Source organism: Myxine glutinosa, chromosome 7 (genome assembly GCF_964187855.1).
Source record: "Myxine glutinosa chromosome 7, kmMyxGlut1.1, whole genome shotgun sequence".
NCBI classification, from domain to species: Eukaryota; Metazoa; Chordata; class Myxini; order Myxiniformes; family Myxinidae; genus Myxine; species Myxine glutinosa.
In genome coordinates, this window is record NC_136267.1 from 33,585,636 (window position 1) to 33,646,138 (window position 60,503).

At 45.8% G+C, this 60,503-nt stretch overlaps 2 protein-coding genes and 2 long non-coding RNA genes across 5 annotated transcripts; 3 read left to right on the forward strand and 1 right to left on the reverse strand.

Annotated features, from left to right (window-relative positions):
* Nucleotides 1-684: 684 nt before the first annotated feature.
* LOC144892791 (uncharacterized) lies at nucleotides 685-4,644 on the forward strand. Its single transcript, XR_013623946.1, has 2 exons — nucleotides 685-778; nucleotides 4,176-4,644. It is a non-coding gene; the product is annotated as an uncharacterized LOC144892791 (long non-coding RNA).
* Nucleotides 4,645-16,754: 12,110 nt separating this feature from the next.
* On the reverse strand, nucleotides 16,755-21,244 carry LOC137430526 (uncharacterized). The gene is made up of 2 exons (XR_010985084.2): nucleotides 21,104-21,244; nucleotides 16,755-17,089 (listed from the first exon to the last, which is right to left on the reverse strand). It is a non-coding gene; the product is annotated as an uncharacterized LOC137430526 (long non-coding RNA).
* A 3,664-nt stretch (nucleotides 21,245-24,908) lies between these two features.
* On the forward strand, nucleotides 24,909-41,480 carry LOC144893048 (uncharacterized). Its single transcript, XM_078782661.1, has 14 exons — nucleotides 24,909-24,950; nucleotides 25,282-25,341; nucleotides 26,213-26,275; nucleotides 26,761-26,797; nucleotides 29,051-29,172; nucleotides 29,516-29,558; nucleotides 29,681-29,836; nucleotides 30,515-30,648; nucleotides 32,733-32,921; nucleotides 35,370-35,558; nucleotides 35,763-35,942; nucleotides 36,074-36,253; nucleotides 41,025-41,129; nucleotides 41,352-41,480. The coding sequence occupies exons 1-14, from the start codon at nucleotides 24,909-24,911 to the stop codon at nucleotides 41,478-41,480; spliced, it is 1,629 nt and encodes a 542-aa protein (XP_078638787.1).
* Nucleotides 41,481-41,608: 128 nt separating this feature from the next.
* On the forward strand, nucleotides 41,609-47,065 carry LOC144892792 (eukaryotic translation initiation factor 4 gamma 3-like). Of its 2 annotated transcripts, XM_078781121.1 has the most exons (4): nucleotides 41,609-41,800; nucleotides 42,488-42,811; nucleotides 42,934-43,032; nucleotides 46,706-47,065. In XM_078781121.1, exons 1-4 carry the CDS (start codon nucleotides 41,639-41,641, stop codon nucleotides 46,790-46,792), a joined length of 672 nt encoding a protein of 223 aa, XP_078637247.1. In that variant the 5' UTR covers nucleotides 41,609-41,638; the 3' UTR covers nucleotides 46,793-47,065. The 2 variants fall into 2 exon arrangements, with proteins under 2 accessions (XP_078637247.1, XP_078637246.1); XM_078781120.1 differs by lacking the exon at nucleotides 46,706-47,065 and having other exon boundaries at nucleotides 42,934-43,333.
* The last annotated feature ends 13,438 nt before the right edge of the window (nucleotides 47,066-60,503 follow it).

The window sequence follows — 60,503 nt, forward strand, 5'->3', positions numbered from 1 at the left end:
TTGGTGATATTTCCTCCCAAACTTGTTTACCCTCCATTGCAGGCCTCACTGCACTCCTTCCCTTCTTTTTTTCACTCCCTCTATTACAGGCCTCACTGCACTCCTTCCCTTCTTTTTTTCACTTTTGATTTTCTCAATTTATCTCCCTTGACCCACACCTGTTTAGAAAGTATTTAATAAACAGGTACCCCCTTTTCTTCAACAACATCCACCATTCTTTCATGTTTTCATAGATTGAGGTACAAGGAAGAGATAAACCTGGAAAGGTCCTCAACTTCCACACGCTCATCATTGAAAGCTGCAAGAATGAGTTGAGAATGGGGAATGATGGGAACTCCAGCTCGGATGATGACGCATCCAAAGAGAAAGGTCGACAGCGCGCGCTGGGCCACGTGGTCTTCATCGGGGAGCTTTTCAACGCACAGGTATTGGACGAATCATTTATCACCAACACAGGTAAGGGATTGCTCCAGGATGGGAATGAGCAATCTCTCAAGTGCTTCTGTCGTCTCATTGGAATTGCTGGAAAGGTCATCGACTCGACGCAAGCCAAAATGGTAATGAACCTTCACTTTGGAGTTTCCATAAACACCTTTACTCTTCAACTTCCCCTTTAAAATCATCCTTCTTGCTCGTCTTCGTTTTGCTCACCGAGCAGCATGTTTTTCTGTCTTCACAGATGGATGAGTATTTCACCTTTTTGGACAAATTAATGAAGGAGCGGAAAATGGTGCCACGCATCCGTTTCATGCTCCAGGATCTGGTAGATCTTCGTATGGTAAGTCACACCTATCGTCCTCAGGTGTGCCAATTCACAATGAATACCTGTCTCAAGCCGTCTACCTTCCCGGTTCCTCGAGCTCGGTTATGCTGATCTTTAGACTCCCTGCCCTCTTTTCAGTGAATTCCTAGACGGTCTTCACTGTTTTGTTTTAAAATGTTTAAACTTCCTTCTTCCGCGTTGTTTACTCTCTTCTATTACAATTCACTCTTCTTCTTCTTTTCAAAAGGCTGTTTTCAAATCGCTCTTTAAATCATTCCCTTTATAAAAGTTTAACCTCTTACAGTTTTTCCCTTCTCAAAACTCTAAACTCACCTTCATTCCACCCTTCCTCCAACGTTTTCAAATGTATCTGACTTGAAAATCCCGAGAACCCCAGTTTGTTTGCAGTTGATGTTCGTATTTCATTAATCGTTACTTTTGTACATCTTCAGTGCCAAACCCTTCCCTGTCTGTTCCCTCCTCTCCTGGTACTCGCCCCGATCCTACCAACCCTATCTCTTACCAGCATCCCACTCCATACCCCCATTCCATCACTACCTGCCCGCTACCATTCCCTTTCAAAACTCCCCCCATACCCCTTCCCTTCAAAACTCCCCCATAAACTCTCCCCTTTAAATACCCCCCCCCCCCACACCCCTTCCCTTCTAATCTCCCCCCTCAACCCTCCCCTTCAAATGTCATCACGCCAGCTGGTTGGGTGTGGGTTCCTCTCTCACAAGCCATGGCATCTCAGCAAAGGACTTCTGTGACTCACTGGGACTGACACAATCTGTAAATTTCCCGACCCGGATCTCAGTCAATGGAGTATCTTCTCTTCGAGACTTGGTTATGACAAACTTCCCTGCAAATGTCTGCTGCTCTTCTTCTGCTCCAATCGGTTATTCTGATCATGTGCTTGTTAAAGTGAACATCTCTCTTGGCCATTCTCAGAGAGCCTCCTCAGCGCCGACGAGTCTGGCATTTCACTCAGGCCGACTGGCACGATCGGCAAGCAGCCATCAATCACCTGGACTGGTCTCCCATCTCTACTGCCTCTGACATCAATTCTTCCTGGGAATTCTTCCAAAGCAAACTGCTCTCTCTCATGCACAGATTTATCCCATCTCGTCTTCAGTTGTCTTACCCTTCCTCCCATCCATGGTACACTGAATCTTGTGTTGAGGCAGTTGCCCTGAAACAACTTGCCTTTGCCTCTTCGAAGGCTAATCCAACTGAAGGCAATTTCAGTTCCTTCCACCAAGCTCGGAACAAGTGTGTGTCTACCCTCAGGAGTGCCAGGAAGCACTATCTCTCCACACTCAAGAATGAACTCTCAAACCTGTCTCCTTCATCCAAATCCTGGTGGCGTCTGGTCAAATCCGTTTCTGGTGTTTGTTCCCCCTCCCTTACCTCAAATGGTTACACAGTTGACACCGCACGTGACAAAGTCAAATGCCTCAACTCTGTGTTTGCTTCAAAATCTTATGTCCCAAACCCATCTCTCTCTGTTCCCACCTTACCCAGTCATACCCAGCTGCTCCTGTGCTCTGTGTCCTTCTCTCCCGACAAGGTGGAGAAGTTTTTTCAAACCTCGACTCTGATTCTGCAACTGGACCAGACGACATCAGCCCACGGGTCCTAAGATCCTGCTCTGCCGCTCTATCTCACCCTCTCTCTATTCTCTTCACCCTCTCTCTATTCTCTTCACCCTCTCTTTTGCTCAAGGTCATCTGCCATCTGCTTGGAAATCAGCCAACATTACCGCTTTACACAAAAAGGTGCAAAAACAGATCCTTGCAACTACAGACCAATCAGCCTGCTCCCAATTATCAGCTCATGGAATCCAATATTGCTTCTGATATCAAATCCTTCCTCTTCACTAATGGCTTGATCTCTGATCATCAATTTGGATTCAGACCAGGTCACTCCACTCTGGACATGCTGCTTCTGCCGTCTCAGCAATGGATGGAGGTCCTCAATGCCAAACAGGAAATCAGAGCTGTCCCCCTTGACATATCACGTGCCTTCGATACGGTCTGGCACCCAGCTCTGCTCACCAATCTCCCATCCTATGGTATCCATGGAAACCTCCACTCATGGCTTGCGGACTTCCTCTCCGGTCGTAGTCAACGTGTGGCCCTGAATGGGTTTCTCTCATCTCCCCTTCCTGTTCAGGCTGGAGATCCCCAAGGCAGTGTTCTGGGCCCTGTGCTTTTTCTGGTCTTCATCAATGATCTCTCTGACTCTCTTGAAAATCCTCTCTATCTCTTTGCTGATGACTCCACTCTCTGCCGCTCCATTCCTCATCCCTCAGATCGGCAGTCTGCAGCATCCTCACTCTCTGCAGACCTGGACAAAATCACAGAGTGGTCAAACAAGTGGAACATGTCTTTCAATCCTGACAAATCTCACACTCTTACTATGTCTCTCCGAAAAGACAGACTGGACGACCCTCCCATCTATTTTCTCAACAATCCTCTCCAAGAAGTTCTGTCGCCCAAGCTCTTGGGTCTCACTATCTGCCATGATCTTTCTTGGGAAGACCACATTTCCAAGCTGGCCTCCAAAGCCAGTCGCCGACTGGGCATCCTCCGTCGTGCGAAGTCCTTCCTTGGCACACCTGAGCTTCTCACCACATACAAGGCTTTCATCCGCAGCTCAATGGAATACTGATCTCCCCTCTGAGCCGGTGCTCCTGCCTCACACCTAGCTAGGCTTCACGCTGTTGAAACGAAAGCTTTCAGCATCATTGGAATCTCCTGCGATGAAGTTAACTCCGAGGGCCTTTCACTTACTCACTGCAGGCAGGTTGGTGGTCTTTCTGTCTTTTACCGACTCCTCTCCGGCCTTGCTCCCCCAGCTCTGTCTGTGCTCTGAACCCCAAATATTCCTATAGGTTGCACAAGATCTGCCTGCAACCCTCTTATGGTTAAATTGCCAAAATCTAGGCTCTCTGCTCACCTTCACTCTTTCATTCCTCTTTTCTCCCGCATCTGCAACAAACTCCTTCACTCTCTTCAATCCCACTTCTACCTCCATGTCTTCAAAACAGCTGTTCACCACCATCTCTTGTGTTCCCACATCCAAAACATTGATCTTTTTAACCCCCGTTAATCCATGCCAAGCCCACCTCTTGAAATTCCGTTTTCTTTCCTGAAATCCCCTGTAGCGTCCATCTTGTTTATACCGTGTACCCCGCCACAGCCCTCTCCCTTCCACAGATCTCCCAATGTGCATGTTCTCTACTGTTGTTGTGCTTCCCTCTCTCCCCCTCTTGTCTCCTGCTCCCGTTATTATATGTTTTTATACGAGTGTGTGTTGGCGCTTATACGAGCCTTGACTTTGTTTGAAAATAAAATAAATAACAAACCACCTGCATCCATAACCACAGGTATGCTCTTCCCTTCCTTAGTATAATTGGATTCCACGCCGAAAGGTCGAGCGACCAAACTACCTCCAAACGATACGTGAGGAAGCTCGTGCAGAACAACAGCGATGAAGGAGATCACACCACCACTGAAGTTACCATGTGCTGCTCTTTTATGACACAGCACATGGCACACACACACACACACACACACACACACATACACACACACACACGTACACCGTCACACATGCATACACATACACACACGCATATATATATATGCACATTTTTTACACACACACACATATACACATACACACACACACACACACACACATATGTACACCTACACACATCCCACATGTATATACATATTTAAAGTGTACGTGCCCTTCCCCTCTCCCCCCTCCATCCCCCTGCGCCCCCACCTCCCCCGTCCCTCCCTCCTCCCTCCCCCACCCGGCAACGCCGTGTACTTCTGCTCGTAACTAATAAAATTAAAACGAAGAAATATCTCTCTGTAATTTCCTGAAACTCGGTGAAATTCGATGAAATTCGCTCGGTGAATTCACTCTGTTTATCGGTGAAATTTTTCCTTTGGGCGGTGTATAATCGCTCCGAACGAAATATCAATCAGCAATTTCCCATCTGATAATTTATTTATTTTACATATGTGAATTACACGTCCATGCACACGTAAAATGGAGTTTGTTTTTGCACACGTGAAATGAACACGTGAACCTTTACTTCCGGATAATAATGCTGAATGAAATAAGAACGGAGATCCCAGAGTAGACCTTCCCGTCGTTTGATATGGACTCTTCTCTTCTCGGAAGTTCTTCTGCCTCTTCCGTTATCCAGCAGAAGAGGCGGTTAGAAGAGGAAGAGGCGGAAGAGAAGAGGTTATACTTACGCAGCAAAACTTGCAAGTGAAAACACAATCTGGATATTTGCATCAACTTGTGATGTCCTGTCATCTTTGTCTAATTATTCCATCATGAGCGCGAGTAATACATGTTTGGCCGCCATCTTGCTTCTCTTCTGCCTGTTCGGCGCAAAGCAATCTTCCGGAAGAGGCTTCTGTCTTCGGAAGAGACCAAATCGCACGCGCTTCAGAAAATCACAATACAGAATCACATTTAATCAAAATCATCAGTCCACAACTTTTTGAGATATCCTGCTATGTCGTTCTTGGCCCAATCTCCCGATGGTGAAGAATCACTTTTAAAATTCTAGGAGCCGAATCCGGATCTTGATGCAACATAGATTCAAACTATTGGGAACACAGCCTTAATTACACACATACTAATGAGATATCTATAGAGATCCTAAGGTGTGCTACGTGTTGCTCGTGGCCTAACTAGGGTGCGACCTTTGACCTTTACACCAAAAATGGGATTATTTACAGGGGGTTATTTATAAGGGAATATTACAGATATTTACAAAGTGGAGGGTTCTAAAAACCACAACACTGCACCCTCATTACCTCCAGGGCCGGCCCGGCCCGAAAGAACTTTAACTTAGTGTGACACTCAGGTGTGGTAACCCTCTACTATTAACTTCACCCTGAGTGCGACATTTTAAAAACCATTAAGTATGTCCCGCCTGCTGCGTTGCATTCTATCGAACAGATTCACGCCCACAGGATAACCGAATCACGGAATTAATTTCAAAACTAAACATGGACGGTGGGGAGCATTATTTACAAAGACACGATTTGGTATTTACAAACGTGAACCCAGGACCTGTCTTTTGGGAAACAAAAAGAAGATGTTTTGAAAAGAGGAAAGCATACACTGCACTGCACCGATACCACCAGCACCAATAAGCACCATAGAACAAAAAGCACCAAAACACCAATATGCACAAAAAGCACCAAAAGCACCATCCGGTGCACAGTCATACATTGCAATAAACGAAGCCTTGCGACGTCTCCTCTGCTGGGCCGCTGGTTCTGGATGACTTCTTTGCTTGTGGCCTATTTGGTAATAATTAAAAAAGGCACAAAACGCGTCCACTTTTTTAAAATTAGGGCCAGCAGGGGCCAACTAAAGGTGGTTCACCTGCTTGGCTTAGGTGCCACCTTTGCCGTGGTCCGCAAGCAAGATCTCCCTGGCCACAACGGCCGGTCCCCAGCAGAGGTGCCAGGCCCCAAAATGTGGGGTCCATGAATGTGGTGCTCGGCCACAGACCTGTGGTCCATATGGTGGTGCTCGGCCACAACAACGTGCGGTCCATAAGTGTGGTACCGGTCCAGGCAGGCAGCAGCGAGGGTGCGGGCACACAACTGCGACACCTGCACACTTTCCCCTCGGCACACAAAGACCACGGTCCATGAGTGGGGAAGGAAGACAAAGCAGGGTTAGCGGGGTGCAAGGGCGCAAGAGTACACGTTAACACAAGGTAATGCAGAGGTGAGGTGCGTTGGAGAGCGAGCGGAGAAAGATCGGCCCTAGCATATGCTCCCCCCCTGTCACCTAATCTACCCTTGCCCTTACCCCATATTTACACAATTTACAAATTCGTCGCTACGTCTTGTCTTCCCCATATCTCCCCTCGACACCAAATTCGTCATCAATCTCAATTTCTCATTAATCCCTTTATTCCGAATTTACCATCAATCCCTCATAAGGAGGAAGAGATGGAATAGCAAGCACAATGTCACCCCCACGTCATGATGCGTCTTACATTATCTCTCCGACTCTCTGGAAAATCCTCTCTATCTCTTTGCTGATGGCTCCACTCTCTGCCGCTCCATTCCTCTTCCCTCAGATCGGCAGTCTGCAGCCTCCTCATTCTCTGAAGACCTGGACAAAATCACAGACTGGTCAAACAAGTGGAACATGTGTTTCAATCCTGACAAATCTCACACTCTTACTATGTCTCTCCGAAAAGATCGACTGGACAACCCTCCCATCTACTTTCTCAACAATCCTCTCCAAGAAGGATTGCAACATAGATTTCTTGTTGCCATGATCTTTCTTGGGAAAACCACATTTCCAAGCTGGCCTCCAAAGCCAGTCGCCGACTGGGCATCCTCTGTCGTGCGAAGTCCTTCCTAGGCACACCTGAGCTCCTCACCACATACAAGGCTTTCATCCGCAGCTCAATGGAATACTGTTCTCCCCTATGGGCTGGTGCTCCTGCCTCACACTTGGCTCGGCTTCACGCTGTTGAATCCAAAGCTTTCAGAATCATTGGAATCTCCCGCGATGAAGCTATCTCTGAGGGCCTTTCACTCACTCACAGGTAGGCAGGTAGGTGGTCTTTCTGTCTTCTACCGACTCCTCTCCGGCCTTGCTCCCCAAGCTCTCTCTGTGCTCTGTCCCCCAAATATTCCTACAGGTCGCACAAGATCTGCCAGCAACCCTCTGATGGTTAAACTGCCGAAATCTCGGCTCTCTGCTCACCTTCACTCTTTCATTCCTCTTTTCTCCCGCCTCTGGAACAAATTCCCACACTCCCTTCAATCCCACTCCTCCCTCCAGGTCTTTAAAACTGCTGTTCACCACCATCTCTTATCTTCCCCCATCCAAAACCTTGATCTTTTCTACGCCCACTAATTCACCCCAGATCCACCTTGTTTGAAATTCCAACTTCTTTCCTGGAAGTCCTGGCAGTGTCCATATGTTTTATACCTCTCCCACCCCCCCCCCCCCCCCCTTCCCATGCCTCCCCCCAAAGCCCTCTCCCTCCCACAGATCTCTCGATGTCTCCATGTCTCTCGGTCCCTGCTCTCAAATGTTGTTTGTGTCCTTCCCCCTCTCTCCCCATCTTGTCTACCGCTCCCGATGTTATTTGTTTTATGTGTCTGTTTGTCTTTCTGTGTGATTAATGTTCGCTCTTTCACGAGCCTCGATCTTGTATACAAAAAAAAACAAAAAAAAACATACCAGACATTTGCAAAAAACCGGTGGTGTTGAGTCCTATCACCCTGGTGAGTGGATGCAGATGGTGCGAAGAGACTTCAATCCTAACTAACTTCTAAATGACTTTAACACTTTTACTCTACCCGGGGTCTTTCCCTGCAAAACCATTGGCCATTTTACACTATGTGGTTCTAAATATCGAACTCCCATTGACCAAACTGGTGCTCACCAATTTGGGGTCTCACTCCCCCGATTCTTCACCCTGTGCCCTCGCACAATTTCAAGGCTGGGTCGTGTGGAGCTCTCAGCAGGTCCGCTCACCTGCACACCTTCGCCACTGCAGTTGTCTCCCGAGCTTACCTGCTCCTTACCGTAACCTACCTGGGGAAGGCCCTCTGGCTCCCTTACCCCACTACCGCCCTCTCTGGCGTCGGGCTACCCGGGTCCGTCCTCCGGATCGTCGGGCACCATTGAACAACTCTACTGGCTCCCAGAGCCTACCTGCGGCCTCACCTGGCCGACAGACTAACAGTGGCGGAGTGCCCATTTAACCATACGTACTAACAGGCCACATGCCCAGCCAATTTCGTTCCACTAATGCACCCATCCAAGCAGTACTCTGCGACTCTCGCACCACAGATGCCAATATCCAAACACAATTTACCTACTCCCTCTACCTAACTTTTAAACTACCCTACCCGGGTACTCGTGAAGGGGGGGTCCATCCTTCCCCATCCACTCCTTTCGCACCAACCACTCCACTCCATGTATTCCACACTACTCAATCCACACCATCCATTCCATACTCCATGTATTCCATACCATTTATTCCATGTAACCATTCTTCATTCACCGGTACTTTCACTTGCACACCTTGTGCCCACACACCTGGTGGCACTTGCACACCTGGTGGCACCTGCACACCTGGTGGCACTTGCACACCTGGTGGCACCTGCACACCTGGTGGCACTTGCACCCTCCTTCCCTCCAGGACCATTCACTCAATACAATACACTCAACTCAATGCACAATCACACCTTTCACAATACTCTGCTCAATCACTTCCTACACACACACTGCATCATCTGATCTACCTGGTTTTCCCACTAACTTAGTGCTTCCCGTCTTCCCTTATACTATTGCACATCCCACGTCGTTATCATCCAAACTAATCTACCTACGTCCCCTACTACAGGTATGATGTCGCTACTTAAATCTACAGTTACCTATGGTCATCTTTCTAAATCCCTATCATTATCCAAACCCTCCCTGGCTTGGTTTTCACTGCCCTACCCCATAAAACTATAGCTCCTCTGCCCCCGCATACGATGTGAGGGATGGTAAATCTACCATCCCTCTACACCATATACCATTTGCCATCAATTTCCCTATTACACTATCACTATCGCCATCACAGTCCATTAAACTTGAGCCACCCGGAACGTCAATACATCATTAAAGCTCGGCTTCACAAAGCCGAGCAATGAATACGGGTGGTTTGGTCTGCTGCAGGTTGGGTCCGTCCGGCATTTGGTTCAGGGGGGGGGAGATTTGCTCGGGGCAAGGCTCCAAGCACCATCCCGGCGCGGGGCCTTGCGCTCCCAAGCGCGATGGCCTAGCCTTGCCCGGGTGGAGCGCCGCCACCACAAGGGGGCGCCGCGCCGGCCCCTCCTCCTTCCTCTCGAACCGAGCCGCCCGCTTTGCCTGGCAAAGCGCTGACTCGACCGTGCAGGGCGGGGCCCGGCCCGAATCGTGCACGACTCTCCGAACAGGAGCGAGGCGACACCGATCCCCGCCGGTTCCCGCAGCACACACCGCCCGTCACGGACCGAGGGCTCGTGTCGGCTATCCGTCAGCCTAAACGCTGCCCCGGTCAACGTCGATGCCCTACTCGCATGCTCACACCACTCGTTCCATTCTTTACTCATACATCCCATACACTCCGTCAATTCCACCACCGCACTCTCTGTTACACACCACTCGCTGTTCGCACACTCCATAACACACCTTGGCGCACACTCGTTGTTCGCACACCTCACGTGCACTCACCCCCGTTACGTATTCCGTAACCCCCACGGGCGTGCACTCTTCCGTTACATCCCCTGTAACACTCCCCATCACGTGCTCCACCACCAACTCAGGTGTGCCTCGTCGCACACGCTCAACCATTCCAAGTGTGCATCCTCGCACCCGCTCCTCATCCATCTCACTCTCCGTATCACTCGTCGTTCCACTTCCACACTCCGATGTGCATTCACTCTCGCACTACTCTGTCGCATACTCGCATTCACCCCATCACTCCCATACTCTGTCGTCATTCGCACACGCGCGCCGTTCACCTTCACACACCTTTTCCTCACACGCGTGCCATTGCCATTCACACAGCGCACCACGGCCCTTTTACGAGCGCCCGGGTTACGCCTGCATCCCAAGCGCGCGAAAATTGTTTTTGCACCAACCACAGCCCGACTCACCTGGGCGCTTCCTCTTCCTCCTCGCTCCAACACCTGCAAATCTTTATAAGGATTAAGCACGGCATCATGATGCGAGCACGGACTCTGTGCATTATCCATCTCTCCCTTCAATTCCTGGACTACCTCCGTCGTCTTTTCATTTTCAATTTCGACTATTTGTTCGATTGATTCGATTCTAATTTCTTTTTCTTTAATTTCAATGTTCTCTCTTCGAATTCGAATTCTCTCTGGACCACAGTGAAGCAGTTGGTCATCACATTCTTGAATGAGGAGCTTGGTTACTGGGTGAGGAGGATCTAAAACAATAGGATGCACAGCATCTTGTGTAAGGACAACCGCATGGCGTAGTCTTCCTCCTACTCTGATGAGCCCAAGGGTACGGTCATATTCAGGTGAGAGAGATGCCAGTCGACCTCTGATGGGTAAATCCCTACCCGTGGCAAGTATCTGGACTTCGTCCGGAAAACTATTGTGCTGTGAGCGTTGAAGCAGAAGATTCTCTATCTCCCCATGCTGGTGAGCGCTTAAGGTAAGATAGTCTTGATCGTAGGCCACCCCGTTGGGACACTGCTGTGCAGCCACAACCATAGTGTTCCAAGTCTTGTACTGTGAAGGGTCAGGGAAGGCCTGAATGTCCACCGACATTGTTCCAGAGAAGGTTGACTTCCGGAGCTCAGTCACATCACTTTGCTCTAGTACGCTGACCGGTCCTTGTAGTGACCAGCCCAGGTTGGTACAAACTGCTACTGGAGCACCCATGGGGCCAAATCGCACAGGTTGCTTTGGTAAGATGAGGTGCGGATAGTCTGACCCGATCAATATTGTTGGTTGAGCCTTGTTAATCAAAGGGAGTGGTATCCCAGCTAGGTGGGGGTGCCGTTTCTGAAGATCGGCCACTGGGTACGAATACTCAGATAAGCGCAGCATTGTGGCAGTGAATGCTGCATCTATCCCATACCTCTGGTTCGGGTTCTCGACCGATGATATCTGAAGCTTGACAGAAGCCCCGGTACACTGCAACTTATCTTCTCGCACTGTCTTGAGCAGTAATGCTTCAGGTTTACCCACCAGGTTCAGCCGCTCCGTTATTGAATTCAAAAGCATAGTCCTTTCTGAACTATCGTCTAGAATGGCATAGGTCTCTATGGACCCTTGTGGGCCACGAAGAAGCACCTTTACGACCTTTAACAGGACATCATGTGGACGGGAAGGCTTGTCAAGGTACACTGCAGATGGTGCAGAGCCTGTCATGAGGACGGTATCGCTGGATCTCTGCGCTGCATCATGTAGGATGGTTAGGTTCAACTCGTTGCAAGCAATGCATGGCTTCCTAAGTGTACAGCCATCAGCTGGGTGTGACCTACCGCACCTCCAGCAACAGTCATGTTCCCTTATCCACTTAATAATATGGTCTGTGGAAAGCTTCTTGAATTCCGCACAGGAACCGAGGTAATGATCACTGGTGTCACAATGAGGGCAATAAGGCTTGGTCTTGGTTGTTGAAGAAACATTACGCAATGGCTGTGGCCTCGTGCCAGCTATTGGTGACTCAGAGTTGTGAAACACTGAGGCCTGTGATTCTTTCTTCTTGAAAGATGAAGAATGCTGTTCCTTTCTCTCTAATCCCTGGCCCTCACATTTGTAGAGGACAGCAGCTTGGTTCGCTATACGTTTAGCTTGGGCCTTCGCCTGCAGCCAAGCTGCCAGATGGTGCAACGTGTAGGTCTGATTAGAATCTGCATTTAAAAGTCCTTGGTTAATGCAGTGCTCAATAAATCCATCACGATAGCTCGGAGGCAGTTTGCTAATTAGCCTGTCTACATGTGAGCCACATCGTAGTTCAGATCCATGCTCACCCTCGAGGGATTGTAACATACCCACAAGGGAGTGCACTGCGAGAGCAAATTCTTCAAAGGCTTCTGCATCTCCAGTCCTCACTGGTGCCATGTTCATGATGGCACCAATTTCGCTCTGTACGAGTTGCCTTGGCTGTCCATACTTGTCCCGCAGGGCCCGTAAGGCCACCGTGTATGGCTTTGGATCATGCACGTAGGCCTGAGCAAGTTTGTATGCACTTGGTAGCTTCAGGTGGGTTAAGAGTACTTGATATTTGTACTCCCCTGACAAGTAGGTGTGATTACTTATCAGGCGATCCAATGCAAGCTTGAGAAGGGCAAAGTCACTTTCTCTGCCACTGTGGAAATAAGGCAGACTCGGTTTTGGTACGCCAAACCACACCCATCATTCCTGTCTGACTTCTCCTACTTTCTGACCCAGCTATGTTCCCTCTCTCCCTCAATCCTCCTCCTCGGTGATTTCAATATCCACATGGACTCCACTGACTCCACAATAACCACTGACTTCACTGATTTACTCACCTGCTTTAACCTCACTCAACATGTCAACTTTCCTACCCATAACCGTGGTCACATTCTGGACCTTGTCTGCTCTACTGGATTAATTTTGCACCATCTCTCTGGCTCTGACCTCACCCTCTCTGACCACTTAGCCATCACTATGACCATCAACATCCCCACCCCAGCACCAAGGCATTATCGCACTATCAACTTCCGTAAGCTAAACGCTCTTTCACCTCCCTCATTCTCATCCACCCTCTCTGAAAAAATGTCCACTTCTCCCTTCGTTGACCTCCACACCCCTTCTGACCTCACTGACTACTACAACCACACTCTCTCCTCCTGCCTTGACCAACTTGCGCCTATAAAAACCAAAACAGTTTCTTTCACCCATTCTGCTCCCTGGTTTACCCCTGAACTCCGCCTGATGAAAACTCGTGCTCGCCAACTTGAAAGACTCCGCAATAAAACAGGTCTCACAGTTCACTCCCAGGCCTACAAGGACCACATACAACACTATAAAGATGCCCTCTCCCGCGCCCGCTCCGCCTACTACTCTCAAATTATCCACTCTGGCTCCGGAAACCCAAAAGCACTCTTCTCTACAATAAACAAACTCCTCAGCCCCCTGAACACCACCACCCAGTCATTCACAATAGACAACTGCATCTCCTTCCTTTCATTCTTCCAACGCAAAATTGAAAACATCTACAACAGCTTGACCACCGCCGCACCCGCTCCCCCTCAAACCACCTGCCCCCCCCTTATCCTGCCATCCCCTGTCTCAATTCTCCCCAGTCTCCCCTACTGACCTCTCTGAACTCCTCATCGGAATGAAAACTGCCACCTGCACTCTTGACCCCATCCCCTCCAGCTTTGTCAAGGCCTCCCTTCCTGCTCGCTCTCCACTTATCATTGCAACAATAAACTCCTCCCTGTCTACAGGCATCGTCCCACCATCCCTCAAAATTGCTGCTGTTACCCCCATTCTGAAAAAACCTGGACTAAACCCTGACACCCTAAATAACTTCAGACCCATCTCCAACCTACCCTTTCTGTCAAAGGTTTTGGAACGCGCTGTAGCCACTCAACTCAAACATCACCTCTCTGCCAATAACCTGTATGAAACATTCCAATCCGGATTCCGCTCCAACCACAGTACTGAAACTGCTCTCCTCAAAATCACCAACGACCTTCTCCTCTCCTCTGACGCTGGCAACCTCAACATTCTCATCCTCCTCGACCTCAACGCAGCCTTTGACACCATCGATCACACCATCCTCCTCACCCGACTTGAAACCACCTTTAACATTACCGGCACTGCCCTCTCTTGGATTAAATCATACCTCTCTGACAGACGTCAATTCATCTCCATCAATAACTGCAAATCCCCAACTGCTCCCCTCCCCCAAGGTCTCCCCCAAGGTTCAGTTCTTGGCCCCCTCCTCTTCATCCTTTACCTGTCCCCCCTCGGTCACTTAATCCGCCATCATGGTCTCCAATTCCACTGCTTCGCCGATGACATCCAGCTTTTCATCTCCACCAAGTCCATCTCCACCGCCACCCACTCTATCCTGACAAACTGCATCACTGAAATAAAATCCTGGCTTCAAATCAACTTCCTCAAACTTAACTGTGATAAATCTGAAATAATCATCATTGGCCCAAAAACGCTCACCAAGTAGTCCACCCATAACTTTGCCCTCAACATCGACGGTTTCCCAGTATCCACCTCCCCTCACATCCGGAATCTTGGCATCATCTTTGACCAAACCCTCTCCTTCGACAAATACACTAAACAGATCACAAAGACAGCCTTCTTTCACCTGAAAAACATCGCCCGTCTCCGTCCATCCCTCTCCTCCGTGGCTGCAGAAACCCTCATCCACGCCTTCATCACTTCCCGTCTGGACTACTGCAATAGCCTCCTTTATGGTTCACCCTCAACAATCACCAATAAACTCCAATACATTCAGAACTCCGCTGCCCGTCTACTCACCCATTCCCGGACCCGTGACCACATCACCCCCGTCCTTTACAAGCTTCACTGGCTCCCCATCTCCCAGAGAATCCAGTACAAAATCCTCCTCTTGACCTACAAAGCCCTCCATAACCTGGCCCCATCCTACCTGGCTGACCTCCTCTCCAGACACACTCCCACCCGCAACCTCCGCTCTGCTGGTACCAACCTCCTGACCCCCCCCCCCCCCCCCCAATCCGGACCAAATTTAGATCCTGGGGGGACAGGGCCTTCTCCATCGCTGCTCCCACCCTCTGGAACTCGCTACCTCACACCATCAGAGACTCCTCCTCACTCACCACATTCAAAACATCACTCAAGACCCACCTGTTCAACACTGCATTCAACATTTAACCCACAGCATCTAACCCCTGACTATCTCCTCTCCTTCTCCCTCCTTTGTGCTTTGAATATTTCCCTATTGATTCTTCTTTTTTTGCAATTGTTTTTATGTTTTGCTATGCATTATGTTTTGCACTCTGTCAAACCGTCTTTGGGCTTCCTGAAAAGCGCTATATAAAATAAATGCATTATTATTATTATTATTATAGGATGAAGCTATTAGTAGGTCCATGAGGTTGGGTGTTGCAGGCGTCTCAGATGGGTGAACTGGATGCCCATGTGGTAAAGTCGAGGGTGGTAGATAGGGTGCATGATGACATGGTAACATGTTAGGATGAAAATTTGAAGCTTGGAATGGAGCTGTGGTTGCGGATGAATATGCAGTTGGATGAGTTTGCTTCACCTTCTCTTTCGGTGATGGATTGTCATTGATGATTAATCGAGGAGTAGATGTGGATTGCAGGTCGGCAGTGATGGCAATTTCCGGCTCTGGCCGCAGTAGCGGCAGCTGCGTTGGCAATTGTTTGTTTGGTTGAACTGAGGGAGAACATGACGCTCCACCACCGTGCAGAATCGTATGCTGGGCGGTAACGGTTGGACGCCCGGTTGGAGAGGTGGGCGCTTCATCTCCTGCATTTAAGAACGACACTATCAACCGTGCTTCCTCCAGTTCCTATTCGGCCTTCCTCAGATGTCTCTGTCTTGTTAGCTGGACGGACAAGGTCTCGCGTTCCCTCAGAGCCTGGCGCTCCATCTCCTGAGCCTGGCGCTCCATATCCTGAGCCTGGCACTCCATCTCCTGAGCCTGGCGCTCCATCTCCTGAGCCTGAAGGACTTCATCCTGCAGCTGCTGTCCACGTTTCTCAGCTCTCTCATCCTCCCCAACTTGACATGTCAGTTCCTCCAGTTCATACTGTTTTCGTTTTTCCATTAGAATAGCTGATTGTACACCACTGAGTTGGGATGTAATGGATGTACGGCTGTAGCTGGAACAATAGCTGCGTCGTGAGCTATGTGCACTGCATGGTGAGGCAGTCTTTGGTCGGTGGCTTCCTGACGAAATTCGTCGGGAAGAAGAACTCGGCCCACACTCCTGATTAAGGGAAGAACCACTCGTGTTTGAAGGTACGTAGTTAAGAACATAGTCTTTCAAACGTTCAGGGATACGTATATTCTTTTCCGGTCGGGAAGACGCCGTTAATTCATTGCCAATGCTGATGATGGCCGGATCCGGTAATTCGGTGGCTGATACAGGCGCGGGGCTGACGGCGGCCAACGAAACAGAGACAAATGGATTCGTTCCATGAGTCGTTAAAGGACTAACCGGGATAATGTCGCTGGTATTGTCTGCTGTTTGAGTACACTCCGCAGTCAGGGTAGCGGCGACATTCTCGTCCATGATTTCCTTGTCCAGCTGTTCGTTATCCGGCTCAAAGGACCATGAAAAGTAGGGTCTGAAATCCTACGGTAAAGGCTAGCTAGTACGGAGGATACTAGAGAACAGTGGATCCAGGAAAAGGGCCGTGATCAAACGGTTCGGACAGGACGAGACACTAAACTCCCTTTCAGCACAACATTTAATAAAACAAGGCAAAGATGGCGGCAATCAACTCGCTCACATGAGCCATCAGCAAGAAGCCGGAAGTCTCCTCCCTTTCCGGTGCAAATTAAGAGAAAAAAGTAAGAATTACAGGCTCGCACTACACCAACATGGCATCAACATATTGCAAGAAAACATTCATAAGCAAAGCAGGAAACGTTCACGTATATCGTACGCATAACATCAGAGACTTTCTAACATTCACCTTCAGACCTTTTGTCTCCATACATTCCTTCCACTTGTTCATCTTCTGCTTCAGTCCATCCATACTTTCTGCAATCAACACCAGATCATCTGCATACAACAATTCCCACAGTAAACCCTCCTTTACGTTCCGAGCCAGCACCTCCATCACAGATATAAATAGTAGTGGACTTAGTACCGACCCCTGATGCACTCCCACCTTCACCTCAAACTCACCACTGTTCCCGTCCTTCGTCCTTCACAGTCCACGTGAACCATTTTGAAAGAATTGCATCGCATGGAGGAAACAACAGCCAAAGAAGACAGCGACCCAGAATATGAGCACGGGGCTAATGCCGTGTTAATTCGTAGTCGGGGTTAAGGATACTTTCCCCTGTTCGCAATACCCTCTGTGGCTATCCCTAACACTTATAACATCAGCCGGGCAAGCTATTCATGCTCCAATGGACACGATAGCAAAAAGACCTGCCTAGAAGAGGCGGAGCTACAATGGTTTTATGGGCGGGTGGGTGGGGGGGAAGGCTTGGACAGGGTCGGCAGGCCACGTCCCCCCACCCCTCCAGAGTGATGTGGCCCGATGAGGTGGGCGAAGTGTGAAGAAGAAGCTTCGAGATTCTGGCTTTGGCAGTGTGACTGTGAGGAGGCCCGTTGTCTCGGGTGTGCTGGTATGCTGCAGGATGTGGTCGTGCTTCCTTTCGCAAAGAACAAGATTTTTAAAAAATATCTCTCGTGAACGAGTGTGAAGTGGTGGACAGAGGAGAAAAGAACGAGGGCTGTGCTCCCTGTTCGCCTCGATCCCGGGTGCCATCGGCTTTTGGTTTTGCCGCCACCTTTCTGGGCTTCCCACCTGTGTGGCTTCGGGCTCCAACAACTGCCGACTTAGCATGGGATCCATTTTGGGCCAGTTGAGTGCCGGAGTGTGAACTTTACTTTCTTACCTTACCCTGTGTGTGTTTTTGTGTCTGTGTATAGGATCCTCACCTTATCATTTTTACCTCGGCATTTATTTTCTTTATTTTCATTCCGTGCCTTATTTTATTGAAAATAATTATTGTTACATTTTTTGTTGTATTATTCTTGATTGGGTTTCAAAATAAACCCATGCGTTCACGAGAATAAACGCTTCGTGGTTCTTCAGTCCCGCGGGTCAATAACCGCCAAAATTGTAAATCACCTCGGGAGTTAAAGCTGGTTCGGCTCATCCATCCAAGGCTTGGTGGTAACCCAGCTGTGGACAGGACAGTATTTTTCGTGGTAATGAGTGGAAATATTGGTACGAACATGGTTTAAAAGACCGCTCAAGGGAACCCCCGAAAAGTTTGATGACAGGTTGTCTCTTGTTCCAACCAAACCAAAAGAGACTTGTTCCACACAAGATTTGTTTTAAATTATAACTGTAACTTGAAAAAAGTCTTATAAATTGTTATAAATTGTTCTAAAGCACGTAATGTCATACAGTGTATGTGAAGAAATATTAACAAACGTTTTATCAAAAAATATGAAACAACTGAAGTTCTCCGTCTCTGTTATGATTAGCACATGAAGTGGTTAAAGACAAAAACAAACTTTTACTTTGACATGTACATATGTGCAACGATTCTTCTATAATGTGAGAACTTTAAGCGACATTTTCCCGACCTATTTCCCGACGAAATGCTCCTACACATCACACGGTCCATGCTATTCCTAACTCAAACCTACCTTACCTACCTCCATAAACATAACAATACATTTATACTCCATGCATATTCCTATTCGTTGGAGAAATACATTTTTAATGCTGAAGGAACTTGTGAACAGGAGTAAATACAACTTTACATGTACACATAATCCTGTACCGCACTCTTTACTTGTCATTCTACTATAATGTGAGAAGTGTCTGTTTCATTGCACGTTTCTTTATTTGACGTTTATGCATTCCTAAACCGCTGGATAGAATGAGGTGAAAGCTTGTGATTGTTTCTATCCATGTCTTGACTCAATTAGTCATGCTAGAACCTTACAAGAACCGTCAAAACAATTGAACATTTTACATTGTTCATTTAAAAAAGAAAAGATCTGCCAGCAAGCTTGTGGCTCGTGCACAGAACAACATACTGTATTTACAAACCAAGTGCAATCCTAAGTACAATATCAACATACAAAATAAGTGAAATCATAATTACATCAACATAAAAAATAAGTGAAATCCTAATTACATCAACATACAGTATCGACAGCCCAAGTGAAAATCCTAACATTTGAAGTTAGTCATAACTTTTATACTTGCTGAAACTGGGAGGAGAAAGTGGAGAGGGAGGAGCGAAGATGGGATTGGTCGCATGAAGAAAAGGGGAGGAGAGCAGTAGGATTGGTTAAGCAAAGTGTAGGTGGGAGGGATGAGGGAAGTGGGGATTGGTCGAATGAAATATTGGGGTGGGAGGGAGCAAAGATTGAGGGATACAATGTGATTGGTCGAGTGAATGCTGCGATGGGTGGACTTCCCGCCGAGTAGGTCCACATATCAAATCTTTTAATGAGGCACATCTGTTTCCCATTGTCTTCTGCTAGACTTTTCGGAGCAATCATCCTTTTAAAGTTCTTGAAGACCATTAATTTTTGAAGGTCATTCATTGACTATCTTCAAAAAAAACTTTATTTCAAAGTACCATATCTTTAACTATATTAGCCTTAGTCATAAATAAATAATTACAGTGCCTTTATTATTAAAATTATACCAAATTATTTACCATTCTGTGGTTTTATCCATAATTCATTTATCCTTAACATCATTGTTTCCACAGGACCTGAGTATTCTGCCAGTTGATGAGAGGGTGAAAAACGTGAAAAATGGCACGTGAAACGTGAAAGCTGAATGCCTCAACTCTGTGTTTGCCTCTAAATCTTGTGTCCCAAACCCATCCCTCTGTACCCACCGTACCCAGTCGTACCCAGCTGCTCCTGGACTCTGTGTCCTTTCCTCCTGACAAGGTGCAAAAGTTTCTGTCAACCCTCGACTCTGATTCTGCAACTGGACCTGACGGCATCAGCCCACGGGTCCTAAAATCCTGTTCTTCCGCTTTACAGAAAAAAGGTGCAAAAACAGATCCTAGCAACAACAGACCAATCAGCCTTCTCCCAAATTATCAGCAAAGTCATGGAATCCATCATTGCTTCATATATGAAATCTTTCCTCTTCTCCATTGGCTTGATCTCTGATCATCAATTTGGTTTCTGACCAGGTCACTCTACTCTGGACATGCTGCTTCTGCTGTCTCAACAATGGATGGAGGTCCTCAATGCCAAACAGGAAATTAGAGCTGTCTCCTTCGACATATCATGTGCCTTCGATACGGTCTGACACCCCGCTCTGCTCACCAAACTCTCCTCCTTTGGTATCTGTGGAAATCTCCACGCATGGCTGGCGGACTTCCTCTCTAGTCGTAGTCAACGCATGGCCCTGAATGGGTTTCTCTCATCTCCTCTTCCTGTTCAGGCTGGAGTTCCCCAAGGCAGTGTTCTGGGCCCTGTGCTTTTTCTGGTCTTCATCAATGATCTCTCCGACTCTCTTGGAAATCCTCTCTATCTCTTTGCTGATGACTCCACTCTCTGCCGCTCCATTCCTCATCCCTCAGATCGGCAGTCTGCAGCCTCCTCACTCTCTGCAGACCTAGACAAAATCAGACTGGGCAAACAAGTGGAACATGTCTTTGAATCCTGACAAATCTCACACTCTTACGATGTCTCTCCGAAAAGACCGACTGGACAACCCTCCCATCCACTTTCTGAATCAGGATGCACCATAGGAATCAAACGGCATAGGAATCAAAATGGCGGTGTGTGGAGTCAGCCGTCGCACTGCCGAAATGACATCACATCACCCCTGTCACGTGACCAGATCCTCAACTCTGATTGGTGTACGTTTGAGGGGGCATACATTCATACATACATACATACATACATACGGACAGACAAACACTGTTATAGATGGCTTTGCCCGATGGGCTACGCAGTAAAAAACTTTTAATAAGACTATGCAATAACAACACAGACAAGCACATGTCATTGCCACGCACGATAGGAGGGGTTCTAATTGGAATACTCTGCACTTTGCACTTCACTCACCTTTCTGACAATCGTGAGACGGGGATGTAGGTTCGACATGCCACCAGGAGGTAGCGATGAACAACTTGTAGTGAACTGCAGCAAGGCCTCGCGTTCGTGCGGGGCCATCTTGCAAAGCACATTCACAAAGCGCAAAAAGCCCGGACTGTGGGAACGCACGCATACAATGTCATGTGCTCCAATGGTTATTGGGTAAACACAAATCCTATTAAGCTACTGCAAAACCCACAAATGAATTGTGCAGATTTCGTTCCTCTGCTGTGGTCAACACTTGAAGTTCAATGGAAGAGATTTCTGTTGGTTTGGGAGCACAATCCATCAAATTTGCATTGAGATCACAGTAGCTTTACCATCTCTTCCCATCAGAAGGTCAAAGCAAACAGCCATCATTCACCAAATGATTTAGAAGCTGAACATGAGCAAGCTTTATTAAAAACATGTTTGAGGTGATAAGAAACGTCTGCATTCATGCCAAATTGCAGGAATTGCAATGGGACAGCTGAGAAACAGTAACTGTTAGTAGCCACGAAACCCAGGGCCGCAAAAATATAGACAGTTCTGAAGATGTTAATTACATAGGCCAAGGGATTGACCGGCTCTGAAATGACTGGTAACCATGGTGACAATATTTGAAAAATGACGGAATAACAGGATACCACAATAATTATAATGGGAACTAGAACGCCACTAAGTAGAGCGCATACTCCCGCTGTGGGTTTAGTTGGAATAATACGTTTTGTTTAACATCCCTTCTCCCCAAAACAATAAATGAAAAAGAAAGTAGGCCCTAACTGTCAGAGAATTTATTTTGATATATCTCGGAATTGGAGGAGAAAAACATCATTTAAGAATAAGAATAAAAGATTTAATGCAGTAAAACAGAAAAATCTTTCCCAAAAAAATTCCTTGATCCGGAATAATATCCTGAGCTTCACCAAAAACTAATGATCAATTCTTCCTTATCCCAAGGGCAATCATCTCACCAACTTTCATCCAAATCCGTTCAGAACTTTTCCAGATATCTTGTTCACAAACACACGAACACATGAACATACGAACACACACACGGACTCCCTTGCGGGAGTAATAAACCTGAAAATCGCAGAGCCAGAACGAGAATTATTTATTTGGTCTGGGAAGCCCATGCGAGGTTTCTTCTTCTTCAGCCTCTCACAACCCTGGGTGAATATACGATCTTTTAAAAAAAAGTTCGAATTTTGCCAAATCTGTTTTATTCGTTTGTTAATATACCTCAGCCATTGACAAATCTGGAATTATAATTTTATTTGAGGTTCAAATTATCCCGGGAGATTGTGTCAAACGATGCCTGCAAGTCTGTACATGTGATAAATAATTAATCCGCCACAGTCGAAGACTCTTCTTCTTCACACAATAACAACTTCTAGCTTCCAGACCATACATCCAATGATCTTCAAATTTTGCACACTTGTTACTCTTCATGACTTCTACTACAGTATGAAGTTTCACAGCGATCAATGATCGTTTGCAATGCAATCAATGAACCGTTTCACGGTTCAAGAGATATAAATGTTTTTATTATTTGCGTTTAATTAACGATGTCTGCCAAACCACGTGACCTATCGCAAATTCCAAAAGGACATTTTAGTAGACTGATATGCTGAACAGATCTGTGAAGTTTCCCCTCGATTGGATCACAAATGAGGGAGGAGCTAGGTTTTAAATGTTTGTGCTTAAAAACGTTATATAACTCTGAAACCATGTGATGCATGACGTCATGCTCGTTGACTTTTTTTTTCGTCATGGGTATGCGATTCTGCCTGCAAAGTTTGGCCTCGATCTGTTCAGGCGTTTTGGAGAAAATTGGATTTTAGTGTTTTTCACTCAAAACAATATGGCGGCCGAACCACATGGCCTGTGACGTCATAATTACCATAAAAATATTGTACAGACCGAGTCCCTCCTATGGTGAAAATTTGCTCTCAATCGCTCCAATTATTGCAGAGAAAATGGTTTTTAAAGGAAAACAGAAAAAAAAATTCCCGAAAAAATTCCCAAAGAAAATTCCTGGATCCGGAATAACATCCTGAGCTTCACCAAAAACTAATCAATTCTTCCTTATCCCAAGGGAAATCATCCCACCAACTTTCATCCAAATCCGTTCAGAACTTTTCCAGATATCTTGTTCACAAACACACAAACACAGACACGCACACACACACACGGACGGACACGATCGGATGCATTACTTCCTGGCGGGCGTAAATATATGGAAACAAATGACGAGGGCTCATCATCAATGGGTTAACGAACATACTCGAAATTAAATTCCATTTCAATTCGACTATTAGAAGCGACAGCCATCAGAACCCTTAATTATGAAGTCACCAATGGGCGTGACTGCATGAGTGTGTGACGTCACAGAGCGACAGTTATTTATCGCATTTGAAACATTGCTTCAAGATGGTGAGGACGTGTTTCTTCCTCGTTGCCTTGCTTTTCTGTTTCACACTCTACTTCAACCTCGGTTACCTGCAAGTACTTCAACAGGTGAGCTTTAAACGAGTGGGAAGATTTACGTGTACGTTTTAACGTGTTTAGAAGTGTGGTTTGAGAATCGAAGCTTCCAAGTGGATGGTGACATGCACAGCTAGCTGCTTGTTCCCACCTCGCTGGAGCTGAGTTTTCTGAACCGAATGGTCCTGTTTGTGTGTGTGTGTGTCAATGTGTGTGACGTTGGTTGTTATCTCCACATGCGGGTTTCAGAGGTTGAACGGATTCCTGCCAGGTCTCGATATATCCACCTTTGTGTGTGTGTGTGCCATGTTTTTTGTGGAGTTTTACTTGAGCGTTCTGATGTGGAATGTGATACAACAGAATGATCGTTATGACCTCCTGAGTTGATTAGGCTTTCAATGTTTTTAACACACATCATGTTCAGGTGTATAGAGAGCAGCTTAATAGGTCCTTCCATGGCATGTCATTCAAAATAAACAACAAAAAGAATCATAACATTGTAACAAAGTATATAATAATTAATACTAATAATATTAACAACAATAATAAGAGTAACATCATTTGGCAATAATAATAACGAACGTACAATCCTCCCAGCCCTGCCAAAGCTCATGATTCGTAAAATTTAGCAGAAATGCGTACATAATATATAGACAGTCCTGAAGACATTCATTACATCGGCAGAGGGATAGACCGGCTCTTAAATGACTGGTAACCATGGTGACAATAATTTTAAAATGACGGAATAACACGATAACACAATAATTATAATGGAAAATATACGGAAACAAATGACGAGCACTCATCATCAATGGGTTAACGAACATACTCGACATTAAATTCCATTTTTTTTTTTGTTTGTTTTTGTATACAGAGTCGAGGCTCGTGAAAGAGCTAACATTTATCAAACAAACAAACAAGCAAACAAAGTATATAAAAAGGGGAGTGGTCGACAAGATGGGGAGAGAAGGGGAGGAGGCACACAAACACAACATTTGAGAGCAGGGACATCGGGAGATGTGTGGGAGGGAGAGGGATTGGGGGGAGGCAGGATAGGTATAAAACGAAAGGACACCAAGAACTTCCAGGAAAGAAGTTGGTATTTCAAAAAAGTGGATTTGGGGTGAAATTCGACTTCAATTCGACTATTAGAACCGACAGCCAACAGAATCCTTCATTGTGAAGTCATCAATGGGCGTGACTGCATGAGTGTGTGACGTCACAGAGCGACAGTTATTTATCGCATTTGAAACATTGCTTCAAGATGGCGAGGACGTGTTTCTTTCTCGTTGCTTTGATTTGTTGTTTCATGCTCTACTTCAACCTCGGTTACCTGCTAGGACTTCAACAGGTGAGCCTTAAACGAGTGAGAAGATTTACGTGTACGTTTTACCTGGTTTAAAGGTGCGGTTTGAAAACCTTCCATGTGGATGGTAAAATGTGCAAGTGCTCGTTTCCACCTCGCTGGAGCTGAGTTTTTCGAACCGACTTCGTCGTGTGTGTGTGTGTGTGTGTGTGTGTGTGTGTGTGTGTGTGTGTGTGTGTGTGTGTGTGTGTGTGTGTGTGTGTGTGTGTGTGTGTGTGTGTGTGTGTGTGTGTGTGTGTGTCCGATTTCACCACCAATTGGTCCAAATAAGTTTTCCTGATCCAAAATGTTTTTTGCTTCCATCTCTCTCATATAGAAGCTGCCAGGATATTTCGGATACATCTCCGAGAGTCTGGTAAACCTCGTTACGTTTCAGGTATGACGTCAAACAACACTCCATCAATATGTGACAAATTTTCCGTGTAAGCAACAGTACACAAGTGTTTTATAAGAGGAGGTAAAATTCAAAGAGCAGAGATAAAGGACACCAGCAGGAACCTTACAAACAGGTAGGGAAGTGGGAAAGGCAGGTGAGTCGGCTGTGGAATAACTTTGTATCTCCTGAGTCGATATCTCTTCCACCGCACACTTCCACAACATAATAACATTGTCCAGACAGAGCTTATGACGTGGTGTTTTAAAACCTTGTGGTCTCCACACATCATTCGCCACAAACATAAACAATCTCGTCAAGTACAATCGTCCCAATGTTGTTCTTCTGAGTGACCACATGTGCATCAGAAAGAGCTGATGGACAATTTGTATCGAGCTCTGAGTTTACATCGTACACATTTCCGGGTGGTACTTTCCCTTCGACAGTAAAACACAATTCAGGAAATTCACTTTGACTGATACAAGATGTTTTGTTTATCTCTGTCTGTCGTACAGGAGCCTCCAGGTCTTTCTGACCATCTTTGGGAAAGATTCTTCAACTATGTTCCCTTCTTGAAGATAAGATGGTTTCGAGAGGGGGGGGGGGCATTGGGATTCCCATGTTTGTATGAGATTATAACCGTGTGTAGCTTTTCTTGGTTACTTGATGCAGCTTTCTTCGCTGGAAGAGCATGGGACTTGATTTATTTGATAATCCTAGCCACCTGGGGTAATTGGTTAGGTGAGAGCGGATTGGTTATACCCTCCAATTGTGGGTGAGAGACGTGATTGCGTCTTGTTATTTATTTGCATGTTCACTGGGATTAGCAGTGCAGATGGTACATCAAGATATTTTGTTTGTGTCTGTCCTCCAGAAACCTCAAAGTTTTTCTGACCATCCCTTGAAAAGACTCTTCAACCTTGTTCCTTTCTTGAAGGTAAGATGGCATGGATGACTCCAGGTACGTGATATAAAATACCATATTGGGATGAAGGTTAAAATTTATATATAACATTAAACCGGTAAACCAGTTCAGTTGCAGTTTGTAATAAAACACAGAACCACCGCTGCCTGATACAGTACCAGCTGCTACACCGCTAACTGTAGCAACAATCAGCCTAGACGCCTTCAGAAGGCTTTTATTTGGCAAATCAGGAGCCCACCTCTTGAGGAAATGGATCAATCCAGGGACATATTTCTGGCTCACTGGTTGTCATCAGCATGGAGTGGATACCCCTTGGGCTGAGGAGATTGGCTGGTAGACCATCCTGTGGTGTGTGTGCACGTCTGTGTGCATGAGTGCATCTGTGTGCGCTTGTTATGTGAGAGAGTACAACTTTGACTCGAGGACTTAAACTCGAAGAAGAAGATGAGTGAAAACCTATCCTTTTTGACATTGTTGCTCTTTCTATTCTAACGCAGCCCCGGAAAACAAACTGGATATCAAAACTCTCTCAGGGTAAGTCATTATGTTCCATTATGTTCATTTTCATCTTTGTTCTATTTGCCATACATGATGAGATTGCAGATTGAATCGAATTCACACGCATTGAACAGAACACCACAAATGTAAGTATGTTTATTCACTTCTTTTTTTTGTATACAAGATCGAGGCTCGTGAAAGAGCTTACACTTGAACAAGCATGTGGTAAGATGAACCGATTGGAGCAGAAGAAGAGCAGCAGACATTTGCAGTGAAGTTCGTCATAACCAAGTCTCGAAGAGAAGATACTCCATTGACTGAGATCCGGGTCGGGAAATTGACAGATTGTGCCAGTCCCCGTTGGTCGCAGAAGTCCTTTGTTGAAGAGCCATGACTAGTGAGAGAGGTACCCACACCCAGCCAACTGGCATGGTGACAGTTGAAATCACCACATATGAGGAAGAGACGGTTGGGATGAGTGGATAGAAGTTGGTCCATGTTGTCAGACAGCGAGATGTAGATGGAGTCATCACTGTTTGGTGGACGGTACAACACACACATGAAAAAAAGGTGGGAGCGAAGGGGATGCCGTAGCCAGAGGTACTCCTGGGGGTGAGATGGAGAGAGGGCAGTGCAGGGCGAGTGAGGAAGAGAGTTTTTGATAAAGATAGCAACCACACCACCAAGACAAGGCTCAGGTCTATCATACCGGAGGAGGGAGTAACCAGGGAGAGATATTAAGGAATCAGAGACATCTTCAAGGAGGAAAGTTTCTGTTAAGCAGATCAAGTCTGGTTTGTCAGAAGCAACCTGAATGGAGAGATCAATCAAGTTTGAGCGAAGGCCCCAGATGTTTGAGGTCCATACCGTTAATGAAGAGGAAGGGGGAGCATCGGATACAGGACAGGGGAGGGGGGGGGGGGGTCGGGTAAGATGTGGAAGAGGAGGAGGAGGTAGGGAGAGCTGTTGAAGGTGTGTCAGAGATTTCAGAATAGTTTGGAGGAAGGGAAGGATGAGGAGGACAAGGGGTTTGATGGTGATTGGGTGAGGCACAGCAAGGTGTTGTTTGAGGGGGGGGGGGCAGAGAGAGGAAGAAGGTTGGAGGAGATGGAGGTTGACAGTTGGAAGGGAGAGGAAGCAGGGAGGACGCTTTGAGGAGGAGGGGGGAGAAGGGAGAATTGGAGAAAAAAAAGTCGGGTGGGGAGATTTGAAGGGGAGAGGGGAGTTTTTAAGGAGAGGGGTGAAGGTGTAATTTAGGAGGAGCGAGGTGAGGGGGGAGTTTGGGAGGGGATGGTGAGGGGGGAGTTTAGGAGAGGAGGGGTGAGGGGGATGTTTAGGAGGGGAGGGGCGAGGGTGGAGTTTATGAGGGGAGGGATGAGTTTGGATTTTAGAAAGTGTTGGACAATTATAAATGGAAAACGAACATTTATTGCAAAATTAGTTTCTTGTGATTTTCAAGTCAGAGATCCTTTTGAAAACGTTGGAAGAACGAACGAACACGAACAAAGAAGGAAATAAATAATGTATATATATGTATTTTTTTAATTAAGATTTTAAACAAAGGGTAAGATGTTCGGGGGAAGTATGGGGTGAAAAGAAGACTCGGAAAAACTGTGAGAGAACGAAAATAAATGGACCACAATCGACCGCTGAGAGAAGACAACAAGGCCTCAAGGCAGTAAACTTGAAAGACCAGGCCTCAAAATCGCGGCAGGAAATAACCGACGATTTTATACAGGTGTGCATGATTTACACCAAGATCTTCCTAGAGACACACAGTAGGTACACACACCGTGACATAAAAATACAGTTTTGACAAAAATACAAACGGGAACAATTACTTAACTTTGATAGCATGGAGAGCGTGGAGATCTTCGAAAAAACACAACTTCGCCTGCAAAACCGGAAGCGGAAGTTCCCTTCTTCAGGCAAATTTCAGGTAAATTACCTTTTCTTCAGGTAAAACTTCGGGTAAATTACCTTGTCTAGTTTTGATCATTTATAACTTATCTCCTATTATTTGAAGCACAATGAAACCAAGAAACCACTTTCTCTGGGTTAATCTGCTGGTGGTCTTTATCTGAACTCCTCGCTCATGTTGCCAAGGAAGATAGGTGTTCAGGTCCCTCGTGCGATGGAATTGTTCATTGTCTACCAATGTCTTTGTAATTCACATTCAAGTACACAGATGTTTATATCAATATCCTTGTCCCCTAATTGATGTATGTATCTTTGAATCAATGAAAGTTGAAATAAGCCTTTTAACACTCTCTTTGCTCTTGTTTACAGGACTAACATCTTCCTGGAGCGAGTACTTCAACCGAGCCGCCACTCAACACTGGCAGATGGGAATGATGATGAATTACCAAAAATTTATTACACTTGTCGTGTTCCTCAGCCTCATCATCGAGGTATAAAAGTGATATAAGCTCATGGGCTTTGGTTAACAATCTCGTTGACAGACCATTTCAGAGTTTATTTTGGGTGAAAAAGTTCAAGTGATAAAATGCAGTCCCAAACGGAATTACACCTCAGATTGAACAAGTGATGCTAAACAGCAGGAGGTCATATACCCAAGGATCCATCGCTACTTGGTGGAGGAGTAGACCGTGGGGTTTGTGATTAGTCTCAGTCAAGATTGAGAAATGTCAGGTTTTAAATTTTAAAATATCCCAAAACAACAACCCAACAAAAATATGCCAAGACACAAGGTCCTCTCTTAATGTGTATTGTTTGCTGCTCTTTGTGTTACAGATCATAAATGGCTTCCAGAATCACCGACATCGCAACAAATGCTGTAAGTTCAAGCTTCTGGAATTGAGATTGGGGACATTTTACGAAAGTACACTAATAATAAAATTAAATTAACTTGAGGAATTGCCACTCCATCTGGTAATGATTTTGTTAACTCATTCACAGCCTGCACGGGAAAAAACTACACGAAGAGCAGAAGCACCGGGAGACGGAATGATGGGATCCCGGAAGTGGATGCTCTTATGGTGATCATGGAATCACAGCAGCATCACACATCGCGACCACCAGCTCTTCAGAATCAGACGGCCATGCTACAGAGAGGTGATGGTTTATCCACAGTGATGCAGAGCGGCTTCAGATCATATGGCATCAGATCAGAGGCCCGAGAGAATGTGTCTCTTGTGTCTCATGGAATGGAGAATGGAAATTTAGAGTTTTGTACAATCCTCAATTTGATGTCCATTTGGTTCACGACAAACAATCAGCAAGTGATCATCACTGTTCATGCATCCCGACATGTAAACACCCGATGGTGTATGATTGAATCGGATTCAGTCAGAATCGGAATACCCAACCAACTAGGAATACCTGTACAGTGTGAACTTGGCCAGTCAGCCTGTAAGAATGCACTGGGATCACCTGGATCAACTAAATACATCCTGACATCTAAAAGTTCCTCCCCAGTCCTTGAGCAACAGGGATGGTCTGATATTACTCACCATCTGGTATCACTAGTATCAGATAATGTAACTGAACAAGGCAACACTCATTTTGCAATAAATGTTCGTTTTCCACTAACCGTCCAACACTTTCTACAATCCAAACTCCACCCTCCCCTCCCAATTTCCCCTCTCCTCCAAACTCACCCCTCCCCTCCTAATCTCCAAACTCACCCCTCCCCTCCCAATCTCCCCCATATCTGAACTTAGTGATATTCTGTCCATTGATCTTTTTCTGTCACAATATCTGTTTCATGTTCATTTTTCCTCTTCTTTCCAGGATCTTCTCTCTGTCATGGTGAAGATGATGAGAGTTCTTCCGGTGATGAGAGTACTTCCGGTGATGAGACTACTTCCATTGATGGTAGTTATTGCAGACCTGATCTTGGAGAGTACGAGGTACAGCAGGTGGTGGTAAGCAAGACATTCAATTTCCTTTTTGTGCCTCTGTTACCGAAGTCGCCGGAGGCATTATGTTTTCAGGTTGTCCGTCCGTCCGTCCGTGATAGGTTTTCATTACCGCGATAACTTGAGAACTGCTGAAGGGATCTTAGTCAAACTTGGTGCAGGTATGTATAATGAGGTAAAGATTAACTGATTAGATTTTGGGGTCACGAGGTGAAAGGTCAGAGGTCATGTTTGGTAAAATCCTGTTACCGCAATAACTTGTGAACCAGTGATGTGATCTGCCCAAAGTTGATACAAGGATGTATTATGATGCTGAGATTAAATTATTTGATTTTGGCGTCAAGAGGTTAAAGGGTCAAAAGGTATCTGTGATAGGTCTACAACTTGAGAATGACTGAAGCGATCTAATTCAAACTTGGCACAGGTATGTATAATGATGTAAAGATGAACTGATTAGATTTTCTGGTCAAGAGGTCAAAGGTCACAGGTCATGTTAAGTAAAAAATTATGTTGCTGCGCCAACTCCTGAACCAGTAATGGGATTTTGAACACACTTGGTGTTAGTGTTTATGATACAAACATGAACTGATTGGATTGTGGCATCAACAAATTAAAGTTCAGAGGTCACGCCAGGTAAAAATGTGATAACTTGAGAACAGCTGATGGGATTTAAATCAAACTTGGTGCAGGTATTATAATGATGTAAACATGAACTGATTACATTTTGGGGGGAAGAGGTCAGAGGTCCTGTTTCGGAAAAAATCTTTTGCTGTTCTAACTTGTGAACCGGCATTGGGATTTTGCCCAAACCTGGTACAAGTATATATTATGATGCAAAGATGAACTTCTTATATTTTGGCATCAAATGTGAGAATTGAGGTGATTTGGTGATTTTAGTGAGGTCAGAGGTCATGTCAGGTAAAATGTGATAACTTGAGAACAGCTGATGGGATTTAAATCAAACTTGGTGCAGGTATTATTATGATGTAAACATGAACTGATTCAATTTGGGGTGAAGAGGTCAGAGGTGCTGTTTCGGAAAATATCTGTTGGTGTTCTAACTTGTGAACCGGCAATGGGATTTTGCCCAAACTTGGTACAAGTATATATTATGATGCAAAGATGAACTTCTTATATTTTGGCATCAAATGTGAGAATTGAGGTGATTTTGTGATTTTAGTGAGGTCAGAGGTCATTGTCAGGTAAAATGTGATTCTTGAGATCTTCTGAATGGATTTAAATCAAACTTGGTACAAGTTTCAAGTTCACAAACGTACAGTCGTTCTGTCGACGATTTTGCGATTTCCCAATTTTGTACTTTGTGATGTATTATGGTGTTTCTATCAGTCTTGTAAGTTCTGAAAACGTTCGAGAATAAAAGTTCAGTCTTATCAAGTGATGTACGTGTGAGTTGAGGCGACGCAAGTCGGGTGGTGCTATAATTACGTGATGACATAATTGGTGGTATTACTCCATTTATTTATTATTCCAATTATTTCTTCCTTTTTAGTTCCCATGAGATATCTTAGTCGTTGATGTGAGCTGTCTAGCCTGGGTTTGAATCCCAACCCAGCTATAAACTGTCATTCCGGTGTTTCATAGGCCCTGTGATTCATCAATGTGTGTGTCGTCCTTCGGATGGACGTTAAACTGGTCATCCGTATGCCGGAATTAGTTGGTGGACATTAAAGATCCCACGATGTACTTCACAAAGAGGAGGCAAACTATCGCTGGCAACCTGAACACATTTCAAATTCCTGCCCCAACTTCGTACGCTGAGCTGGAGTGGTGACCTGACCAGCATTGTGGCCAAATATCTGCTCTGCCTAGACTAGGAGTTTCAATAAAAGGAAGAAGAGGAGATGCAAGGAGTAAAGGAAGAAGAGAATCAGGGAAAGGAAGAAAAAGATGCATTGCTAGCGAAACGAGAGGTGCAGAAGGGACAGAAAAAGGAACACCAATTAGAGCTGGAATCCACTAATTACCACTAATTACCAACCAATTATAATTATCGTTGCTTGTATGTGTGAATTATTATCTTCATTATGCTATTTCTGTCTCTTCGTGAGCGCAATGTTTCGACCACACAGGTCGAGGTTCTTTCAGAACGCTTGATCATGCAAGATGATCAATTCGATGAGATCACCGTGAAAAACAACAAACTTTCGGCGGATCTCAAAAAAGTTTCCAGCACCTTGTCGGAAGTGGAACTTCAGCTCGAGGAGCAGCAACAACAACATGAGGAACAGCAACAGAAGAACGTTGAGAGCTGCCAAAAGGTAAATAACCGTTATCAAACATGTGGGACTACAGATGGCCAAGGTGGTGAACATCATGCTCACCTGCACATGTTCTGATGAGTTTTAACACCTTGCACGGTTCATGCTGCTCTTGAGACTTTCACAAATGGAAGACTGTTGATTGAGATTTGTGAAACTAGTCCACCTGCTAACTACAGCAGAGCCAGGAAGGGTCATTCCTCTTTGGGGTATTTCGATTACAGTCGATCTATGGTCGGGTCTCAAGAACATTGGGTGTGTGTTCATTTACCAAGCTTCTTGTGGAGAGATCGTCAAGTGGTTTAAGCATTTGAGCAAGCACTCCATTCAAAACCGTGAAGGAACGGCTGGCTTGGCAAGCGCGAGCTAGCTGCTTGGTAAAGGAGCACAGCCCGAGCTTGTCCCTTTCAGTTTCGCGTTAAACAGAAGGAGCTTGTTTCAAAAGTTCACTACGAAAAACGCCACGTTAGCGCCAGGAAAGGCCATGTTATTAACCCAACATTTGTGGGTTATTTAGAGTACAGTAGATCTTCGCTCAGTTCTGTAAGTAAACCTTACTTCACGGATGTTGGGATTCCTCCAAATTTCTTAATTTAGTGTTTTAAAGAGCATTAGCGACTGTTTAAAAAGTTAATCACACGTGTTTGTAGTTCATAATAGCCGGCGAAGCCGGTGTTGTCAATAAACGCGTACGTATTATGTCGAAAACCTGATTATGCCTTGGCTTGAGAATTCCGAAGCGCAATGGAGGCCGCCATCTTGCGGATGCGGAAGTATGCATAACAAATTGAAAACGTTCAATAGGAATTTCTTTCACCCGTCATTGTTTGATTCACAATCTTATGCATCTCTAATTTATTATTAAAATACTTTAAGACCAACCTCGGCCCACACGGGCCTGGTTATCTTCAACGAAACGCGTCACCAAACACCGGACCCAATGAGAGTCGAGCATTTGAAAAAATATTTCTAAAACCAAATCACGCACTGGAGGCCGCCATTGACCGGATGCGGAAGTTTGCATAAACCAATTGCGAAAAAGTTCAATAGGAGTTTGTTTCACCCGTCTTTCTTTGATTCACCATCTCATGAACCTCTAATTTGTAATTAAAATACGTTAAGACCAACCTCGTTATCTTCACCGAAAATCGTCACCAAACACCAAAACCAATGAGATTCGAGCATTTGAAAAAGAAAAATTTCAAAGCTTATTACGTGTTTCGGAGGGTGAAATCGGCATCCAATATTCTAAAATTGACGAAGAATTATATTTTAGAAATCTCGTGGTCGTCGGGGATAGTTTTTCACCGCCAGAAATATGGTATAAGCGGTTTACATATTTAGTTTAGAAATACGGATAGTTTTTCACGGCCAGAAATACGGTATAAGCGTTTACATATTTAGTTTAGAAATACGGATAGTTTGTCACGGCCGGAAATATCCGAAGTTGAGACGGAATTCACCGAATTCATCACTGCAAGCTAACTTCTTCTGGTGGAGGAAGCCGCAGTGCCCGGAGAGAACCAGTCCTGACAGCGACTGAAGTTAGAAGACTACACACATACTGTGAAAACGTATGTTAAGCCCAGTTAAAATTTCTTAAAATAGGCCTTAAGCTAGCACATCGTATAGTTACTTCCTTAAGCTTCTTGTGACATTTATTGTATGCAGGTATTGGGGAGGACTGTCTGCTCTTCTCTTTTACCAAGTCATACCAGGTACGGTACCTACACCGACCTACTATCAACTACCTAACCTACTGATGCCATAGTGATGGGTAAAATAGTGGCAAGAGGCTTTGGCTTCGCCAGCTCATTGCGGCTTTGCAGTCGGTACTAGTATTTTTACTTCCAGTAGAAGCTGTTGATCACACAGAAACGCCATTATAGCAATAAGATATTTATACACGTTATCACTGCAGGAAAAACACCTTGGGGAAGTCGGACATTATTAGTATGAATATTATTTTGTATTAGCATCAATAATATGCGATTATCATTAATTTTGTTATTAAAAGCGTCTTTGGAAAAACGCCACGATAAATCTTCTTTGGAAAAACGCCACGATAAAGCTAATTTAACATTTATATACACCTCAACGTTCAACCCCATTGACGGCAATGGCGGGGAAACTCGCCCAGGGGGAGAAAACCCCCTTGGGGAGCGGGGCAAATGAATGTGCTACAACCTTCATTGTGCAACCCTTCGTCATCCTGTCAGGTTTGGTTGAGATTGGTCTTGGATAAGTAACGACAGAATGTGTTGGCGTCAAAAATTCATCAGATCAGACACGAAATGGCGTATTTAGTGTGATTCCATGTGAACTTTGCACTGAAACCAGAATTGATCCCACTTTAGACTTGAGAAGACACCTCCATAAAGTATTGATTATGTGTAGATCAGAAAACAGTAACTTTAACTGTTGATTACACTGTCATGTACCACACAGGTCGAGGTTCTTTCACAACGCTTGATCATGCAAGATGATCAATTCGATGAGATCACCGTGAAAAACAACGAACTTTCGGCGGATCTCACGAAAGTTTCCAGCACCTTGTCGGAAGTGGAACTTCAGCTCGAGGAGCAGCAACAACAACATGAGGAGCAGCAACAGAAGAACGTTGAGAGCTGCCAACAGGTAAAGAACCGTTATCCAACATGTTGGATTACAGATGGCCAAGGTGGTGAACATCATGCTCACCTGCACATGTTCTGATGAGTTTTAACACCTTGTAGGATTCATGCTCCTCATGAGACTTTCACAAGTGGAAGACTGTTGATTGAAAGTAGAACAGAAAACAAACTTTCCTGTCAATGACACCATCATGTTTCTGTCGCACAGGTCGACCTGCTACCTGAGCTGTTGAAAGCAAATGAGCATAAACACCATGGGCTCGCTGTCCAATTTGAAGGACTTTCAGGGCATCAATCACACCTGAGCAGCAGGTTTGCTGCATTGGAACAGCAGCAGCAAGAACAGCGAGAGAGGCAGGAGCACCAGGATGTTGATTACCATCAACAGGTGAGCAACCGTTATCAAACAATGTGGGACTTGCTCTGCAATGTGTAACTGGTGAACACAAAAGAGCAGATACCAAAGAGTTGAAGATAATGTTTCCCTTGATGTGTCTTATGTGTTTTAATCACTTGCAGGTGACGCAGCTGGAGACGGATTTGGAGGATCGAGACAACCGCTGGAGAGACGTGGCCGTTAAAAACCACAACGCCATGAAAGCGATGTACGAGCTGTTCAAGTGGATGGAGAAATTGAAAGAGAAGGAACAGGTGTGCCGAAAGAACCAGCAGCAGGTGTATCGATCACAGCCAAATAAGGTACCGCAGCACAATCTCAAGAAGCCAACACAAATACTACAGTTAACCCATGAAGTGCTCCATTTACTGCTCGTTCGGCCATAAATGCTTTTTGTTAACGGCTTTTCTCCACCAATTAGAAGCAAGATTTCCATAAGTTACCTGGGAATTACACATTGTAAGAAAAGTCATGATTCGTTCTTTTGGTTGACGTCAGTTTAAACTCATTTACCGGAGGATAGTGGCCCAACGCTCTTTATGGGTTGACAATGCTTATGGGTTGACAATGTTTATGATAACAGTTTATGGGGTAACTTTAAAGGTTAAAAACAACATTGTTGGGCAGTCATCAAAACACGGAAACCAACTCGCATTTCTGAACATTCGAATCATTTTCCAATCCGGTTTTACTTTGGAACACGATATTTACTGGTGAAGAACTCGTCCTCAGGTTCGGGTTAATTCCGTCGAAAATGGCGTATTTTAGTCTAACTTGTAATATCGACTTTCACCACCAGGAGGCGCGACACGATAAACATTTACATAGAGAGAATTGGTGTACACGTCCACCCTGAACCCTGGGGACTGAATTGTTTTTACCCTCTAAAACTTTCCTGTGCACACCCTTCATACAACCAAAAGTTTTCAACTCATTCTGTCCAGTGGTTCAGGAGTGCATGGATGTCAAACAAACACACAAACAAGTACAGATACATTCAAAGTACACCGACCCAATGCCAAATAATTAAATATCCTACAGCGCGGCATGTCCGGGTGCCTATGGCGCCCGACAATACCGCAGTGCAGCTCATAGAGACTGCATTGGGAGGGAGAGGTGTACGCTAATTGATTGATTAATTGTATAATTAAAATCAATAAAAGATTATCACAAAATATTTTCTTAATAAATTGGCTAATAGCATAACTAAACCACTAGTGCTTCATCCAAAGATGTTTCTTTTAGAAATGTAATTAAATATGTCATCAATAAAAAATTAAATAATTGATTGATTAATCAATAAATAATTAATCGATTAAATGATTAATCAATAAATCAAATATATCCTTGATAGCCACATCACTTGGTCGCTGTCATGTCCAAATATTAGCTACCCAGCTCAAAAGGTGCCTGAGATATTGGCCAAATGAGAAAGAAAATAAATAAATGATTAATAATGAAAATAAATAAATAATAATCATTAAAAAATTAAATTATCAATCATTTCGGTCATAGAACACATAAACCACCATCATTTCATCAGAATCTGTAACTGAAAAAATAAAAATTTTGGTCATTAATCGAATAATTAAATAATTAATCGATTAATTGATTAATTAATAAATCAAAAATAGCCTTTGCAGCAAAATCACTTGGTCACTCATGTCCAAATATTAGCTTCTGAGCTCAAAAGGTACCTGAGATATTGGCAAAATGAGAAAGAAAATAAATAAATGATTAATAATGAAAATAAATGAATAAAAATCATTAAAAAATTAAATTATTAATCAATTCGGTCATAGAACACATAAACCACCACCATTTCATCAGAATTTGAAACTTAAAAAAAAAATTTTTGGTCATTAATCGAATAATTAAATAATTAATCGATTAATTGATTAATTGATTGACAAGAAAGAAAGACAAGTACAGATACATTCAAAGTACACCGCCCCCATGCCAAATAATTAAATATCCTACAGCGCGGCATTGCCGGGGCGCCTTTGGCGCCCGACAATACCGCAGTGCACCTCATCGAGGCTGCATTGGGAGGGAGAGGTGTACGCTAATTGATTGATTAATTGTAGAATTAAAATCAATAAAAGATTATCACAAATTATTTTCTTAATCAATTGGCTAATAGCATAACTAAAACATAACCTTCCGCTTTTGCCAAGGTAACCACTCGTGCTTCATCCGAAGATGTATCTTTTAGAAATTTAATTAAATAAGTCATGAATAAAAAATTAAATAATTAATTGATTCACCAATAAATAATTAATCGATTAAATGATTAATCAATAAATCAAAAATATCCTTGATAGCCACATCACTTGGTCACTGTCATGTCCAAATATTAGCTTCCCAGCTCAAAAGGTGCCTGAGATATTGGCCAAATGAGAAAGAAAATAAATAAATGATTAATAATGCAAATAAATAAATAATAATCATTTAAAAATTGCACTATCAATCAATTCGGTCACAGAACACATAAACCACCACCATTTCATCAGAATCTGTAACTGGGAAAAAAAAAAAAATTGTCATTAATCAAATAATTAATCCATTAATTGATTAATTGATTAATTAATAATTTATTAATCAATAAATCAAAAATATCCTTGATAGCCACATCACTTGGTCACTCATGTCCAAATATTAGTTTTGAGCTCAAAAGGTGCCTGAGATATTGGCCAAATGAGAAAGAAGATAAATAAATGATTAATAATGAAAATAAATAAATAATAATCATAAAAAATTAAATTATAAATCAATTCGGTCAGAGAACAAATAAACCACCACCATTTCATCAGAATCTGTAACTTTAAAAAAAAAATTTTTTTTGTCATGAATCAAATAATTAAATAATTAAAGAATTAATAAATTAATAAATAAATAATAATAATAAACAAATTAAATTATTAATCAATTCGGTCAGAGAACACATAAACCACCACCATTTCATCAGAATATGTAACTTATAAAAAAAAAATTTTTTAGTCATTAATCGAATAATTAAATAATTAACCGATTAATTGATTGATTAATTAATAAATCAAAAATAGCCTTTGCAGCCAATTCACCTGGTCATTGGCATGTCCAAATATCAGCTTCCTAACTCAAAAGGTGCCTGAGTTAATGGTCAGAAGAGAAAGGAAATTTAATTAATTAAATAAGTACTTAATTAATCGCTAATAATTAAATAACTCCTCAATTAATTGATTAATCAAAAAACAAAAAAATAATATTTTTGACAACGGACTTGCTCACTACTGTGCCGAAATTTCAGCTTCCTAGCTCAAAGGATGGCTGAGATATCGTCCGGACCAGTGTTTCCCAACCGTTTTCTGATCGAGTACCACTTGGAGGTCCCGTACCGTCGCCTCGTACCACCTGGTTTCAGAAAAACCCAATCCGCGTACCACCTGGTTCCAGAAAAATCAATTCGATAAGATATCAGGCTTATTTCAATTTAATGCGAGGGCTGCATCTGTTTCTTCTCCACCAGCTGGTCGATGCGGGGCATAACTTTGCTCACAGCACATCGGAAATGAAATATATCAGAAATCAGAAATAAAAAAATTATCAGGCCAAATCATTTTTTTTTAAAGGTTGTCGCGAACCACCTGGAAGGCCCTCGCGTACCACTAGTGGTACGTGTACCACAGGTTGGGAAACACTGGTCCGGACAAACAAACAAGAAAGAAAACAAGAAAACAACCAGAGTGAAAACTGAGTACTCCCTTTCAGCGTTCGTCACTGCCGAGCTCCCTTCGGTGCCCAGCAATGACGATTTGCAATGCCTGGAGATGGCATAGGAAAGGAGCGGTGTTCAACAACCAAGAAAACAAACAACCAGAGTGAAAACTGAGTACTCCCTTTCAGCGTGCGTCACTGCCGAGCTCCCTTCGGTGCCCAGCAATGACGATTTGCAATGCCTGGAGATGGCATAGGAAAGGTGCGGTGTTCAACAACCAAGAAAACAAACAACCAGAGTGAAAACTGAGTACTCCCTTTCAGCGTGCGTCACTGCCGAGCCCCCTTCGGTGCCCGGCAATGACGTTTTGCAATGCCTGGAGATGGCATAAGAAAGGTGCGGTGTACAACAAACTATAACTGCACTCAGTAGAGACATACCTCCGCAAGGTGAACAGGTCACATTTTGTATCCCAGAGTAGACCAGAAAATCACAATACAGAATCACATTTAATCAAAATCATCCGTCCACAACTTTTTGACAAATCCGGCTTTGTAGCATTTTTGGCCCAATCTCCCGATGGTGAAGAATCGCTTAAAAATTATAGTAGCCGGATCCGGAGCTTCACCAAAATCTAATAATTTCGTCCTGCTCACGTCTCTGACAAATTTCGTCCGCATCCATCCACAAATTTTTGAGATATCTTGTTCACAAATGGACAGACGGACAGACAAACTGACAAACGGACAGACAGACAGACAGACAGACAGGGGTGAAAATATAATCTCCATCCACCTTTGGTGGCGGAGGTAACAAACACACAAACAGACAAACAAATAAACAAACAATCAAACAAACACACAAACAAACAAACACACAAACAGACAACCACACAAACAAACAGACAAACACAAACAAACAAACAAACACACAAATGGACAAACACACAAACAAACACACAAACAAACACACTAACAAACAAACACACAAACAGACAAACACACAAACAAACACCAAACACAGAAATAAACACACAAACAGACAAACAAATAAACAAACAGACAAACACACAAACAAACACCAAACACACAAACAAACAAACACACAAACAAACACACAAACAAACAAACACACAAACAGACAAACAAACACACAAACAGACAAACAAACACACAAACAGACAAACACACAAACAAAGACTTCTCCAGTGATAAATTGGATGATTGCTATTATTATGATGATTATGATGATTATTATGATTATTATTATTAATATTATCATTTTTGGAGCAGGTGTGGTGTTCACTTTACAGTATTGTCAATTTCATGTTCTTCTGCTGCTGTTTTATTTGAAAAACTCTTCATTTGTTTCCACAGGGTGCTCGCGTTGTTAAGCACGTCGTCCCAAGTGGTCTGGACCTAAAAACTTCCAACAATACCTGGAGGTCCAGCACGAAAACAGGGATGACTAGTTGTGATCAAGTGAGTTTGGTGTGTTCTATTTGAGAGGATGCTCATTTGTGTCGATTTCACGTTAAAACATCAAACTTTCCTTTCTTCTCTCATTTATTATGATGATTATTATGATTATTATTATTAATATTATCATTTTTGGAGCAGGTGCGGTGTCCACTTTACAGTATTGTCAATTTCATGTTTTTCTGCTGCTGTTTTATTTGAAAAACTCTTCATTTGTTTCCACAGGGTGCTCGCGTTGTTAAGTACGTCATCCCAAGTGGTCTGGACCTCAAAACTTCCAACAATGCCTGGAGGCCCAGCATGAAAACAGGGATGACAAGTTGTGATCAAGTGAGTTTGGTGTGTTCTATTTGAGAGGATGCTCATTTGTGTCGATTTCACGTTAAAACATCAAACTTTCCTTTCTTCTCTCATTTATTATTTTGACACCTCACCAATGACACCTCCTTTGTTTTATTCCCATTTCCTTCCCCAAGGATGTATGTCGACAGTTTCGAGTTCTCCTCAACAAAATGACACCAGAAAATTTTGGCCGCCTCATAAATCAGATGAAGAGGGTCAATATCACCAAAGAAGAAGATCTTGAGGACATTGTACAGCTTGTCCTGGACAAGGCGATAAAGGAATCCAAATTTTCTGAGGTGTACGCACACGTGTGTCACCACCTTGCAAAGGTGAGTTAAGTTAACCACTACCACAACTCATGAGAGGAAGAACACCATACCAACAGACATCATTTTCTGAAACTTGTGAAATATCTGCTCTGCGCCCCTCCTATCACCTCCTACCACCTCCTACTACCCCCTCCTACCACCACCCCCTCCTACCACCCACTCCTAACACCCACTCCTAACACCACCGCCTACCATCTCCTACCACCCCCATCTTACCACCACCTCCTACCATCCCGTCCTACCACCTTCTCCTACCACCTCCTCCTACCACCTACTCCTACCACCCCCTCTTACCATTGCCCTCCTACCATTTTCTCCGACCACCGCCTCCTTCCACCTCCTACCACCCCCTCTTACCATCTCCTCATACCACCTCCTACCACCCCCTACCACACCCTCCTTCCCCACTCCCCTTTTCACAAACTGATACACAGTGTGCATTACTCTCATTTCCTTGGTGATATTTCCTCCCAAACTTGTTTACCCTCCATTGCAGGCCTCACTGCACTCCTTCCCTTCTTTTTTTCACTCCCTCTATTACAGGCCTCACTGCACTCCTTCCCTTCTTTTTTTCACTTTTGATTTTCTCAATTTATCTCCCTTGACCCACACCTGTTTAGAAAGTATTTAATAAACAGGTACCCCCTTTTCTTCAACAACATCCACCATTCTTTCATGTTTTCATAGATTGAGGTACAAGGAAGAGATAAACCTGGAAAGGTCCTCAACTTCCACACGCTCCTCATTGAAAGCTGCAAGAATGAGTTGAGAATGGGGAATGATGGGAACTCCAGCTCGGATGATGACGCATCCAAAGAGAAAGGTCGACAGCGCGCGCTGGGCCACGTGGTCTTCATCGGGGAGCTTTTCAACGCACAGGTATTGGACGAATCATTTATCACCAACACAGGTAAGGGATTGCTCCAGGATGGGAATGAGCAATCTCTCGAGTGCTTCTGTCGTCTCATTGGAATTGCTGGAAAGGTCATCGACTCGACGCAAGCCAAAATGGTAATGAACCTTCACTTTGGAGTTTCCATAAACACCTTTACTCTTCAACTTCCCCTCTAAAATCATCCTTCTTGCTCATCTTCGTTTTGCTCACCGAGCACCATGTTTTTCTGTCTTCACAGATGGATGAGTATTTCACCTTTTTGGACAAATTAATGAAGGAGCGGAAAATTGTGCCACGCATCCGTTTCATGCTCCAGGATCTGGTAGATCTTCGTATGGTAAGTCACACCTATCGTCCTCAGGTGTGCCAATTCACAATGAATACCTGTCTCAAGCCGTCTACCGTCCCGGTTCCTCGAGCTCGGTCATGCTGATCTTTAGACTCCCTGCCCTCTTTTCAGTGAATTCCCAGACGGTCTTCACTGTTTTGTTTTAAAATGTTTAAACTTCCTTCTTCCGCGTTGTTTACTCTCTTCTATTACAATTCAGTCTTCTTCTTCTTTTCAAAAGGCTGTTTTCAAATCGCTCTTTAAATCATTCCCTTTATAAAAGTTTAACCTCTTACAGTTTTTCCCTTCTCAAAACTCTAAACTCACCTTCATTCCACCCTTCCTCCAACGTTTTCAAATGTATCTGACTTGAAAATCCCGAGAACCCCAGTTTGTTTGCAGTTGATGTTCGTATTTCATTAATCGTTACTTTTGTACATCTTCAGTGCCAAACCCTTCCCTGTCTGTTTCCTCCTCTCCTGGTACTCGCCCCGATCCTACCAACCCTATCTCTTACCAGCATCCCACTCCATACCCCCATTCCATCACTACCTGCCCGCTACCATTCCCTTTCAAAACTCCCCCCACACCCCTTCCCTTCAAAACTCCCCCATAAACTCTCCCCTTTAAATACCCCCCCCCCCACACCCCTTCCCTTCTAATCTCCCCCCTCAACCCTCCCCTTCAAATGTCATCACGCCAGCTGGTTGGGTGTGGGTTCCTCTCTCACAAGCCATGGCATCTCAGCAAAGGACTTCTGTGACTCACTGGGACTGACACAATCTGTAAATTTCCCGACCCGGATCTCAGTCAATGGAGTATCTTCTCTTCTAGACTTGGTTATGACAAACTTCCCTGCAAATGTCTGCTGCTCTTCTTCTGCTCCAATCGGTTATTCTGATCATGTGCTTGTTAAAGTGAACATCTCTCTGGCCATTCTCAGAGAGCCTCCTCAGCGCCGACGAGTCTGGCATTTCACTCAGGCCGACTGGCACGGTCTGCAAGCAGCCATCAATCACCTGGACTGGTCTCCCATCTCTACTGCCTCTGACATCAATTCTTCCTGGGAATTCTTCCAAAGCAAACTGCTCTCTCTCATGCACAGATTTATCCCATCTCGTCTTCAGTTGTCTTACCCTTCCTCCCATCCATGGTACACTGAATCTTGTGTTGAGGCAGTTGCCCTGAAACAACTTGCCTTTGCCTCTTCGAAGGCTAATCCAACTGAAGGCAATTTCAGTTCCTTCCACCAAGCTCGGAACAAGTGTGTGTCTACCCTCAGGAGTGCCAGGAAGCACTATCTCTCCACACTCAAGAATGAACTCTCAAACCTGTCTCCTTCATCCAAATCCTGGTGGCGTCTGGTCAAATCCGTTTCTGGTGTTTGTCATTCTGTCGCCCAAGCTCTTGGGTCTCACTATCTGCCATGATCTTTCTTGGGAAGACCACATTTCCAAGCTGGCCTCCAAAGCCAGTCGCCGACTGGGCATCCTCCGTCGTGCGAAGTCCTTCCTTGGCACACCTGAGCTTCTCACCACATACAAGGCTTTCATCCGCAGCTCAATGGAATACTGATCTCCCCTCTGAGCCGGTGCTCCTGCCTCACACCTAGCTAGGCTTCACGCTGTTGAAACGAAAGCTTTCAGCATCATTGGAATCTCCTGCGATGAATCTCCTTACCTCAAATGGTTACACAGTTGACACCGCACGTGACAAAGTCAAATGCCTCAACTCTGTGTTTGCTTCAAAATCTTATGTCCCAAACCCATCTCTCTCTGTTCCCACCTTACCCAGTCATACCCAGCTGCTCCTGTGCTCTGTGTCCTTCTCTCCCGACAAGGTGGAGAAGTTTTTTCAAACCTCGACTCTGATTCTGCAACTGGACCAGACGACATCAGCCCACGGGTCCTAAGATCCTGCTCTGCCGCTCTATCTCACCCTCTCTCTATTCTCTTCACCCTCTCTCTATTCTCTTCACCCTCTCTTTTGCTCAAGGTCATCTGCCATCTGCTTGGAAATCAGCCAACATTACCGCTTTACACAAAAAGGTGCAAAAACAGATCCTTGCAACTACAGACCAATCAGCCTGCTCCCAATTATCAGCTCATGGAATCCAATATTGCTTCTGATATCAAATCCTTCCTCTTCACTAATGGCTTGATCTCTGATCATCAATTTGGATTCAGACCAGGTCACTCCACTCTGGACATGCTGCTTCTGCCGTCTCAGCAATGGATGGAGGTCCTCAATGCCAAACAGGAAATCAGAGCTGTCCCCCTTGACATATCACATGCCTTCGATACGGTCTGGCACCCAGCTCTGCTCACCAATCTCCCATCCTATGGTATCCATGGAAACCTCCACTCATGGCTTGCGGACTTCCTCTCCGGTCGTAGTCAACGTGTGGCCCTGAATGGGTTTCTCTCATCTCCCCTTCCTGTTCAGGCTGGAGATCCCCAAGGCAGTGTTCTGGGCCCTGTGCTTTTTCTGGTCTTCATCAATGATCTCTCTGACTCTCTTGAAAATCCTCTCTATCTCTTTGCTGATGACTCCACTCTCTGCCGCTCCATTCCTCATCCCTCAGATCGGCAGTCTGCAGCATCCTCACTCTCTGCAGACCTGGACAAAATCACAGACTGGTCAAACAAGTGGAACATGTCTTTCAATCCTGACAAATCTCACACTCTTACTATGTCTCTCCGAAAAGACAGACTGGACGACCCTCCCATCTACTTTCTCAACAATCCTCTCCAATAAGTTCTGTCGCCCAAGCTCTTGGGTCTCACTATCTGCCATGATCTTTCTTGGGAAGACCACATTTCCAAGCTGGCCTCCAAAGCCAGTCGCCGACTGGGCATCCTCCGTCGTGCGAAGTCCTTCCTTGGCACACCTGAGCTTCTCACCACATACAAGGCTTTCATCCGCAGCTCAATGGAATACTGATCTCCCCTCTGAGCCGGTGCTCCTGCCTCACACCTAGCTAGGCTTCACGCTGTTGAAACGAAAGCTTTCAGCATCATTGGAATCTCCTGCGATGAAGTTAACTCCGAGGGCCTTTCACTTACTCACTGCAGGCAGGTTGGTGGTCTTTCTGTCTTTTACCGACTCCTCTCCGGCCTTGCTCCCCCAGCTCTGTCTGTGCTCTGAACCCCAAATATTCCTATAGGTCGCACAAGATCTGCCTGCAACCCTCTTATGGTTAAATTGCCAAAATCTAGGCTCTCTGCTCACCTTCACTCTTTCATTCCTCTTTTCTCCCGCATCTGCAACAAACTCCTTCACTCTCTTCAATCCCACTTCTACCTCCACGTCTTCAAAACAGCTGTTCACCACCATCTCTTGTGTTCCCACATCCAAAACATTGATCTTTTTAACCCCCGTTAATCCATGCCAAGCCCACCTCTTGAAATTCCGTTTTCTTTCCTGAAATCCCCTGTAGCGTCCATCTTGTTTATACCGTGTACCCCGCCACAGCCCTCTCCCTTCCACAGATCTCCCAATGTGCATGTTCTCTACTGTTGTTGTGCTTCCCTCTCTCCCCCTCTTGTCTCCTGCTCCCGTTATTATATGTTTTTATACGAGTGTGTGTTGGCGCTTATACGAGCCTTGACTTTGTTTGAAAATAAAATAAATAACAAACCACCTGCATCCATAACCACAGGTATGCTCTTCCCTTCCTTAGTATAATTGGATTCCACGCCGAAAGGTCGAGCGACCAAACTACCTCCAAACGATACGTGAGGAAGCTCGTGCAGAACAACAGCGATGAAGGAGATCACACCACCACTGAAGTTACCATGTGCTGCTCTTTTATGACACAGCACATGGCACACACACACACACACACACACATACACACACACACACGTACACGTCACACATGCATACACATACACACACGCATATATATATATGCACATTTTTTACACACACACACACACACATATACACATACACACACACACACACACACACACACACATATGTACACCTACACACATCCCACATGTATATACATATTTAAAGTGTACGTGCCCTTCCCCTCTCCCCCCTCCATCCCCCTGCGCCCCCACCTCCCCCGTCCCTCCCTCCTCCCCCGTCCCTCCCTCCTCCCTCCCCCACCCGGCAACGCCGTGTACTTCTGCTTGTAACTAATAAAATTAAAACGAAGAAATATCTCTGTAATTTCCTGAAACTCGGTGAAATTCGATGAAATTCGCTCGGTGAATTCACTCTGTTTATCGGTGAAATTTTTCCTTTGGGCGGTGTATAATCGCCCGAACGAAATATCAATCAGCAATTTCCCATCTGATAATTTATTTATTTTACATATGTGAATTACACGTCCATGCACACGTAAAATGGAGTTTGTTTTTGCACACGTGAAATGAACACGTGAACCTTTACTTCCGGATAATAATGCTGAATGAAATAAGAACGGAGATCCCAGAGTAGACCTTCCCGTCGTTTGATATGGACTCTTCTCTTCTCGGAAGTTCTTCTGCCTCTTCCGTTATCCAGCAGAAGAGGCGGTTAGAAGAGGAAGAGGCGGAAGAGAAGAGGTTATACTTACGCAGCAAAACTTGCAAGTGAAAACACAATCTGGATATTTGCATCAACTTGTGATGTCCTGTCATCTTTGTCTAATTATTCCATCATGAGCGCGAGTAATACATGTTTGGCCGCCATCTTGCTTCTCTGCTGCCTGTTCGGCGCAAAGCAATCTTCCGGAAGAGGCTTCTGTCTTCGGAAGAGACCAAATCGCACGCGCTTCAGAAAATCACAATACAGAATCACATTTAATCAAAATCATCAGTCCACAACTTTTTGAGATATCCTGCTATGTCGTTCTTGGCCCAATCTCCCGATGGTGAAGAATCACTTTAAAAATTCTAGGAGCCGAATCCGGATCTTGATGCAACATAGATTCAAACTATTGGGAACACAGCCTTAATTACACACATACTAATGAGATATCTATAGAGATCCTAAGGTGTGCTACGTGTTGCTCGTGGCCTAACTAGGGTGCGACCTTTGACCTTTACACCAAAAATGGGATTATTTACAGGGGATTATTTATAAGGGAATATTACAGATATTTACAAAGTGGAGGGTTCTAAAAACCACAACACTGCACCCTCATTACCTCCAGGGCCGTCCCGGCCCGAAAGAACTTTAACTTAGTGTGACACTCAAGTGTGGTAACCCTCTACTATTAACTTCACCCTGAGTGCGACATTTTTAAAACCATTAAGTATGTCCCGCCTGCTGCGTTGCATTCTATCGAACAGATTCACGCCCACAGGATAACCGAATCACGGAATTAATTTCAAAACTAAACATGGACGGTGGGGAGCATTATTTACAAAGACACGATTTGGTATTTACAAACGTGAACCCAGGACCTGTCTTTTGGGAAACAAAAAGAAGATGTTTTGAAAAGAGGAAAGCATACACTGCACTGCACCGATACCACCAGCACCAATAAGCACCATAGAACAAAAAGCACCAAAACACCAATATGCACAAAAAGCACCAAAAGCACCATCCGGTGCACAGTCATACATTGCAATAAACGAAGCCTTGCGACGTCTCCTCTGCTGGGCCGCTGGTTCTGGATGACTTCTTTGCTTGTGGCCTATTTGGTAATAATTTAAAAAGGCACAAAACGCGTCCACTTTTTTTAAATTAGGGCCAGCAGGGGCCAACTAAAGGTGGTTCACCTGCTTGGCTTAGGTGCCACCTTTGCCGTGGTCCGCAAGCAAGATCTCCCTGGCCACAACGGCCGGTCCCCAGCAGAGGTGCCAGGCCCCAAAATGTGGGGTCCATGAATGTGGTGCTCGGCCACAGACCTGTGGTCCATATGGTGGTGCTCGGCCACAACAACGTGCGGTCCATAAGTGTGGTACCGGTCCAGGCAGGCAGCAGCGAGGGTGCGGGCACACAACTGCGACACCTGCACACTTTCCCCTCGGCACACAAAGCCCACGGTCCATGAGTGGGGAAGGAAGACAAAGCAGGGTTAGCGGGGTGCAAGGGCGCAAGAGTACACGTTAACACAAGGTAATGCAGAGGTGAGGTGCGTTGGAGAGCGAGCGGAGAGAGATCGGCCCTAGCATATGCTCCCCCCCTGTCACCTAATCTACCCTTGCCCTTACCCCATATTTACACAATTTACAAATTCGTCGCTACGTCTTGTCTTCCCCATATCTCCCCTCGACACCAAATTCGTCATCAATCTCAATTTCTCATTAATCCCTTTATTCCGAATTTACCATCAATCCCTCATAAGGCGGAAGAGATGGAATAGCAAGCACAATGTCACCCCCACGTCATGATGCGTCTTACATTATCTCTCCGACTCTCTGGAAAATCCTCTCTATCTCTTTGCTGATGACTCCACTCTCTGCCGCTCCATTCCTCTTCCCTCAGATCGGCAGTCTGCAGCCTCCTCATTCTCTGAAGACCTGGACAAAATCACAGACTGGTCAAACAAGTGGAACATGTGTTTCAATCCTGACAAATCTCACACTCTTACTATGTCTCTCCGAAAAGATCGACTGGACAACCCTCCCATCTACTTTCTCAACAATCCTCTCCAAGAAGGATTGCAACATAGATTTCTTGTTGCCATGATCTTTCTTGGGAAAACCACATTTCCAAGCTGGCCTCCAAAGCCAGTCGCCGACTGGGCATCCTCCGTCGTGCGAAGTCCTTCCTAGGCACACCTGAGCTCCTCACCACATACAAGGCTTTCATCCGCAGCTCAATGGAATACTGTTCTCCCCTATGGGCTGGTGCTCCTGCCTCACACTTGGCTCGGCTTCACGCTGTTGAATCCAAAGCTTTCAGAATCATTGGAATCTCCCGCGATGAAGCTATCTCTGAGGGCCTTTCACTCACTCACAGGTAGGCAGGTAGGTGGTCTTTCTGTCTTCTACCGACTCCTCTCCGGCCTTGCTCCCCAAGCTCTCTCTGTGCTCTGTCCCCCAAATATTCCTACAGGTCGCACAAGATCTGCCAGCAACCCTCTGATGGTTAAACTGCCGAAATCTCGGCTCTCTGCTCACCTTCACTCTTTCATTCCTCTTTTCTCCCGCCTCTGGAACAAATTCCCACACTCCCTTCAATCCCACTCCTCCCTCCAGGTCTTTAAAACTGCTGTTCACCACCATCTCTTATCTTCCCCCATCCAAAACCTTGATCTTTTCTACCCCCACTAATTCACCCCAGATCCACCTTGTTTGAAATTCCAACTTCTTTCCTGGAAGTCCTGGCAGTGTCCATATGTTTTATACCTCTCCCACCCCCCCCCCCCCCTTCCCATGCCTCCCCCCAAAGCCCTCTCCCTCCCACAGATCTCTCGATGTCTCCATGTCTCTCGGTCCCTGCTCTCAAATGTTGTGTTTGTGTCCTTCCCCCTCTCTCCCCATCTTGTCTACCGCTCCCGATGTTATTTGTTTTATGTGTCTGTTTGTCTTTCTGTGTGATTAATGTTCGCTCTTTCACGAGCCTCGATCTTGTATACAAAAAAAAAAAAAAAAAAAAAAAAACATACCAGACATTTGCAAAAAACCGGTGGTGTTGAGTCCTATCACCCTGGTGAGTGGATGCAGATGGTGCGAAGAGACTTCAATCCTAACTATCTTCTAAATGACTTTAACACTTTTACTCTACCCGGGGTCTTTCCCTGCAAAACCATTGGCCATTTTACACTATGTGGTTCTAAAAATCGAACTCCCATTGACCAAACTGGTGCTCACCAATTTGGGGTCTCACTCCCCCGATTCTTCACCCTGTGCCCTCGCACAATTTCAAGGCTGGGTCGTGTGGAGCTCCCAGCAGGTCCGCTCACCTGCACACCTTCGCCACTGCAGTTGTCTCCCGAGCTTACCTGCTCCTTACCGTAACCTACCTGGGGAAGGCCCTCTGGCTCCCTTACCCCACTACCGCCCTCTCTGGCGTCGGGCTACCCGGGTCCGTCCTCCGGATCGTCGGGCACCATTGAACAACTCTACTGGCTCCCAGAGCCTACCTGCGGCCTCACCTGGCCGACAGACTAACAGTGGCGGAGTGCCCATTTAACCATACGTACTAACAGGCCACATGCCCAGCCAATTTCGTTCCACGAATGCACCCATCCAAGCAGTACTCTGCGACTCTCGCACCACAGATGCCAATATCCAAACACAATTTACCTACTCCCTCTACCTAACTTTTAAACTACCCTACCCGGGTACTCGTGAAGGGGGGGTCCATCCTTCCCCATCCACTCCTTTCGCACCAACCACTCCACTCCATGTATTCCACACTACTCACTCCACACCATCCATTCCATACTCCATGTATTCCATACCATTTATTCCATGTAACCATTCTTCATTCACCGGTACTTTCACTTGCACACCTTGTGCCCACACACCTGGTGGCACTTGCACACCTGGTGGCACCTGCACACCTGGTGGCACTTGCACACCTGGTGGCACCTGCACATCTGGTGGCACTTGCACCCTCCTTCCCTCCAGGACCATTCACTCAATACAATACACTCAACTCAATGCACAATCACACCTTTCACAATACTCTGCTCAATCACTTCCTACACACACACTGCATCATCTGATCTACCTGGTTTTCCCACTAACTTAGTGCTTCCCGTCTTCCCTTATACTATTGCACATCCCACGTCGTTATCATCCAAACTAATCTACCTACGTCCCCTACTACAGGTATGATGTCGCTACTTAAATCTACAGTTACCTATGGTCATCTTTCTAAATCCCTATCATTATCCAAACCCTCCCTGGCTTGGTTTTCACTGCCCTACCCCATAAAACTATAGCTCCTCTGCCCCCGCATACGATGTGAGGGATGGTAAATCTACCATCCCTCTACACCATATACCATTTGCCATCAATTTCCCTATTACACTATCACTATCGCCATCACAGTCCATTAAACTTGAGCCACCCGGAACGTCAATACATCATTAAAGCTCGGCTACACAAAGCCGAGCAATGAATACGGGTGGTTTGGTCTGCTGCAGGTTGGGTCCGTCCGGCATTTGGTTCAGGGGGGGGGGGAGATTTGCTCGGGGCAAGGCTCCAAGCACCATCCCGGCACGGGGCCTTGCGCTCCCAAGCGCGATGGCCTAGCCTTGCCCGGGTGGAGCGCCGCCACCACAAGGGGGCGCCGCGCCGGCCCCTCCTCCTTCCTCTCGAACCGAGCCGCCCGCTTTGCCTGGCAAAGCGCTGACTCGACCGTGCAGGGCGGGGCCCGGCCCGAATCGTGCACGACTCTCCGAACAGGAGCGAGGCGACACCGATCCCCGCCGGTTCCCGCAGCACACACCGCCCGTCACGGACCGAGGGCTCGTGTCGGCTATCCGTCAGCCTTAAACGCTGCCCCGGTCAACGTCAATGCCCTACTCGCATGCTCACACCACTCGTTCCATTCTTTACTCATACATCCCATACACTCCGTCAATTCCACCACCGCACTCTCTGTTACACACCACTCGCTGTTCGCACACTCCATAACACACCTTGGCGCACACTCGTTCGCACACCTCACGTGCACTCACCCCCGTTACGTATTCCGTAACCCCCACGGGCGTGCACTCTTCCGTTACATCCCCTGTAACACCCCCCATCACGCGCTCCACCACCAACTCAGGTGGGCCTCCTCGCACACGCTCAACCATTCCAAGTGTGCATCCTCGCACCCGCTCCTCATCCATCTCACTCTCCGTATCACTCGTCGTTCCACTTCCACACTCCGATGTGCATTCACTCTCGCACTACTCTGTCGCATACTCGCATTCACCCCATCACTCCCATACTCTGTCGTCATTCGCACACGCGCGCCGTTCACCTTCACACACCTTTTCCTCACACGCGCGCCATTGCCATTCACACAGCGCACCACGGCCCTTTTACGAGCGCCCGGGTTACGCCTGCATCCCAAGCGCGCGAAAATTGTTTTTGCACCAACCACAGCCCGACTCACCTGGGCGCTTCCTCTTCCTCCTCGCTCCAACACCTGCAAATCTTTATAAGGATTAAGCACGGCATCATGATGCGAGCACGGACTCTGTGCATTATCCATCTCTCCCTTCAATTCCTGGACTACCTCCGTCGTCTTTTCATTTTCAATTTCGACTATTTGTTCGATTGATTCGATTCTAATTTCTTTTTCTTTAATTTCAATGTGTTTTCCCTCGCCGACCGCTGGCTCTATTAAAATTTTCTCTACTTCGGCAGTCGCCGGCTTCCCTATACCCCGGGTCACGATCTCTACCCCGGTCCACGTGACTTTGCCTTGCTCAACGTCGCTTCTCCTGCGCTCCTGTCACGTACAAATGCGCTATTCCCACTTGACCTGCGGTCAAAGTCCTTCCCAAGTGCTTTTATCTGGCCACCTATTCGGGTTCTAAACCCTTCAATTTGATTTCCTAATCCCCCAATCTGCTTCCTAATCCCCCGAATTTGCTTCCTAATCCCCCCAATTTGCTTCCCAAATCATTTCTCATTCCCCCAATTTTGCTGTCTAACTTCCCAATTTGGCTTCCCACTTGCTCTTCAAGTTTATTACTCTGAGAATCCATTTTATTGTCCATCTGCTTACTACTCTTTGCCATCTCCAATTGTATGACCGCCTGTAGCTGCGCCATGAGGGCCTGCATGTCAAAGCAGCACGCAGCACACGGCCACTTCCCAGTTCTTTCCACCTCACCACATGCTTTACCACTTGCTATCACCTTCGTCTTTCCGATATTCACTGAAAAGTAGGGTTTGAAATCCTACGGTAAAGGCTAGCTAGTATGGAGGATAATAGAGAACAGTGGATCCAGGAAAAGGGCCGTGATCAAACGGTTCGGACAGGACGAGACACTAAACTCCCTTTCGGCACAACATTTAATAAAACGAGGCAAAGATGGCGGCAATCAACTCGCTCACACGAGCCATCAGCAAGAAGCCGGAAGTCTCCTCCCTTTCCGGTGCAAATTAAGAGAAAAAAGTAAGAATTACAGGCTCACACTACACCAACATGGCATCAACATATTGCAAGAAAACATTCCTAAGCAAAGCAGGAAACGTTCACGTATATCGTACGCATAACATCAGAGACTTTCTTACAGCCACCCCCAAATTTGTGGAATAAATTTGAAAAAAGGGAAAGTCTTTCAGTCCATTCACCCCTCACCCATCATATTGAAGCTTCGACAGCCGGATCAATTTAGCAAGTGGTCGAACATAGTTCTTGCCACGAACTTGAACGCTGGCAGTTCGAGCACGGTCATCTGAGCCCGGAAAGGTCTCGTGAGGTTTCCCTCTACGGGCGATGAGGCGACGGACGGACATTAGGAAGGCTTCAGCATCAAGGCCCTCCAGGAGGCCCAGATGTACGCTGCGGGTAGTGAGGCACTTGAGGATTATACCCCAGCGCTTCTCCGTTCGTCTTCCAATTTTTATGGTGAAAGGACCGAAGCAGTCCACTCCAGTAGAGTAGAAGGCAGGCTTGTATAGTCGTAACCGAGCAGAAGGTAGATCAGCCATCCTTGGCACCTCTGGATTGGCACGCCATCTTCGGCACTCGTGGCATTGATGTTGGTGTCAACGAATAGCCTCTCAACCACGCAGAATCCCGTACTTGCTCCGTACTTCAGCAAGAATTCTCTCCGGACCACAGTGAAGCAGTTGGTCATCACATTCTTGAATGAGGAGCTTGGTTACTGGATGAGGAGGATCTAAAACAATAGGATGCACAGCATCTTGTGTAAGGACATCCGCATGGCGTAGTCTTCCTCCTACTCTGATGAGACCAAGGGTACGGTCATATTCTTTATTTTTCATATCATATTTGCTCCCCCAGCTCTCTCTGTGCTCTGTCCCCCAAATATTCCTACAGGTCGCACAAGATCTGCCAGCAACCCTCTGATGGTTAAACTGCCGAAATCTCGGCTCTCTGCTCACCTTCACTCTTTCATTCCTCTTTTCTCCCGCCTGTGGAACAAACTCCCACACTCCCTTCAATCCCTCTCCTCCCTCCAGGTCTTTAAAACAGCTGTTCACCACCATCTCTTATCTTCCCCCATCCATAACCTTGATCTTTTCTACCCCCACTAATTCACCCCAGATCCACCTTGTTTGAAATTCCAACTTATTTCCTGGAAATCCTGGCAGTGTCCATATGTTTATACCTCTCCCACCCCCCCCCCTTCACATGCCTCCCCCCCTTCACATGCCTCCCCCCTTCACATGCCTCCCCCCCAAAGCCCTCTCCCTCCCACAGATCTCTCGATGTCTCCATGTCTCTCGGTCCCTGCTCTCAAATGTTGTGTTTGTGTCCTTCCCCCTCTCTCCCCATCTTGTCTACCGCTCCCGATGTTATTTGTTTTATGTGTCTGTTTGTCTTTCTGTGTGATTAATTTTCGCTCTTTCACGAGCCTCGATCTTGTATACAAAAAAAAAAAAAAAAAAAAAAAAAAAAAATATTTAGGTGAGAGAGATGCCAGTCGACCTCTGATGGGTAAATCCCTACCCGTGGCAAGTATCTGGACTTCGTCCGGAAAACTATTGTGCTGTGAGCGTTGAAGCAGAAGATTCTCTATCTCCCCATGCTGGTGAGCGCTTAAGGTAAGATAGTCTTGATCGTAGGCCACCCCGTTGGGACACTGCTGTGCAGCCACAACCATAGTGTTCCAAGTCTTGTACTGTGAAGGGTCAGGGAAGGCCTGAATGTCCACCGACATTGTTCCAGAGAAGGTTGACTTCCGGAGCTCAGTCACATCACTTTGCTCTAGTACGCTGACCGGTCCTTGTAGTGACCAGCCCAGGTTGGTACAAACTGCTACTGGAGCACCCATGGGGCCAAATCGCACAGGTTGCTTTGGTAAGATGAGGTGCGGATAGTCTGACCCGATCAATATTGTTGGTTGAGCCTTGTTAATCAAAGGGAGTGATATCCCAGCTAGGTGGGGGTGCCGTTTCTGAAGATCGGCCACTGGGTACGAATACTCAGATAAGCGCAGCATTGTGGCAGTGAATGCTGCATCTATCCCATACCTCTGGTTCGGGTTCTCGACCGATGATATCTGAAGCTTGACAGAAGCCCCGGTACACTGCAACTTATCTTCTCGCACTGTCTTGAGCAGTAATGCTTCAGGTTTACCCACCAGGTTCAGCCGCTCCGTTATTGAATTCAAAAGCATAGTCCTTTCTGAACTATCGTCTAGAATGGCATAGGTCTCTATGGACCCTTGTGGGCCACGAAGAAGCACCTTTACGACCTTTAACAGGACATCATGTGGACGGGAAGGCTTGTCAAGGTACACTGCAGATGGTGCAGAGCCTGTCATGAGGACGGTATCGCTGGATCTCTGCGCTGCATCATGTAGGATGGTTAGGTGCAACTCGTTGCAAGCAATGCATGGCTTCCTAAGTGTACAGCCATCAGCTGGGTGTGACCTACCGCACCTCCAGCAACAGTCATGTTCCCTTATCCACTTAATAATATGGTCTGTGGAAAGCTTCTTGAATTCCGCACAGGAACCGAGGTAATGATCACTGGTGTCACAATGAGGGCAATAAGGCTTGGTCTTGGTTGTTGAAGAAACATTACGCAATGGCTGTGGCCTCGTGCCAGCTATTGGTGACTCAGAGTTGTGAAACACTGAGGCCTGTGATTCTTTCTTCTTGAAAGATGAAGAATGCTGTTCCTTTCTCTCTAATCCCTGGCCCTCACATTTGTAGAGGACAGCAGCTTGGTTCGCTATACGTTTAGCTCGGGCCTTCGCCTGCAGCCAAGCTGCCAGATGGTGCAACGTGTAGGTCTGATTAGAATCTGCATTTAAAAGTCCTTGGTTAATGCAGTGCTCAATAAATCCATCACGATAGCTCGGAGGCAGTTTGCTAATTAGCCTTTCTACATGTGAGCCACATCGTAGTTCAGATCCATGCTCACCCTCGAGGGATTGTAACATACCCACAAGGGAGTGCACTGCGAGAGCAAATTCTTCAAAGGCTTCTGCATCTCCAGTCCTCACTGGTGCCATGTTCATGATGGCACCAATTTCGCTCTGTACGAGTTGCCTTGGCTGTCCATACTTGTCCCGCAGGGCCCGTAAGGCCACCGTGTATGGCTTTGGATCATGCACGTAGGCCTGAGCAAGTTTGTATGCACTTGGTAGCTTCAGGTGGGTTAAGAGTACTTGATATTTGTACTCCCCTGACAAGTAGGTGTGATTACTTATCAGGCGATCCAATGCAAGCTTGAGAAGGGCAAAGTCACTTTCTCTGCCACTGTGGAAATAAGGCAGACTCGGTTTTGGTACGCCAAACCACACCCATCATTCCTGTCTGACTTCTCCTACTTTCTGACCCAGCTATGTTCCCTCTCTCCCTCAATCCTCCTCCTCGGTGATTTCAATATCCACATGGACTCCACTGACTCCACAATAACCACTGACTTCACTGATTTACTCACCTGCTTTAACCTCACTCAACATGTCAACTTTCCTACCCATAACCGTGGTCACATTCTGGACCTTGTCTGCTCTACTGGATTAATTTTGCACCATCTCTCTGGCTCTGACCTCACCCTCTCTGACCACTTAGCCATCACTATGACCATCAACATCCCCACCCCAGCACCAAGGCATTATCGCACTATCAACTTCCGTAAGCTAAACGCTCTTTCACCTACCTCATTCTCATCCACCCTCTCTGAAAAAATGTCCACTTCTCCCTTCGTTGACCTCCACACCCCTTCTGACCTCACTGACTACTACAACCACACTCTCTCCTCCTGCCTTGACCAACTTGCGCCTATAAAAACCAAAACAGTTTCTTTCACCCATTCTGCTCCCTGGTTTACCCCTGAACTCCGCCTGATGAAAACTCGTGCTCGCCAACTTGAAAGACTCCGCAATAAAACAGGTCTCACAGTTCACTCCCAGGCCTACAAGGACCACATACAACACTATAAAGATGCCCTCTCCCGCGCCCGCTCCGCCTACTACTCTCAAATTATCCACTCTGGCTCCGGAAACCCAAAAGCACTCTTCTCTACAATAAACAAACTCCTCAGCCCCCTGAACACCACCACCCAGTCATTCACAATAGACAACTGCATCTCCTTCCTTTCATTCTTCCAACGCAAAATTGAAAACATCTACAACAGCTTGACCACCGCCGCACCGGCTACCCCTCAAACCACCTGCCCCCCCTTATCCTGCCATCCCCTGTCTCAATTCTCCCCAGTCTCCCCTACTGACCTCTCTGAACTCCTCATCGGAATGAAAACTGCCACCTGCACTCTTGACCCCATCCCCTCCAGCTTTGTCAAGGCCTCCCTTCCTGCTCTCTCTCCACTTATCATTGCAACAATAAACTCCTCCCTGTCTACAGGCATCGTCCCACCATCCCTCAAAATTGCTGCTGTTACCCCCATTCTGAAAAAACCTGGACTAAACCCTGACACCCTAAATAACTTCAGACCCATCTCCAACCTACCCTTTCTGTCAAAGGTTTTGGAACGCGCTGTAGCCACTCAACTCAAACGTCACCTCTCTGCCAATAACCTGTATGAAACATTCCAATCCGGATTCCGCTCCAACCACAGTACTGAAACTGCTCTCCTCAAAATCACCAACGACCTTCTCCTCTCCTCTGACGCTGGCAACCTCAACATTCTCATCCTCCTCGACCTCAGCGCCGCCTTTGACACCATCGATCACACCATCCTCCTCACCCGACTTGAAACCACCTTTAACATTACCGGCACTGCCCTCTCTTGGATTAAATCATACCTCTCTGACAGACGTCAATTCATCTCCATCAATAACTGCAAATCCCCCACTGCTCCCCTCCCCCAAGGTCTCCCCCAAGGTTCAGTTATTGGCCCCCTCCTCTTCATCCTTTACCTGTCCCCCCTCGGTCACTTAATCTGCCGTCATGGTCTCCAATTCCACTGCTTCGCCGATGACATCCAGCTTTTCATCTCCACCAAGTCCATCTCCACCGCCACCCACTCTATCCTGACAAACTGCATCACTGAAATAAAATCCTGGCTTCAAATCAACTTCCTCAAACTTAACTGTGATAAATCTGAAATAATCATCATTGGCCCAAAAACGCTCACCAAGTCCACCCATAACTTTGCCCTCAACATCGACGGTTTCCCAGTATCCACCTCCCCTCACATCCGGAATCTTGGCATCATCTTTGACCAAACCCTCTCCTTCGACAAATACACTAAACAGATCACAAAGACAGCCTTCTTTCACCTGAAAAACATCGCCCGTCTCCGTCCATCCCTCTCCTCCGTGGCTGCAGAAACCCTCATCCACGCCTTCATCACTTCCCGTCTGGACTACTGCAATAGCCTCCTTTATGGTTCACCCTCAACAATCACCAATAAACTCCAATACATTCAGAACTCCGCTGCCCGTCTACTCACCCATTCCCGGACCCGTGACCACATCACCCCCGTCCTTTACAAGCTTCACTGGCTCCCCATCTCCCAGAGAATCCAGTACAAAATCCTCCTCTTGACCTACAAAGCCCTCCATAACCTGGCCCCATCCTACCTGGCTGACCTCCTCTCCAGACACACTCCCACCCGCAACCTCCGCTCTGCTGGTACCAACCTCCTGACCCCCCCCCCCCATCCGGACAAAATTTAGATCCTGGGGGGACAGGGCCTTCTCCATCGCTGCTCCCACCCTCTGGAGCTCGCTACCTCACACCATCAGAGACTCCTCCTCACTCACCACATTCAAAACATCACTCAAGACCCACCTGTTCAACACTGCATTCAACATTTAACCCACAGCATCTAACCCCTGACTATCTCCTCTCCTTCTCCCTCCTTTGTGCTTTGAATATTTCCCTATTGATTCTTCTTTTTTTGCAATTGTTTTTATGTTTTGCTATGCATTATGTTTTGCACTCTGTCAAAGCGTCTTTGGGCTTCCTGAAAAGCGCTATATAAAATAAATGCATTATTATTATTATAGGATGAAGCTATTAGTAGGTCCATGAGGTTGGGTGTTGCAGGCGTCTCAGATGGGTGAACTGGATGCCCATGTGGTAAAGTCGAGGGTGGTAGATAGGGTGCATGATGACATGGTAACATGTTAGGATGAAAATTTGAAGCTTGGAATGGAGCTGTGGTTGCGGATGAATATGCAGTTGGATGAGTTTGCTTCACCTTCTCTTTCGGTGATGGATTGTCATTGATGATTAATCGAGGAGTAGATGTGGATTGCAGGTCGGCAGTGATGGCAATTTCCGGCTCTGGCCGCAGTAGCGGCAGCTGCGTTGGCAATGGTTTGTTTGGTTGAACTGAGGGAGTACATGACGCTCCACCACCGTGCAGAATCGTATGCTGGGCGGTAACGGTTGGACGCCCGGTTGGAGAGGTGGGCGCTTCATCTCCTGCATTTAAGAACGACACTATCAACCGTGCTTCCTCCA

Coding starts and splice junctions, on each gene's coding strand:
- LOC144892792 (XM_078781120.1), top strand. CDS start 41,639: ATGACACCAGAAAATTTTGGCCGCCTCATAAATCAGATGAAGAGGGTC. Junction 41,801..42,487: donor TGTGTCACCACCTTGCAAAG/GTGAGTTAAGTT, acceptor ATGTTTTCATAG/ATTGAGGTACAAGGAAGAGA. Junction 42,812..42,933: donor ACTCGACGCAAGCCAAAATG/GTAATGAACCTT, acceptor CTGTCTTCACAG/ATGGATGAGTATTTCACCTT.
- LOC144893048 (XM_078782661.1), top strand. CDS start 24,909: ATGCTCTACTTCAACCTCGGTTACCTGCTAGGACTTCAACAG. Junction 26,276..26,760: donor ACCTTGTTCCTTTCTTGAAG/GTAAGATGGCAT, acceptor ATTCTAACGCAG/CCCCGGAAAACAAACTGGAT. Junction 36,254..41,024: donor ATCGATCACAGCCAAATAAG/GTACCGCAGCAC, acceptor TTGTTTCCACAG/GGTGCTCGCGTTGTTAAGCA.